Here is a 72089-nt window from a genome sequence, read left to right on the forward strand (position 1 = left end):
AACTAGTGTCACAGCAATGGTTCAAATCACAGTCAGTAAGAAGAGTCAGTATTCTTGTACTTAAGTCGACATTGTGCCTTTTCTATTTAATTCCGATGCAATTTCTATGTTTCATCGTCAATAAGAAGGTCCAAGGGATACAGTAAACCTGAAGTGAAACATCGGAATCTATAACTATTGTCACAGGAATGGTTCAAACCGTAGTCAGTAAGAAGAGTCAATCTTCTTGTACTTAAGTCATCATTGTCATTTTCTATTTAATTCTGATCCAATTTCTGTGTTTCATCGTCAATAAGAAGGTCCAGAGGATACAGTAAACCTGAAGTGAAGCATCGGAATATATAACTAGTGTCACAGGAATGGTTCAAAAAATTGTCAGTAAGAAGAGTCACTCTTCTTGCACTTAAGAAGGCATTGTGCCTATTGTATTTAATTCCGATGCAATTTCTGTGTTTCATCGTCAATAAGAAGGTGAAAGGGATACAGTAAAACTGAAGTCAAGCATCGGAATCTATAACTAGTGTCACAGGATGGTCAAAACATAGCCAGTATGAAAAGTCTGTCTTCTTGTACTTAAGTAGGCATTGGGGCGTTTCTATTTAATTCCGATGCAATATCTGTGTTTCCTCGTCAATAAGAATGTCAGAGGGATACAATAATCCTGAAGTGAAGCATCGGGATCTATAACTAGTGTCACAGGAATGGTTCAAAACATAGTCAGTAAGAAGAGTCAGTCTTCTTGTACTTAAGTCGGCATTGTGACTTTTCTATTTAATTCCGATGCAATTTCTGTGTTTCATCGTCAATAAGAAGGTCCAAGGGATACAGTAAAGCAGATGTGAAGCATCGGAATCTATAACTAGTGTCACAGGAATGGTTCAAAACATAGACAGTAAGAAAAGTCAGTCGTCTTGTACTTAAGTCGGCATTGTGCCTTTTCTATTTAATTCCGATGCAATTTCTGTGTTTCATCGTCAACAAGAAGGTCATAGGGATGCAGTAAACCTGAAGTGAAGCATCCGATTCTATAACTAGTGTCACAGGAATGGTTCAAAACATAGTCAGTAAAAAGAGTCAGTCTTCTTGTACTTAAGTCGGCATTGTGCCTTTTGTATTTAATTCCGATGCAATTTCTGTGTTTCATCGTCAATAAGAAGATCAGAGGGATACAGTAAACCTGAAGTGCGGCATCGGAATCTCTTACTAGTGTCACAGGAATGGTTCAAAACATTGACAGTAGGAAGAGTCAGTCTTCTTGTACTTGAGTCGGCATTGTGCTTTTTGTATTTAATTCCGATGCAATTTCTGTGTTTCATCGTCAATAAGAAGGTCCAAGGGATACAGTAAACCTGAAGTGAAGCATCGGAATCTATAACTAATGTCACAGGAATGGTTCAAAACATAGTCAGTAAGAAGAGTAAATCTTCTTGTACTTAAGTCGTCATTGTGCCTTTTGTATTTAATTCCGATGCAATTTCTGTGTTTCATCGTCAATAAGAAGGTCCAAGGGATACAGTAAACCTGGAGTGAAGCATCGGAATCTATAACTAGTGTCACAGGAATGGTTTTAAACATAGACAGTAAGAAGAGTCAGTCTTCTTGTACTTAAGTCGGCATTGTGCCCTTTATATTTAATTCCTTCGCAATTTCTGTGTTTCATCACTAAAAGAAGGTCCTAGGGATACAGGAGATCTGAATTGAAGCATCAGAATCTATAACTAGCGTCACAGGAATGGTTCAAAACATAGACAGGAAGAAGAGTTAGTCTTCTTGTACTTAAGTCAGCATTGTGTTTTTTGTATTTAATTCCGATGCAATTTCTGTGTTTCATCGTCAATAAGAATGTCAGAGGGATACAGTAAACCTGAAGTGACGCATCGGAATCTATAACTAGAGTCACAGGAATGGTTAAAACGATAGACAGTAAGAGGAGTCGGTCTTCTTGTACTTAAGTCGGCATTGTGCCTTTTGTGTTTAATTCCGATGCAATTTCAGTGTTTCGTCGTCAATAAGAAGGTTTAACGGATACAGTAAACCTGAAGTGAAGCATTGGAATCTATAACTAGTGTCACAAGGATGGATCAAAACATAGTCAGTAAGAAGAGTCAGTCTTCTTGTTCTTAAGTCGGCATTGCGCCTGTTTTATTAAGTTCCGATGCAATTTCTGTGTTTCATCGTCAATAAGAAGGTCAGAGGGATACAGGAAACCTGAAAGGAAGCATCGGAATCTATAACTAGTGTCACAGGAATGGATCAAAACATAGACAGTAGGAAGAGTCAGTCTTCTTGTACCTAAGTCGGCATTGTGCGTTTTGTATTTAATTCGGATGCAATTTCTGTGTTTCATCGTCAATAGGCCGTTCAGAGGGATACAATAAACCTGAAGTGAAGCATCGGAATGTATAACTAGTGTCACAGGAATGGTTCAAAACATAAACAGTAAGAAGCGTCAATCGTCATGTACTTAAGTCGGCATTGTGCCTTTTCTATTTAATTCTGATGCAATTTCTGTGTTTCATCGTCAATAAGAAGGTCCAAGGGATACAGTAAACCTGGAGTGAAGCACCGGAATCTATAACATAGACTGTAAGAAGAGTCAGTCTTCTGGTACTTTAGTCGGCATTGTGACTTTTCTATTTAATTCCGATGCAATTTCTGTGTTTCATCGCAATAAGAAGTTCCAAGGGATACAGTAGACCTGAATTGAAGCATCAGAATCTATAACTAGTGTCACAGGAATGGTTCAAAAAATTGACAGTAAGAAAAGTCAGTCGTCTTGTACTTAGGTCGGCATTGTGCCTTTTCTATTTAATACCGATGCAATTTCTGTGTTTCATCGTCAACAAGAAGGTCAGAGGGATACAGTAAAGCTGAAGTGAAGCATCCGAATCGATAACTAGTGTCACAGGAATGGTTCAAAAGATAGTCAGTAAAAAGGGTCAGTCTTCTTCTACTTAAGTCGGCATTGTGCCTTTTGTATTTAATTCCGATGCAATTTCTGTGTTTCATCGTCAATAAGAAGGTCCAAGGGATACAGTAAACCTGGAGTGAAGCATCGGAATCTATAACTAGTGTCACAGGAATGGTTTTAAACATAGACAGTAAGAAGAGTCAGTCTTCTTGTACTTAAGTTGGCATTGTGCCCTTTGTATTTAATTCCTTCGCAATTTCTGTGTTTCATCACAAAAAGAAGGTCCAAGGGATTCAGTAGACCTGAATTGAAGCATCAGAATCTATAACTAGTGTCACAGGAATGGTTCAAAACATAGACAGTAAGAAAAGTCAGTCGTCTTGTACTTAAGTCGGCATTGTGCCTTTTCTATTTAATTCCGATGCAATTTCTGTCTTTCATCGTCAATAAGAAGGTCAGAGGGATACAGTAAAGCTGAAGTGAAGCATCCGAATCGGTAATTAGTGTCACAGGAATGGTTCAAAACATAGTCAGTAAAAAGAGTCAGTCTTCTTGTACTTAAGTCGGCATTGTGCCTTTTGTATTTAATTCCTATGCAATTTCTGTGTTTCATCGTCAATAAGAAGGTCAGAGGGATACAGTAAACGTGAAGTGAAGCATCGGAATCTATAACTAGTGTCACAGGAATGGTTCAAATCATAGACAGTAAGAAAAGTCAGTCGTCTTGTACTTAAGTCGGTATTGTGCCTTTTCTATTTAATTCCGATGCAATATCTGTACTTCATCAACAATAAGAAGGTCCAAGGGATACAGTAAAGCTGAAGTGAAGCATCCGAATCTATACCTAGTGTCACAGCAATGGTTCAAAACATAGACAGTAAGAAAAGTCAGTCTTCTTGTACTTAATTCGGCATTGTGCCTTTTGTATTTAATTCCGATGCAATTTCTGTGTTTCATCGTCTATAAGAAGGTCCAAGGGATACAGTAAACCTGAAGTGAAGCTTCGGAATCTATAACTAGTGACACAGGAATGATTCAAAACGTAGACAGTAAGAAGAGTCATTCTTCTAGTACTTAACTCGGCATTGTGCTTTTTGTATTTCATTCCGATGCAATTTCTGTGTTTCATCGTCAATAAGAAGGTCCAAGGGATACAGTAAACCTGAAGTGAAGCATCGGAATCTATAACTAGTGTCACAAGGATGGATCAAAACATAGACAGTAAGAAGAGTCAGTCTTCTTGTACTTAAGTCGGCGTTGTGCCTTTTTTATTTAATTACGATGCAATTTCTGTGTTTCATCTTCAATAAGAAGGTTTAAGGGATACAGTAAACCTGAAGTGAAGCATCGGAATCTACAACTACTGTCACAAGAATGGTTCAAACATAGTCAGTAAGAAGGGTCAGTCTTCTTGTACTTAAGTCGAAATAGCGCCTTTTGTATTTAATTCCGATGCAATTTCTGTGTTTCATCGTCAATAAGAAGGTCAGAGGGATACAGTAAACCTGAAGTGAAGCATCGGAATCTATAACTAGTGTCACAGGAATGGCTCAAAACATAGACAGTAGGAAGAGTCAGTCTTCTTGTACTTAAGTCGGCATTGTGCATTTTGTATTTAATTCGGAAGCAATTTCTGTATTTCATCGTTAATAGGAAGGTCAGAAGGATACAATAAACCTGAAGTGAAGCATCGGAATGTATAACTAGTGTCACAGGAATGGTTCAAAGCATAAACAGTAAGAAGAGTCAGTCTTCTTGTACTATAGTCAGCATTGTGCCAGTTGTATTTAATTCCAATGCAATATCTGTGTTTCATCGTCAATAAGAAGGTCAGAGGGAAACAGTAAACCTGAAGTGAAACATCGGAATCTATAACTAGTGTCACAGGAATGGTTCAAATCATAGACAGTAGGAAGAGTCAGTCTTCTTGTACTTAAGTCGGCATTGTGCCTTTTGTATTTATTTGCGATGCAATTTCTGTGTTTCATCGTCAATAAGAAAGTCAGAGGGATATAGGAAACATGAAGTGAAGCATCGGAATCTATAACTAGTGTCACAGCAATGGTTCAAATCACAGTCAGTAAGAAGAGTCAGTATTCTTGTACTTAAGTCGGCATTGTGCCTTTTCTATTTAATTCCGATGCAATTTCTATGTTTCATCGTCAATAAGAAGGTCCAAGGGATACAGTAAACCTGAAGTGAAACATCGGAATCTATAACTATTGTCACAGGAATGGTTCAAACCGTAGTCAGTAAGAAGAGTCAATCTTCTTGTACTTAAGTCATCATTGTCATTTTCTATTTAATTCTGATCCAATTTCTGTGTTTCATCGTCAATAAGAAGGTCCAGAGGATACAGTAAACCTGAAGTGAAGCATCGGAATATATAACTAGTGTCACAGGAATGGTTCAAAAAATTGTCAGTAAGAAGAGTCACTCTTCTTGCACTTAAGAAGGCATTGTGCCTATTGTATTTAATTCCGATGCAATTTCTGTGTTTCATCGTCAATAAGAAGGTGAAAGGGATACAGTAAAACTGAAGTCAAGCATCGGAATCTATAACTAGTGTCACAGGATGGTCAAAACATAGCCAGTATGAAAAGTCTGTCTTCTTGTACTTAAGTAGGCATTGGGGCGTTTCTATTTAATTCCGATGCAATATCTGTGTTTCCTCGTCAATAAGAATGTCAGAGGGATACAATAATCCTGAAGTGAAGCATCGGGATCTATAACTAGTGTCACAGGAATGGTTCAAAACATAGTCAGTAAGAAGAGTCAGTCTTCTTGTACTTAAGTCGGCATTGTGACTTTTCTATTTAATTCCGATGCAATTTCTGTGTTTCATCGTCAATAAGAAGGTCCAAGGGATACAGTAAAGCAGATGTGAAGCATCGGAATCTATAACTAGTGTCACAGGAATGGTTCAAAACATAGACAGTAAGAAAAGTCAGTCGTCTTGTACTTAAGTCGGCATTGTGCCTTTTCTATTTAATTCCGATGCAATTTCTGTGTTTCATCGTCAACAAGAAGGTCATAGGGATGCAGTAAACCTGAAGTGAAGCATCCGATTCTATAACTAGTGTCACAGGAATGGTTCAAAACATAGTCAGTAAAAAGAGTCAGTCTTCTTGTACTTAAGTCGGCATTGTGCCTTTTGTATTTAATTCCGATGCAATTTCTGTGTTTCATCGTCAATAAGAAGATCAGAGGGATACAGTAAACCTGAAGTGCGGCATCGGAATCTCTTACTAGTGTCACAGGAATGGTTCAAAACATTGACAGTAGGAAGAGTCAGTCTTCTTGTACTTGAGTCGGCATTGTGCTTTTTGTATTTAATTCCGATGCAATTTCTGTGTTTCATCGTCAATAAGAAGGTCCAAGGGATACAGTAAACCTGAAGTGAAGCATCGGAATCTATAACTAATGTCACAGGAATGGTTCAAAACATAGTCAGTAAGAAGAGTAAGTCTTCTTGTACTTAAGTCGTCATTGTGCCTTTTGTATTTAATTCCGATGCAATTTCTGTGTTTCATCGTCAATAAGAAGGTCCAAGGGATACAGTAAACCTGGAGTGAAGCATCGGAATCTATAACTAGTGTCACAGGAATGGTTTTAAACATAGACAGTAAGAAGAGTCAGTCTTCTTGTACTTAAGTCGGCATTGTGCCCTTTATATTTAATTCCTTCGCAATTTCTGTGTTTCATCACTAAAAGAAGGTCCTAGGGATACAGGAGATCTGAATTGAAGCATCAGAATCTATAACTAGCGTCACAGGAATGGTTCAAAACATAGACAGGAAGAAGAGTTAGTCTTCTTGTACTTAAGTCAGCATTGTGTTTTTTGTATTTAATTCCGATGCAATTTCTGTGTTTCATCGTCAATAAGAATGTCAGAGGGATACAGTAAACCTGAAGTGACGCATCGGAATCTATAACTAGAGTCACAGGAATGGTTAAAACGATAGACAGTAAGAGGAGTCGGTCTTCTTGTACTTAAGTCGGCATTGTGCCTTTTGTGTTTAATTCCGATGCAATTTCAGTGTTTCGTCGTCAATAAGAAGGTTTAACGGATACAGTAAACCTGAAGTGAAGCTTTGGAATCTATAACTAGTGTCACAAGGATGGATCAAAACATAGTCAGTAAGAAGAGTCAGTCTTCTTGTTCTTAAGTCGGCATTGCGCCTGTTTTATTAAGTTCCGATGCAATTTCTGTGTTTCATCGTCAATAAGAAGGTCAGAGGGATACAGGAAACCTGAAAGGAAGCATCGGAATCTATAACTAGTGTCACAGGAATGGATCAAAACATAGACAGTAGGAAGAGTCAGTCTTCTTGTACCTATGTCGGCATTGTGCGTTTTGTATTTAATTCGGATGCAATTTCTGTGTTTCATCGTCAATAGGCCGTTCAGAGGGATACAATAAACCTGAAGTGAAGCATCGGAATGTATAACTAGTGTCACAGGAATGGTTCAAAACATAAACAGTAAGAAGCGTCAATCGTCATGTACTTAAGTCGGCATTGTGCCTTTTCTATTTAATTCTGATGCAATTTCTGTGTTTCATCGTCAATAAGAAGGTCCAAGGGATACAGTAAACCTGGAGTGAAGCACCGGAATCTATAACATAGACTGTAAGAAGAGTCAGTCTTCTGGTACTTTAGTCGGCATTGTGACTTTTCTATTTAATTCCGATGCAATTTCTGTGTTTCATCGCAATCCAAGGGATACAGTAGACCTGAATTGAAGCATCAGAATCTATAACTAGTGTCACAGGAATGGTTCAAAAAATTGACAGTAAGAAAAGTCAGTCGTCTTGTACTTAGGTCGGCATTGTGCCTTTTCTATTTAATACCGATGCAATTTCTGTGTTTCATCGTCAACAAGAAGGTCAGAGGGATACAGTAAAGCTGAAGTGAAGCATCCGAATCGATAACTAGTGTCACAGGAATGGTTCAAAAGATAGTCAGTAAAAAGGGTCAGTCTTCTTCTACTTAAGTCGGCATTGTGCCTTTTGTATTTAATTCCGATGCAATTTCTGTGTTTCATCGTCAATAAGAAGGTCCAAGGGATACAGTAAACCTGGAGTGAAGCATCGGAATCTATAACTAGTGTCACAGGAATGGTTTTAAACATAGACAGTAAGAAGAGTCAGTCTTCTTGTACTTAAGTTGGCATTGTGCCCTTTGTATTTAATTCCTTCGCAATTTCTGTGTTTCATCACAAAAAGAAGGTCCAAGGGATTCAGTAGACCTGAATTGAAGCATCAGAATCTATAACTAGTGTCACAGGAATGGTTCAAAACATAGACAGTAAGAAAAGTCAGTCGTCTTGTACTTAAGTCGGCATTGTGCCTTTTCTATTTAATTCCGATGCAATTTCTGTCTTTCATCGTCAATAAGAAGGTCAGAGGGATACAGTAAAGCTGAAGTGAAGCATCCGAATCGGTAATTAGTGTCACAGGAATGGTTCAAAACATAGTCAGTAAAAAGAGTCAGTCTTCTTGTACTTAAGTCGGCATTGTGCCTTTTGTATTTAATTCCTATGCAATTTCTGTGTTTCATCGTCAATAAGAAGGTCAGAGGGATACAGTAAACGTGAAGTGAAGCATCGGAATCTATAACTAGTGTCACAGGAATGGTTCAAATCATAGACAGTAAGAAAAGTCAGTCGTCTTGTACTTAAGTCGGTATTGTGCCTTTTCTATTTAATTCCGATGCAATATCTGTACTTCATCAACAATAAGAAGGTCCAAGGGATACAGTAAAGCTGAAGTGAAGCATCCGAATCTATACCTAGTGTCACAGCAATGGTTCAAAACATAGACAGTAAGAAAAGTCAGTCTTCTTGTACTTAATTCGGCATTGTGCCTTTTGTATTTAATTCCGATGCAATTTCTGTGTTTCATCGTCTATAAGAAGGTCCAAGGGATACAGTAAACCTGAAGTGAAGCTTCGGAATCTATAACTAGTGACACAGGAATGATTCAAAACGTAGACAGTAAGAAGAGTCATTCTTCTAGTACTTAAGTCGGCATTGTGCTTTTTGTATTTCATTCCGATGCAATTTCTGTGTTTCATCGTCAATAAGAAGGTCCAAGGGATACAGTAAACCTGAAGTGAAGCATCGGAATCTATAACTAGTGTCACAAGAATGGATCAAAACATAGTCAGTAAGAAGAGTCAGTCATCTTGTACTTAAGTCGGCATTGCGCCTTTTGTATTTAATTCCGATGCAATTTCTGTGTTTCATCTCAATAAGAAGGTCCAAGGGATACAGTAAACCTGGAGTGAAACATCGGAGTCTATAACTAGTGTCACAGGAATGGTTCAAAACATAGACAGTAAGAAGAGTCAGTCTTCTTGTACTTAATTCGGCATTGTGCCTTTTGTATTTAATTCCGATGCAATTTCTGTGTTTCATAGTCAATATGAAGGTCAGAGGGATACAGTAAACCTGAAGTGAAGCATCGGAATCTATAACTAGTGTCACAGGAATGGATCAAAACATAGTCAGTAAGAAGAGTCAGTCTTCTAGTTCTTTAGTCGGTATTGTGATTTTGTATTTAATTCCGATGCAATTTCTGTGTTTCTTCGACTATATGAAGGTCCCAGGGATACAGTAAACCTGAAGCGAAGCTTCGAAATCTATAACTAGTGACACAGGAATGATTCAAAACATAGACAGTAAGAAGAGTCAGTCCTCTTGTATTTAAGTCGTTATTGTTCCCTTTGTATTTAATTCCGATGCAATTTCTGTGTTTCATCGTCAATAAGAAGGTCCAAGGGATACAGTAAACCTGTAGTGAAGCATCTTAATCTATAACTAGTGTCACACAAATGGTACAAAACATGGTCAGTAAGAAGAGTCAGTCTCGTTGTGCTTAAGTCGGCATTGTGCCTTTTGTAATTAATTCCGATGCAATTTCTGTGTTTGATCGTCAATAAGAAGGTCAGAGGGATACAGTAAACCTGAAGTGAAGCATCGGAATCTATAACTAGAGTCACAGGAATGGTTCAAAACATAGACAGTAAGAAGAGTCAGTCTTCTTGTACTTAAGTCGGCATTGTGCCTTTTTTATTTAATTACGATGCAATTTCTGTGTTTCATCTTCAATAAGAAGGTTTAAGGGATACAGTAAACCTGAAGTGAAGCATCGGAATCTACAACTACTGTCACAAGAATGGTTCAAACATAGTCAGTAAGAAGAGTCAGTCTTCTTGTACTTAAGTCGAAATAGCGCCTTTTGTATTTAATTTCGATGCAATTTCTGTGTTTCATCGTCAATAAGAAGGTCAGAGGGATACAGTAAACCTGAAGTGAAGCATCGGAATCTATAACTAGTGTCACAGGAATGGCTCAAAACATAGACAGTAGGAAGAGTCAGTCTTCTTGTACTTAAGTCGGCATTGTGCATTTTGTATTTAATTCGGAAGCAATTTCTGTGTTTCATCGTTAATAGGAAGGTCAGAGGGATACAATAAACCTGAAGTGAAGCATCGGAATGTATAACTAGTGTCACAGGAATGGTTCAAAGCATAACCAGTAAGAAGAGTCAGTCTTCTTGTACTATAGTCAGCATTGTGCCTGTTGTATTTAATTCCATTGCAATATCTGTGTTTCATCGTCAATAAGAAGGTCAGAGGGAAACAGTAAACCTGAAGTGAAACATCGGAATCTATAACTAGTGTCACAGGAATGGTTCAAAACATAGACAGTAGGAAGAGTCACTCTTCTTGTACTTAAGTCGGCATTGTGCCTTTTGTATTTATTTGCGATGCAATTTCTGTGTTTCATCGTCAATAAGAAAGTCAGAGGGATATAGGAAACATGAAGTGAAGCATCGGAATATATAACTAGTGTCACAGCAATGGTTCAAATCATAGTCAGTAAGAAGAGTCAGTATTCTTGTACTTAAGTCGGCATTGTGCCTTTTCTATTTAATTCCGATGCAATTTCTATGTTTCATCGTCAATAAGAAGGTCCAAGGGATACAGTAAACCTGAAGTGAAACATCGGAATCTATAACTATTGTCACAGGAATGGTTCAAACCGTAGTCAGTAAGAAGAGTCAATCTTCTTGTACTTAAGTCATCATTGTCATTTTCTATTTAATTCTGATCCAATTTCTGTGTTTCATCGTCAATAAGAAGGTCAGAGGGATACAGTAAAACTGAAGTGAACCATCGGGATCTATAACTAGTGTCACAGGATAGGTTCAAAGCATAGTCAGTAAGAAGAGTCAGTCTTCATGTACTTTAGTCGGCATTGTGCCTTTTGAATTATATTCCGATGCAATTTCTTTGTTATATCGTCAATAAGAAGGTGCAAGGGATACAGTAAACCTGAAGTGAAGCATCGGAATCTATAACTGGTGTCACAGGAATGGTTCAAAACATAGACAGTAAGAAGAGTCAGTCTTCTTGTACTTTAGTCGGTATTGTGATTTTGTATTTAATTCCGATGCAATTTCTGTGTTTCATCGTCTATAAGAAGGTCCAAGGAATACAGTGAACCTGAAGTGAAGCTTCGGAATCTATAACTAGTGACACAGGAATGATTCAAAACATAGACAGTAAGAAGAGTCATTCTTCTTGTACTTAAGTCGGCATTGTGTCTTTTGTATTTAATTCCGATCCAATTTCTGTGTTTCATCGTCAGTAAGAGGGTCAGAGGGATACAGTAAAGCTGAAGTGAAGCATCCGAATCGATAACTAGTGTCACAGGAATGGTTCAAAACATAGTCAGTAAAAAGAGTCAGTCTTATTGTACTTAAGTCGGCATTGTGCCTTTTGTATTTATTTGCGATGCAATTTCTGTGTTTCATCGTCAATAAGAAAGTCAGAGGGATACAGGAAACATGAAGTGAAGCATCGGAATCTATAACTAGTGTCACAGCAATGGTTCAAATCATAGTCAGTAAGAAGAGTCAGTATCCTTGTACTTAAGTCGGCATTGTGCCTTTTCTATTTGATTCCGATGCAATTTCTGTGCTTCATCGTCAATAAGAAGGTCCAAGGGATACAGTAAACCTGAAGTGAAGCATCGGAATCTATAACTAGTGTCACAGGAATGGTTCAATTCATAGTCAGTAAGAAGAGTCAATCTTCTTGTACTTAAGTCATCATTGTCATTTTCTATTTAATTCTGATCCAATTTCTGTGTTTCATCGTCAATAAGAAGGTCCAAGGGATACAGTAAACCTGGAGTGAAGCATCGGAATATATAACTAGTGTCACAGGAATGGTTCAAAACATAGGCAGTAAGAAAAGTCAGACTTCTTTTACTTAAGTCGGCATTGTGCCCTTTATATTTAATTCCTTCGCAATTTCTGTGTTTCATCACTAAAAGAAGGTCCTAGGGATACAGGAGATCTGAATTGAAGCATCAGAATCTATAACTAGCGTCACAGGAATGGTTCAAAACATAGACAGGAAGAAGAGTTAGTCTTCTTGTACTTAAGTCAGCATTGTGTTTTTTGTATTTAATTCCGATGCAATTTCTGTGTTTCATCGTCAATAAGAATGTCAGAGGGATACAGTAAACCTGAAGTGACGCATCGGAATCTATAACTAGAGTCACAGGAATGGTTAAAACGATAGACAGTAAGAGGAGTCGGTCTTCTTGTACTTAAGTCGGCATTGTGCCTTTTGTGTTTAATTCCGATGCAATTTCAGTGTTTCGTCGTCAATAAGAAGGTTTAACGGATACAGTAAACCTGAAGTGAAGCATTGGAATCTATAACTAGTGTCACAAGGATGGATCAAAACATAGTCAGTAAGAAGAGTCAGTCTTCTTGTTCTTAAGTCGGCATTGCGCCTGTTTTATTAAGTTCCGATGCAATTTCTGTGTTTCATCGTCAATAAGAAGGTCAGAGGGATACAGGAAACCTGAAAGGAAGCATCGGAATCTATAACTAGTGTCACAGGAATGGATCAAAACATAGACAGTAGGAAGAGTCAGTCTTCTTGTACCTAAGTCGGCATTGTGCGTTTTGTATTTAATTCGGATGCAATTTCTGTGTTTCATCGTCAATAGGCCGTTCAGAGGGATACAATAAACCTGAAGTGAAGCATCGGAATGTATAACTAGTGTCACAGGAATGGTTCAAAACATAAACAGTAAGAAGCGTCAATCGTCATGTACTTAAGTCGGCATTGTGCCTTTTCTATTTAATTCTGATGCAATTTCTGTGTTTCATCGTCAATAAGAAGGTCCAAGGGATACAGTAAACCTGGAGTGAAGCACCGGAATCTATAACATAGACTGTAAGAAGAGTCAGTCTTCTGGTACTTTAGTCGGCATTGTGACTTTTCTATTTAATTCCGATGCAATTTCTGTGTTTCATCGCAATAAGAAGTTCCAAGGGATACAGTAGACCTGAATTGAAGCATCAGAATCTATAACTAGTGTCACAGGAATGGTTCAAAAAATTGACAGTAAGAAAAGTCAGTCGTCTTGTACTTAGGTCGGCATTGTGCCTTTTCTATTTAATACCGATGCAATTTCTGTGTTTCATCGTCAACAAGAAGGTCAGAGGGATACAGTAAAGCTGAAGTGAAGCATCCGAATCGATAACTAGTGTCACAGGAATGGTTCAAAAGATAGTCAGTAAAAAGGGTCAGTCTTCTTCTACTTAAGTCGGCATTGTGCCTTTTGTATTTAATTCCGATGCAATTTCTGTGTTTCATCGTCAATAAGAAGGTCCAAGGGATACAGTAAACCTGGAGTGAAGCATCGGAATCTATAACTAGTGTCACAGGAATGGTTTTAAACATAGACAGTAAGAAGAGTCAGTCTTCTTGTACTTAAGTTGGCATTGTGCCCTTTGTATTTAATTCCTTCGCAATTTCTGTGTTTCATCACAAAAAGAAGGTCCAAGGGATTCAGTAGACCTGAATTGAAGCATCAGAATCTATAACTAGTGTCACAGGAATGGTTCAAAACATAGACAGTAAGAAAAGTCAGTCGTCTTGTACTTAAGTCGGCATTGTGCCTTTTCTATTTAATTCCGATGCAATTTCTGTCTTTCATCGTCAATAAGAAGGTCAGAGGGATACAGTAAAGCTGAAGTGAAGCTTCCGAATCGGTAATTAGTGTCACAGGAATGGTTCAAAACATAGTCAGTAAAAAGAGTCAGTCTTCTTGTACTTAAGTCGGCATTGTGCCTTTTGTATTTAATTCCTATGCAATTTCTGTGTTTCATCGTCAATAAGAAGGTCAGAGGGATACAGTAAACGTGAAGTGAAGCATCGGAATCTATAACTAGTGTCACAGGAATGGTTCAAATCATAGACAGTAAGAAAAGTCAGTCGTCTTGTACTTAAGTCGGTATTGTGCCTTTTCTATTTAATTCCGATGCAATATCTGTACTTCATCAACAATAAGAAGGTCCAAGGGATACAGTAAAGCTGAAGTGAAGCATCCGAATCTATACCTAGTGTCACAGCAATGGTTCAAAACATAGACAGTAAGAAAAGTCAGTCTTCTTGTACTTAATTCGGCATTGTGCCTTTTGTATTTAATTCCGATGCAATTTCTGTGTTTCATCGTCTATAAGAAGGTCCAAGGGATACAGTAAACCTGAAGTGAAGCTTCGGAATCTATAACTAGTGACACAGGAATGATTCAAAACGTAGACAGTAAGAAGAGTCATTCTTCTAGTACTTAAGTCGGCATTGTGCTTTTTGTATTTCATTCCGATGCAATTTCTGTGTTTCATCGTCAATAAGAAGGTCCAAGGGATACAGTAAACCTGAAGTGAAGCATCGGAATCTATAACTAGTGTCACAAGAATGGATCAAAACATAGTCAGTAAGAAGAGTCAGTCATCTTGTACTTAAGTCGGCATTGCGCCTTTTGTATTTAATTCCGATGCAATTTCTGTGTTTCATCTCAATAAGAAGGTCCAAGGGATACAGTAAACCTGGAGTGAAACATCGGAGTCTATAACTAGTGTCACAGGAATGGTTCAAAACATAGACAGTAAGAAGAGTCAGTCTTCTTGTACTTAATTCGGCATTGTGCCTTTTGTATTTAATTCCGATGCAATTTCTGTGTTTCATAGTCAATATGAAGGTCAGAGGGATACAGTAAACCTGAAGTGAAGCATCGGAATCTATAACTAGTGTCACAGGAATGGATCAAAGCATAGTCAGTAAGAAGAGTCAGTCTTCTAGTTCTTTAGTCGGTATTGTGATTTTGTATTTAATTCCGATGCAATTTCTGTGTTTCTTCGACTATATGAAGGTCCCAGGGATACAGTAAACCTGAAGCGAAGCTTCGAAATCTATAACTAGTGACACAGGAATGATTCAAAACATAGACAGTAAGAAGAGTCAGTCCTCTTGTATTTAAGTCGTTATTGTTCCCTTTGTATTTAATTCCGATGCAATTTCTGTGTTTCATCGTCAATAAGAAGGTCCAAGGGATACAGTAAACCTGTAGTGAAGCATCTTAATCTATAACTAGTGTCACACAAATGGTACAAAACATGGTCAGTAAGAAGAGTCAGTCTCGTTGTGCTTAAGTCGGCATTGTGCCTTTTGTAATTAATTCCGATGCAATTTCTGTGTTTGATCGTCAATAAGAAGGTCAGAGGGATACAGTAAACCTGAAGTGAAGCATCGGAATCTATAACTAGAGTCACAGGAATGGTTCAAAACATAGACAGTAAGAAGAGTCAGTCTTCTTGTACTTAAGTCGGCATTGTGCCTTTTTTATTTAATTACGATGCAATTTCTGTGTTTCATCTTCAATAAGAAGGTTTAAGGGATACAGTAAACCTGAAGTGAAGCATCGGAATCTACAACTACTGTCACAAGAATGGTTCAAACATAGTCAGTAAGAAGAGTCAGTCTTCTTGTACTTAAGTCGAAATAGCGCCTTTTGTATTTAATTTCGATGCAATTTCTGTGTTTCATCGTCAATAAGAAGGTCAGAGGGATACAGTAAACCTGAAGTGAAGCATCGGAATCTATAACTAGTGTCACAGGAATGGCTCAAAACATAGACAGTAGGAAGAGTCAGTCTTCTTGTACTTAAGTCGGCATTGTGCATTTTGTATTTAATTCGGAAGCAATTTCTGTGTTTCATCGTTAATAGGAAGGTCAGAGGGATACAATAAACCTGAAGTGAAGCATCGGAATGTATAACTAGTGTCACAGGAATGGTTCAAAGCATAACCAGTAAGAAGAGTCAGTCTTCTTGTACTATAGTCAGCATTGTGCCTGTTGTATTTAATTCCATTGCAATATCTGTGTTTCATCGTCAATAAGAAGGTCAGAGGGAAACAGTAAACCTGAAGTGAAACATCGGAATCTATAACTAGTGTCACAGGAATGGTTCAAAACATAGACAGTAGGAAGAGTCACTCTTCTTGTACTTAAGTCGGCATTGTGCCTTTTGTATTTATTTGCGATGCAATTTCTGTGTTTCATCGTCAATAAGAAAGTCAGAGGGATATAGGAAACATGAAGTGAAGCATCGGAATATATAACTAGTGTCACAGCAATGGTTCAAATCATAGTCAGTAAGAAGAGTCAGTATTCTTGTACTTAAGTCGGCATTGTGCCTTTTCTATTTAATTCCGATGCAATTTCTATGTTTCATCGTCAATAAGAAGGTCCAAGGGATACAGTAAACCTGAAGTGAAACATCGGAATCTATAACTATTGTCACAGGAATGGTTCAAACCGTAGTCAGTAAGAAGAGTCAATCTTCTTGTACTTAAGTCATCATTGTCATTTTCTATTTAATTCTGATCCAATTTCTGTGTTTCATCGTCAATAAGAAGGTCAGAGGGATACAGTAAAACTGAAGTGAACCATCGGGATCTATAACTAGTGTCACAGGATAGGTTCAAAGCATAGTCAGTAAGAAGAGTCAGTCTTCATGTACTTTAGTCGGCATTGTGCCTTTTGAATTATATTCCGATGCAATTTCTTTGTTATATCGTCAATAAGAAGGTGCAAGGGATACAGTAAACCTGAAGTGAAGCATCGGAATCTATAACTGGTGTCACAGGAATGGTTCAAAACATAGACAGTAAGAAGAGTCAGTCTTCTTGTACTTTAGTCGGTATTGTGATTTTGTATTTAATTCCGATGCAATTTCTGTGTTTCATCGTCTATAAGAAGGTCCAAGGAATACAGTGAACCTGAAGTGAAGCTTCGGAATCTATAACTAGTGACACAGGAATGATTCAAAACATAGACAGTAAGAAGAGTCATTCTTCTTGTACTTAAGTCGGCATTGTGTCTTTTGTATTTAATTCCGATCCAATTTCTGTGTTTCATCGTCAGTAAGAGGGTCAGAGGGATACAGTAAAGCTGAAGTGAAGCATCCGAATCGATAACTAGTGTCACAGGAATGGTTCAAAACATAGTCAGTAAAAAGAGTCAGTCTTATTGTACTTAAGTCGGCATTGTGCCTTTTGTATTTATTTGCGATGCAATTTCTGTGTTTCATCGTCAATAAGAAAGTCAGAGGGATACAGGAAACATGAAGTGAAGCATCGGAATCTATAACTAGTGTCACAGCAATGGTTCAAATCATAGTCAGTAAGAAGAGTCAGTATTCTTGTACTTAAGTCGGCATTGTGCCTTTTCTATTTGATTCCGATGCAATTTCTGTGCTTCATCGTCAATAAGAAGGTCCAAGGGATACAGTAAACCTGAAGTGAAGCATCGGAATCTATAACTAGTGTCACAGGAATGGTTCAAATCATAGTCAGTAAGAAGAGTCAATCTTCTTGTACTTAAGTCATCATTGTCATTTTCTATTTAATTCTGATCCAATTTCTGTGTTTCATCGTCAATAAGAAGGTCCAAGGGATACAGTAAACCTGGAGTGAAGCATCGGAATATATAACTAGTGTCACAGGAATGGTTCAAAACATAGGCAGTAAGAAAAGTCAGACTTCTTTTACTTAAGTCGGCATTGTGCCTTTTGTATTTAATTCCGATGCTATTTCTTTGTTTCATCGTCAATAAGAAGGTGCAAGGCATACAGTAAAACTGAAGTCATGCATCGGAATCTATAACTAGTGTCACAGGATGGTTCAAAACATAGCCAGTAAGAAGAGTCAGTCTCCTTGTACTTAAGTAGGCATTGTGGCGTTTCTATTTAATCCCGATGCAATTTCTGTGTTTCATCGTCAATAAGAAGGTCAGAGGGATACAGTAAACCTGAAGTGAAGCATCGGAATCTATAACTAGTGTCACAGGAATGGCTCAAAACATAGACAGTAGGAAGAGTCAGTCTTCTTGTACTTAGGTCGGCATTGTGCATTTTGTATTTAATTCGGAAGCAATTTCTGTGTTTCATCGTTAATAGGAAGGTCAGAGGGATACAATAAACCTGAAGTGAAGCATCGGAATGTATAACTAGTGTCACAGGAATGTTTCAAAGCATAAACAGTAAGAAGAGTCAGTCTTCTTGTACTATAGTCAGCATTGTGCCTGTTGTATTTAATTCCATTGCAATATCTGTGTTTCATCGTCAATAAGAAGGTCAGAGGGAAACAGTAAACCTGAAGTGAAACATCGGAATCTATAACTAGTGTCACAGGAATGGTTCAAAACATAGACAGTAGGAAGAGTCAGTCTTCTTGTACTTAAGTCGGCATTGTGCCTTTTGTATTTATTTGCGATGCAATTTCTGTGTTTCATCGTCAATAAGAAAGTCAGAGGGATATAGGAAACATGAAGTGAAGCATCGGAATCTATAACTAGTGTCACAGCAATGGTTCAAATCATAGTCAGTAAGAAGAGACAGTATTCTTGTACTTAAGTCGGCATTGTGCCTTTTCTATTTAATTCCGATGCAATTTCTATGTTTCATCGTCAATAAGAAGGTCCAAGGGATACAGTAAACCTGAAGTGAAACATCGGAATCTATAACTATTGTCACAGGAATGGTTCAAACCGTAGTCAGTAAGAAGAGTCAATCTTCTTGTACTTAAGTCATCATTGTCATTTTCTATTTAATTCTGATCCAATTTCTGTGTTTCATCGTCAATAAGAAGGTCCAAAGGATACAGTAAACCTGAAGTGAAGCATCGGAATATATAACTAGTGTCACAAGAATGGTTCAAAACATAGACTGTAGGAAGAGTCAGTCTCCTTGTACTTAAGTCGAAATAGCGCCTTTTTTATTTAATTCCGATGCAATTTCTGTGTTTCATCGTCAATAAGAAGGTCCAAGGGATACAGGAAACCTGAAGTGAAGCATCGGAATCTATAACTAGTGTCACAAGAATGGATCAAAACATAGTCAGTAAGAAGAGTCAGTCATCTTGTACTTAAGTCGGCATTGCGCCTTTTGTATTTAATTCCGATGCAATTTCTGTGTTTCATCGTCAATAAGAAGGTCCAAGGGATACAGTAAACCTGGAGTGAAACATCGGAGTCTATAACTAGTGTCACAGGAATGGTTCAAAACATAGACAGTAAGAAGAGTCAGTCTTCTTGTACTTAATTCGGCATTGTGCCTTTTGTATTTAATTCCGATGCAATTTCTGTGTTTCATAGTCAATATGAAGGTCAGAGGGATACAGTAAACCTGAAGTGAAGCATCGGAATCTATAACTAGTGTCACAGGAATGGATCAAAACATAGTCAGTAAGAAGAGTCAGTCTTCTAGTTCTTTAGTCGGTATTGTGATTTTGTATTTAATTCCGATGCAATTTCTGTGTTTCTTCGACTATATGAAGGTCCCAGGGATACAGTAAACCTGAAGCGAAGCTTCGAAATCTATAACTAGTGACACAGGAATGATTCAAAACATAGACAGTAAGAAGAGTCAGTCCTCTTGTACTTAAGTCGTTATTGTTCCCTTTGTATTTAATTCCGATGCAATTTCTGTGTTTCATCGTCAATAAGAAGGTCCAAGGGATACAGTAAACCTGAAGTGAAGCATCTTAATCTATAACTAGTGTCACACAAATGGTTCAAAACATGGTCAGTAAGAAGAGTCAGTCTCCTTGTGCTTAAGTCGGCATTGTGCCTTTTGTAATTAATTCCGATGCAATTTCTGTGTTTGATCGTCAATAAGAAGGTCAGAGGGATACAGTAAACCTGAAGTGAAGCATCGGAATCTATAACTAGAGTCACAGGAAAGGTTCAAAACATAGACAGTAAGAAGAGTCAGTCTTCTTGTACTTAAGTCGGCATTGTGCCTTTTTTATTTAATTACGATGCAATTTCTGTGTTTCATCTTCAATAAGAAGGTTTAAGGGATACAGTAAACCTGAAGTGAAGCATCGGAATCTACAACTACTGTCACAAGAATGGTTCAAACATAGTCAGTAAGAAGAGTCAGTCTTCTTGTACTTAAGTCGAAATAGCGCCTTTTGTATTTAATTTCGATGCAACTTCTGTGTTTCATCGTCAATAAGAAGGTCAGAGGGATACAGTAAACCTGAAGTGAAGCATCGGAATCTATAACTAGAGTCACAGGAATGGTTCAAAACATAGACAGTAGGAAGAGTCATTCTTCTTGTACTTAAGTCGGCATTGTGCATTTTTTATTTAATTCGGAAGCAATTTCTGTGTTTCATCGTTAATAGGAAGGTCAGAGGGATACAATAAACCTGAAGTGAAGCATCGGAATGTATAACTAGTGTCACAGGAATGGTTCAAAGCATAAACAGTAAGAAGAGTCAGTCTTCTTGTACTTAAGTCGGCATTGTGCCTTTTGTATTTATTTGCGATGCAATTTCTGTGTTTCACCGTCAATAAGAAAGTCAGAGGGATATAGGAAACATGAAGTGAAGCATCGGAATCTATAACTAGTGTCACAGCAATGGTTCAAATCATAGTCAGTAAGAAGAGTCAGTATTCTTGTACTTAAGTCGGCATTGTGCCTTTTCTATTTAATTCCGATGCAATTTCTATGTTTCATCGTCAATAAGAAGGTCCAAGGGATACAGTAAACCTGAAGTGAAACATCGGAATCTATAACTATTGTCACAGGAATGGTTCAAACCGTAGTCAGTAAGAAGAGTCAATCTTCTTGTACTTAAGTCATCATTGTCATTTTCTATTTAATTCTGATCCAATTTCTGTGTTTCATCGTCAATAAGAAGGTCCAAAGGATACAGTAAACCTGAAGTGAAGCATCGGAATATATAACTAGTGTCACAAGAATGGTTCAAAACATAGACTGTAGGAAGAGTCAGTCTCCTTGTACTTAAGTCGAAATAGCGCCTTTTTTATTTAATTCCGATGCAATTTCTGTGTTTCATCGTCAATAAGAAGGTCAGAGGGATACAGTAAACCTGAAGTGAACCATCGGGATCTATAACTAGTGTCACAGGATAGGTTCAAAGCATAGTCAGTAAGAAGAGTCAGTCTTCATGTACTTTAGTCGGCATTGTGCCTTTTGTATTATATTCCGATGCAATATCTTTGTTATATCGTCAATAAGAAGGTGCAAGGGATACAGTAAACCTGAAGTGAAGCATCGGAATCTATAACTGGTGTCACAGGAATGGTTCAAAACATAGACAGTAAGAAGAGTCAGTCTTCTTGTACTTTAGTCGGTATTGTGATTTTGTATTTAATTCCGATGCCATTTCTGTGTTTCATCGTCTATAAGAAGGTCCAAGGAATACAGTGAACCTGAAGTGAAGCTTCGGAATCTATAACTAGTGACACAGGAATGATTCAAAACATAGACAGTAAGAAGAGTCATTCTTCTTGTACTTAAGTCGGCATTGTGCCTTTTGTATTTAATTCCGATCCAATTTCTGTGTTTCATCGTCAGTAAGAGGGTCAGAGGGATACAGTAAAGCTGAAGTGAAGCATCCGAATCGATAACTAGTGTCACAGGAATGGTTCAAAACATAGTCAGTAAAAAGAGTCAGTCTTATTGTACTTAAGTCGGCATTGTGCCTTTTGTATTTATTTGCGATGCAATTTCTGTGTTTCATCGTCAATAAGAAAGTCAGAGGGATACAGGAAACATGAAGTGAAGCATCGGAATCTATAACTAGTGTCACAGCAATGGTTCAAATCATAGTCAGTAAGAAGAGTCAGTATTCTTGTACTTAAGTCGGCATTGTGCCTTTTCTATTTGATTCCGATGCAATTTCTGTGCTTCATCGTCAATAAGAAGGTCCAAGGGATACAGTAAACCTGAAGTGAAGCATCGGAATCTATAACTAGTGTCACAGGAATGGTTCAAATCATAGTCAGTAAGAAGAGTCAATCTTCTTGTACTTAAGTCATCATTGTCATTTTCTATTTAATTCTGATCCAATTTCTATGTTTCATCGTCAATAAGAAGGTCCAAGGGATACAGTAAACCTGGAGTGAAGCATCGGAATATATAACTAGTGTCACAGGAATGGTTCAAAACATAGGCAGTAAGAAAAGTCAGACTTCTTTTACTTAAGTCGGCATTGTGCCTTTTGTATTTAATTCCGATGCTATTTCTTTGTTTCATCGTCAATAAGAAGGTGCAAGGCATACAGTAAAACTGAAGTCATGCATCGGAATCTATAACTAGTGTCACAGGATGGTTCAAAACATAGCCAGTAAGAAGAGTCAGTCTTCTTGTACTTAAGTAGGCATTGTGGCGTTTCTATTTAATCCCGATGCAATTTCTGTGTTTCATCGTCAATAAGAAGGTCAGAGGGATACAGTAAACCTGAAGTGAAGCATCGGAATCTATAACTAGTGTCACAGGAATGGCTCAAAACATAGACAGTAGGAAGAGTCAGTCTTCTTGTACTTAGGTCGGCATTGTGCATTTTGTATTTAATTCGGAAGCAATTTCTGTGTTTCATCGTTAATAGGAAGGTCAGAGGGATACAATAAACCTGAAGTGAAGCATCGGAATGTATAACTAGTGTCACAGGAATGGTTCAAAGCATAAACAGTAAGAAGAGTCAGTCTTCTTGTACTATAGTCAGCATTGTGCCTGTTGTATTTAATTCCTTTGCAATATCTGTGTTTCATCGTCAATAAGAAGGTCAGAGGGAAACAGTAAACCTGGAGTGAAACATCGGAATCTATAACTAGTGTCACAGGAATGGTTCAAAACATAGACAGTAGGAAGAGTCAGTCTTCTTGTACTTAAGTCATCATTGTGCCTTTTGTATTTATTTGCGATGCAATTTCTGTGTTTCATCGTCAATAAGAAAGTCAGAGGGATATAGGAAACATGAAGTGAAGCATCGGAATCTATAACTAGTGTCACAGCAATGGTTCAAATCATAGTCAGTAAGAAGAGTCAGTATTCTTGTACTTAAGTCGGCATTGTGCCTTTTCTATTTAATTCCGATGCAATCTCTATGTTTCATCGTCAATAAGAAGGTCCAAGGGATACAGTAAACCTGAAGTGAAACATCGGAATCTATAACAATTGTCACAGGAATGGTTCAAACCGTAGTCAGTAAGAAGAGTCAATCTTCTTGTACTTAAGTCATCATTGTCATTTTCTATTTAATTCTGATCCAATTTCTGTGTTTCATCGTCAATAAGAAGGTCAGAGGGATACAGTAAAACTGAAGTGAACCATCGGGATCTATAACTAGTGTCACAGGATAGGTTCAAAGCATAGTCAGTAAGAAGAGTCAGTCTTCATGTACTTTAGTCGGCATTGTGCCTTTTGAATTATATTCCGATGCAATTTCTTTGTTATATCGTCAATAAGAAGGTGCAAGGGATACAGTAAACCTGAAGTGAAGCATCGGAATCTATAACTGGTGTCACAGGAATGGTTCAAAACATAGACAGTAAGAAGAGTCAGTCTTCTTGTACTTTAGTCGGTATTGTGATTTTGTATTTAATTCCGATGCAATTTCTGTGTTTCATCGTCTATAAGAAGGTCCAAGGAATACAGTGAACCTGAAGTGAAGCTTCGGAATCTATAACTAGTGACACAGGAATGATTCAAAACATAGACAGTAAGAAGAGTCATTCTTCTTGTACTTAAGTCGGCATTGTGTCTTTTGTATTTAATTCCGATCCAATTTCTGTGTTTCATCGTCAGTAAGAGGGTCAGAGGGATACAGTAAAGCTGAAGTGAAGCATCCGAATCGATAACTAGTGTCACAGGAATGGTTCAAAACATAGTCAGTAAAAAGAGTCAGTCTTATTGTACTTAAGTCGGCATTGTGCCTTTTGTATTTATTTGCGATGCAATTTCTGTGTTTCATCGTCAATAAGAAAGTCAGAGGGATACAGGAAACATGAAGTGAAGCATCGGAATCTATAACTAGTGTCACAGCAATGGTTCAAATCATAGTCAGTAAGAAGAGTCAGTATTCTTGTACTTAAGTCGGCATTGTGCCTTTTCTATTTGATTCCGATGCAATTTCTGTGCTTCATCGTCAATAAGAAGGTCCAAGGGATACAGTAAACCTGAAGTGAAGCATCGGAATCTATAACTAGTGTCACAGGAATGGTTCAAATCATAGTCAGTAAGAAGAGTCAATCTTCTTGTACTTAAGTCATCATTGTCATTTTCTATTTAATTCTGATCCAATTTCTGTGTTTCATCGTCAATAAGAAGGTCCAAGGGATACAGTAAACCTGGAGTGAAGCATCGGAATATATAACTAGTGTCACAGGAATGGTTCAAAACATAGGCAGTAAGAAAAGTCAGACTTCTTTTACTTAAGTCGGCATTGTGCCTTTTGTATTTAATTCCGATGCTATTTCTTTGTTTCATCGTCAATAAGAAGGTGCAAGGCATACAGTAAAACTGAAGTCATGCATCGGAATCTATAACTAGTGTCACAGGATGGTTCAAAACATAGCCAGTAAGAAGAGTCAGTCTCCTTGTACTTAAGTAGGCATTGTGGCGTTTCTATTTAATCCCGATGCAATTTCTGTGTTTCATCGTCAATAAGAAGGTCAGAGGGATACAGTAAACCTGAAGTGAAGCATCGGAATCTATAACTAGTGTCACAGGAATGGCTCAAAACATAGACAGTAGGAAGAGTCAGTCTTCTTGTACTTAGGTCGGCATTGTGCATTTTGTATTTAATTCGGAAGCAATTTCTGTGTTTCATCGTTAATAGGAAGGTCAGAGGGATACAATAAACCTGAAGTGAAGCATCGGAATGTATAACTAGTGTCACAGGAATGTTTCAAAGCATAAACAGTAAGAAGAGTCAGTCTTCTTGTACTATAGTCAGCATTGTGCCTGTTGTATTTAATTCCATTGCAATATCTGTGTTTCATCGTCAATAAGAAGGTCAGAGGGAAACAGTAAACCTGAAGTGAAACATCGGAATCTATAACTAGTGTCACAGGAATGGTTCAAAACATAGACAGTAGGAAGAGTCAGTCTTCTTGTACTTAAGTCGGCATTGTGCCTTTTGTATTTATTTGCGATGCAATTTCTGTGTTTCATCGTCAATAAGAAAGTCAGAGGGATATAGGAAACATGAAGTGAAGCATCGGAATCTATAACTAGTGTCACAGCAATGGTTCAAATCATAGTCAGTAAGAAGAGTCAGTATTCTTGTACTTAAGTCGGCATTGTGCCTTTTCTATTTAATTCCGATGCAATTTCTATGTTTCATCGTCAATAAGAAGGTCCAAGGGATACAGTAAACCTGAAGTGAAACATCGGAATCTATAACTATTGTCACAGGAATGGTTCAAACCGTAGTCAGTAAGAAGAGTCAATCTTCTTGTACTTAAGTCATCATTGTCATTTTCTATTTAATTCTGATCCAATTTCTGTGTTTCATCGTCAATAAGAAGGTCCAAAGGATACAGTAAACCTGAAGTGAAGCATCGGAATATATAACTAGTGTCACAAGAATGGTTCAAAACATAGACTGTAGGAAGAGTCAGTCTCCTTGTACTTAAGTCGAAATAGCGCCTTTTTTATTTAATTCCGATGCAATTTCTGTGTTTCATCGTCAATAAGAAGGTCCAAGGGATACAGGAAACCTGAAGTGAAGCATCGGAATCTATAACTAGTGTCACAAGAATGGATCAAAACATAGTCAGTAAGAAGAGTCAGTCATCTTGTACTTAAGTCGGCATTGCGCCTTTTGTATTTAATTCCGATGCAATTTCTGTGTTTCATCGTCAATAAGAAGGTCCAAGGGATACAGTAAACCTGGAGTGAAACATCGGAGTCTATAACTAGTGTCACAGGAATGGTTCAAAACATAGACAGTAAGAAGAGTCAGTCTTCTTGTACTTAATTCGGCATTGTGCCTTTTGTATTTAATTCCGATGCAATTTCTGTGTTTCATAGTCAATATGAAGGTCAGAGGGATACAGTAAACCTGAAGTGAAGCATCGGAATCTATAACTAGTGTCACAGGAATGGATCAAAACATAGTCAGTAAGAAGAGTCAGTCTTCTAGTTCTTTAGTCGGTATTGTGATTTTGTATTTAATTCCGATGCAATTTCTGTGTTTCTTCGACTATATGAAGGTCCCAGGGATACAGTAAACCTGAAGCGAAGCTTCGAAATCTATAACTAGTGACACAGGAATGATTCAAAACATAGACAGTAAGAAGAGTCAGTCCTCTTGTACTTAAGTCGTTATTGTTCCCTTTGTATTTAATTCCGATGCAATTTCTGTGTTTCATCGTCAATAAGAAGGTCCAAGGGATACAGTAAACCTGAAGTGAAGCATCTTAATCTATAACTAGTGTCACACAAATGGTTCAAAACATGGTCAGTAAGAAGAGTCAGTCTCCTTGTGCTTAAGTCGGCATTGTGCCTTTTGTAATTAATTCCGATGCAATTTCTGTGTTTGATCGTCAATAAGAAGGTCAGAGGGATACAGTAAACCTGAAGTGAAGCATCGGAATCTATAACTAGAGTCACAGGAAAGGTTCAAAACATAGACAGTAAGAAGAGTCAGTCTTCTTGTACTTAAGTCGGCATTGTGCCTTTTTTATTTAATTACGATGCAATTTCTGTGTTTCATCTTCAATAAGAAGGTTTAAGGGATACAGTAAACCTGAAGTGAAGCATCGGAATCTACAACTACTGTCACAAGAATGGTTCAAACATAGTCAGTAAGAAGAGTCAGTCTTCTTGTACTTAAGTCGAAATAGCGCCTTTTGTATTTAATTTCGATGCAACTTCTGTGTTTCATCGTCAGTAAGAAGGTCAGAGGGATACAGTAAACCTGAAGTGAAGCATCGGAATCTATAACTAGAGTCACAGGAATGGTTCAAAACATAGACAGTAGGAAGAGTCATTCTTCTTGTACTTAAGTCGGCATTGTGCATTTTTTATTTAATTCGGAAGCAATTTCTGTGTTTCATCGTTAATAGGAAGGTCAGAGGGATACAATAAACCTGAAGTGAAGCATCGGAATGTATAACTAGTGTCACAGGAATGGTTCAAAGCATAAACAGTAAGAAGAGTCAGTCTTCTTGTACTTAAGTCGGCATTGTGCCTTTTGTATTTATTTGCGATGCAATTTCTGTGTTTCACCGTCAATAAGAAAGTCAGAGGGATATAGGAAACATGAAGTGAAGCATCGGAATCTATAACTAGTGTCACAGCAATGGTTCAAATCATAGTCAGTAAGAAGAGTCAGTATTCTTGTACTTAAGTCGGCATTGTGCCTTTTCTATTTAATTCCGATGCAATTTCTATGTTTCATCGTCAATAAGAAGGTCCAAGGGATACAGTAAACCTGAAGTGAAACATCGGAATCTATAACTATTGTCACAGGAATGGTTCAAACCGTAGTCAGTAAGAAGAGTCAATCTTCTTGTACTTAAGTCATCATTGTCATTTTCTATTTAATTCTGATCCAATTTCTGTGTTTCATCGTCAATAAGAAGGTCCAAAGGATACAGTAAACCTGAAGTGAAGCATCGGAATATATAACTAGTGTCACAAGAATGGTTCAAAACATAGACTGTAGGAAGAGTCAGTCTCCTTGTACTTAAGTCGAAATAGCGCCTTTTTTATTTAATTCCGATGCAATTTCTGTGTTTCATCGTCAATAAGAAGGTCAGAGGGATACAGTAAACCTGAAGTGAAGCATCGGAATCTATAACTAGTGTCACAGGAATGGTTCAAAACATAGACAGTAGGAAGAGTCAGTCTTCTTGTACCTAAGTCGGTATTGTGCCTTTTGTATTTAATTCGGAAGCAATTTCTGTGTTTCATCGTCAATAAGAGGGTCAGAGGGGTACAGTAAAGCTGAAGTGAAGCATCCGAATCGATAACTAGTGTCACAGGAATGGTTCAAAACATAGTCAGTAAAAAGAGTCAGTCTTCTTGTACTTAAATAGGCATTGTGGCGTTTCTATTTAATCCCGATGCAATTTCTGTGTTTCATCGTCAACAAGAAGGTCCAAGGGATACAGTAAACCTGAAGTGAAGCATCGGAATCTATAACTAGTGTCACAGGAATGGTTCAAAACATAGACAGTAGGAAGGGTCAGTCTTCTTGTACTTAAGTCGAAATAGCTCCTTTTGTATTTAATTCCGATGCAATTTCTGTGTTTCATCGTCAATACGAAGGTGCAAGGCATACAGAAAAACTGAAGTCAGGCATCGGAATCAATAATTAGTGTCACAGGATGGTTCAAAACATAGCCAGTAAGAAGAGTCAGTCTTCTTGTACTTAAGTAGGCATTGTGGCGTTTCTATTTAATCCCGATGCAATTTCTGTGTTTCATCGTCAATAAGAAGGTCAGAGGGATACAGTAAACCTGAAGTGAACCATCGGGATCTATAACTAGTGTCACAGGATAGGTTCAAAGCATAGTCAGTAAGAAGAGTCAGTCTTCATGTACTTTAGTCGGCATTGTGCCTTTTGTATTATATTCCGATGCAATATCTTTGTTATATCGTCAATAAGAAGGTGCAAGGGATACAGTAAACCTGAAGTGAAGCATCGGAATCTATAACTGGTGTCACAGGAATGGTTCAAAACATAGACAGTAAGAAGAGTCAGTCTTCTTGTACTTTAGTCGGTATTGTGATTTTGTATTTAATTCCGATGCCATTTCTGTGTTTCATCGTCTATAAGAAGGTCCAAGGAATACAGTGAACCTGAAGTGAAGCTTCGGAATCTATAACTAGTGACACAGGAATGATTCAAAACATAGACAGTAAGAAGAGTCATTCTTCTTGTACTTAAGTCGGCATTGTGCCTTTTGTATTTAATTCCGATCCAATTTCTGTGTTTCATCGTCAGTAAGAGGGTCAGAGGGATACAGTAAAGCTGAAGTGAAGCATCCGAATCGATAACTAGTGTCACAGGAATGGTTCAAAACATAGTCAGTAAAAAGAGTCAGTCTTATTGTACTTAAGTCGGCATTGTGCCTTTTGTATTTATTTGCGATGCAATTTCTGTGTTTCATCGTCAATAAGAAAGTCAGAGGGATACAGGAAACATGAAGTGAAGCATCGGAATCTATAACTAGTGTCACAGCAATGGTTCAAATCATAGTCAGTAAGAAGAGTCAGTATTCTTGTACTTAAGTCGGCATTGTGCCTTTTCTATTTGATTCCGATGCAATTTCTGTGCTTCATCGTCAATAAGAAGGTCCAAGGGATACAGTAAACCTGAAGTGAAGCATCGGAATCTATAACTAGTGTCACAGGAATGGTTCAAATCATAGTCAGTAAGAAGAGTCAATCTTCTTGTACTTAAGTCATCATTGTCATTTTCTATTTAATTCTGATCCAATTTCTATGTTTCATCGTCAATAAGAAGGTCCAAGGGATACAGTAAACCTGGAGTGAAGCATCGGAATATATAACTAGTGTCACAGGAATGGTTCAAAACATAGGCAGTAAGAAAAGTCAGACTTCTTTTACTTAAGTCGGCATTGTGCCTTTTGTATTTAATTCCGATGCTATTTCTTTGTTTCATCGTCAATAAGAAGGTGCAAGGCATACAGTAAAACTGAAGTCATGCATCGGAATCTATAACTAGTGTCACAGGATGGTTCAAAACATAGCCAGTAAGAAGAGTCAGTCTTCTTGTACTTAAGTAGGCATTGTGGCGTTTCTATTTAATCCCGATGCAATTTCTGTGTTTCATCGTCAATAAGAAGGTCAGAGGGATACAGTAAACCTGAAGTGAAGCATCGGAATCTATAACTAGTGTCACAGGAATGGCTCAAAACATAGACAGTAGGAAGAGTCAGTCTTCTTGTACTTAGGTCGGCATTGTGCATTTTGTATTTAATTCGGAAGCAATTTCTGTGTTTCATCGTTAATAGGAAGGTCAGAGGGATACAATAAACCTGAAGTGAAGCATCGGAATGTATAACTAGTGTCACAGGAATGGTTCAAAGCATAAACAGTAAGAAGAGTCAGTCTTCTTGTACTATAGTCAGCATTGTGCCTGTTGTATTTAATTCCATTGCAATATCTGTGTTTCATCGTCAATAAGAAGGTCAGAGGGAAACAGTAAACCTGAAGTGAAACATCGGAATCTATAACTAGTGTCACAGGAATGGTTCAAAACATAGACAGTAGGAAGAGTCAGTCTTCTTGTACTTAAGTCATCATTGTGCCTTTTGTATTTATTTGCGATGCAATTTCTGTGTTTCATCGTCAATAAGAAAGTCAGAGGGATATAGGAAACATGAAGTGAAGCATCGGAATCTATAACTAGTGTCACAGCAATGGTTCAAATCATAGTCAGTAAGAAGAGTCAGTATTCTTGTACTTAAGTCGGCATTGTGCCTTTTCTATTTAATTCCGATGCAATCTCTATGTTTCATCGTCAATAAGAAGGTCCAAGGGATACAGTAAACCTGAAGTGAAACATCGGAATCTATAACAATTGTCACAGGAATGGTTCAAACCGTAGTCAGTAAGAAGAGTCAATCTTCTTGTACTTAAGTCATCATTGTCATTTTCTATTTAATTCTGATCCAATTTCTGTGTTTCATCGTCAATAAGAAGGTCCAAAGGATACAGTAAACCTGAAGTGAAGCATCGGAATATATAACTAGTGTCACAAGAATGGTTCAAAACATAGACTGTAGGAAGAGTCAGTCTCCTTGTACTTAAGTCGAAATAGCGCCTTTTTTATTTAATTCCGATGCAATTTCTGTGTTTCATCGTCAATAAGAAGGTCCAAGGGATACAGTAAACCTGAAGTGAAGCATCGGAATCTATAACTAGTGTCACAAGAATGGATCAAAACATAGTCAGTAAGAAGAGTCAGTCATCTTGTACTTAAGTCGGCATTGCGCCTTTTGTATTTAATTCCGATGCAATTTCTGTGTTTCATCGTCAATAAGAAGGTCCAAGGGATACAGTAAACCTGGAGTGAAACATCGGAGTCTATAACTAGTGTCACAGGAATGGTTCAAAACATAGACAGTAAGAAGAGTCAGTCTTCTTGTACTTAATTCGGCATTGTGCCTTTTGTATTTAATTCCGATGCAATTTCTGTGTTTCATAGTCAATATGAAGGTCAGAGGGATACAGTAAACCTGAAGTGAAGCATCGGAATCTATAACTAGTGTCACAGGAATGGATCAAAACATAGTCAGTAAGAAGAGTCAGTCTTCTAGTTCTTTAGTCGGTATTGTGATTTTGTATTTGATTCCGATGCAATTTCTGTGTTTCTTCGACTATATGAAGGTCCCAGGCATACAGTAAACCTGAAGCGAAGCTTCGAAATCTATAACTAGTGACACAGGAATGATTCAAAACATAGACAGTAAGAAGAGTCAGTCCTCTTGTACTTAAGTCGTTATTGTTCCCTTTGTATTTAATTCCGATGCAATTTCTGTGTTTCATCGTCAATAAGAAGGTCCAAGGGATACAGTAAACCTGAAGTGAAGCATCTTAATCTATAACTAGTGTCACACAAATGGTTCAAAACATGGTCAGTAAGAAGAGTCAGTCTCCTTGTGCTTAAGTCGGCATTGTGCCTTTTGTAATTAATTCCGATGCAATTTCTGTGTTTGATCGTCAATAAGAAGGTCAGAGGGATACAGTAAACCTGAAGTGAAGCATCGGAATCTATAACTAGAGTCACAGGAATGGTTCAAAACATAGACAGTAAGAAGAGTCAGTCTTCTTGTACTTAAGTCGGCATTGTGCCTTTTTTATTTAATTACGATGCAATTTCTGTGTTTCATCTTCAATAAGAAGGTTTAAGGGATACAGTAAACCTGAAGTGAAAATCGGAATCTACAACTACTGTCACAAGAATGGTTCAAACATAGTCAGTAAGAAGAGTCAGTCTTCTTGTACTTAAGTCGAAATAGCGCCTTTTGTATTTAATTTCGATGCAATTTCTGTGTTTCATCGTCAATAAGAAGGTCAGAGGGATACAGTAAACCTGAAGTGAAGCATCGGAATCTATAACTAGTGTCACAGGAATGGCTCAAAACATAGACAGTAGGAAGAGTCAGTCTTCTTGTACTTAAGTCGGCATTGTGCATTTTTTATTTAATTCGGAAGCAATTTCTGTGTTTCATCGTTAATAGGAAGGTCAGAGGGATACAATAAACCTGAAGTGAACCATCGGAATGTATAACTAGTGTCACAGGAATGGTTCAAAGCATAAACAGTAAGAAGAGTCAGTCTTCTTGTACTTAAGTCGGCATTGTGCCTTTTGTATTTATTTGCGATGCAATTTCTGTGTTTCATCGTCAATAAGAAAGTCAGAGGGATATAGGAAACATGAAGTGAAGCTTCGGAATCTATAACTAGTGTCACAGCAATGGTTCAAATCATAGTCAGTAAGAAGAGTCAGTATTCTTGTACTTAAGTCGGCATTGTGCCTTTTCTATTTAATTCCGATGCAATTTCTATGTTTCATCGTCAATAAGAAGGTCCAAGGGATACAGTAAACCTGAAGTGAAACATCGGAATCTATAACTATTGTCACAGGAATGGTTCAAACCGTAGTCAGTAAGAAGAGTCAATCTTCTTGTACTTAAGTCATCATTGTCATTTTCTATTTAATTCTGATCCAATTTCTGTGTTTCATCGTCAATAAGAAGGTCCAAAGGATACAGTAAACCTGAAGTGAAGCATCGGAATATATAACTAGTGTCACAAGAATGGTTCAAAACATAGACTGTAGGAAGAGTCAGTCTCCTTGTACTTAAGTCGAAATAGCGCCTTTTTTATTTAATTCCGATGCAATTTCTGTGTTTCATCGTCAATAAGAAGGTCAGAGGGATACAGTAAACCTGAAGTGAAGCATCGGAATCTATAACTAGTGTCACAGGAATGGTTCAAAACATAGACAGTAGGAAGAGTCAGTCTTCTTGTACCTAAGTCGGTATTGTGCCTTTTGTATTTAATTCGGAAGCAATTTCTGTGTTTCATCGTCAATAAGAGGGTCAGAGGGGTACAGTAAAGCTGAAGTGAAGCATCCGAATCGATAACTAGTGTCACAGGAATGGTTCAAAACATAGTCAGTAAAAAGAGTCAGTCTTCTTGTACTTAAGTAGGCATTGTGGCGTTTCTATTTAATCCCGATGCAATTTCTGTGTTTCATCGTCAACAAGAAGGTCCAAGGGATACAGTAAACCTGAAGTGAAGCATCGGAATCTATAACTAGTGTCGAGGAATGGTTCAAAACATAGACAGTAGGAAGGGTCAGTCTTCTTGTACTTAAGTCGAAATAGCACCTTTTGTATTTAATTCCGATGCAATTTCTGTGTTTCATCGTCAATACGAAGGTGCAAGGCATACAGAAAAACTGAAGTCAGGCATCGGAATCAATAATTAGTGTCACAGGATGGTTCAAAACATAGCCAGTAAGAAGAGTCAGTCTTCTTGTACTTAAGTAGGCATTGTGGCGTTTCTATTTAATCCCGATGCAATTTCTGTGTTTCATCGTCAATAAGAAGGTCAGAGGGATACAGTAAACCTGAAGTGAACCATCGGGATCTATAACTAGTGTCACAGGATAGGTTCAAAGCATAGTCAGTAAGAAGAGTCAGTCTTCATGTACTTTAGTCGGCATTGTGCCTTTTGTATTATATTCCAATGCAATATCTTTGTTATATCGTCAATAAGAAGGTGCAAGGGATACAGTAAACCTGAAGTGACGCATCGGAATCTATAACTGGTGTCACAGGAATGGTTCAAAACATAGACAGTAAGAAGAGTCAGTCTTCTTGTACTTTAGTCGGTATTGTGATTTTGTATTTAATTCCGATGCAATTTCTGTGTTTCATCGTCTATAAGAAGGTCCAAGGAATACAGTGAACCTGAAGTGAAGCTTCGGAATCTATAACTAGTGACACAGGAATGATTCAAAACATAGACAGTAAGAAGAGTCATTCTTCTTGTACTTAAGTCGGCATTGTGCCTTTTGTATTTAATTCCGATCCAATTTCTGTGTTTCATCGTCAGTAAGAGGGTCAGAGGGATACAGTAAAGCTGAAGTGAAGCATCCGAATCGATAACTAGTGTCACAGGAATGGTTCAAAACAAAGTCAGTAAAAAGAGTAAGTCTTATTGTACTTAAGTCGGCATTGTGCCTTTTGTATTTATTTGCGATGCAATTTCTGTGTTTCATCGTCAATAAGAAAGTCAGAGGGATACAGGAAACATGAAGTGAAGCATCGGAATCTATAACTAGTGTCACAGCAATGGTTCAAATCATAGTCAGTAAGAAGAGTCAGTATTCTTGTACTTAAGTCGGCATTGTGCCTTTTCTATTTGATTCCGATGCAATTTCTGTGCTTCATCGTCAATAAGAAGGTCCAAGGGATACAGTAAACCTGAAGTGAAGCATCGGAATCTATAACTAGTGTCACAGGAATGGTTCAAATCATAGTCAGTAAGAAGAGTCAATCTTCTTGTACTTAAGTCATCATTGTCATTTTCTATTTAATTCTGATCCAATTTCTGTGTTTCATCGTCAATAAGAAGGTCCAAGGGATACAGTAAACCTGGAGTGAAGCATCGGAATATATAACTAGTGTCACAGGAATGGTTCAAAACATAGGCAGTAAGAAAAGTCAGACTTCTTTTACTTAAGTCGGCATTGTGCATTTTGTATTTAATTCCGATGCTATTTCTTTGTTTCATCGTCAATAAGAAGGTGCAAGGCATACAGTAAAACTGAAGTCATGCATCGGAATCTATAACTAGTGTCACAGGATGGTTCAAAACATAGCCAGTAAGAAGAGTCAGTCTTCTTGTACTTAAGTAGGCATTGTGGCGTTTCTATTTAATCCCGATGCAATTTCTGTGTTTCATCGTCAATAAGAAGGTCAGAGGGATACAGTAAACCTGAAGTGAAGCATCGGAATCTATAACTAGTGTCACAGGAATGGCTCAAAACATAGACAGTAGGAAGAGTCAGTCTTCTTGTACTTAAGTCGGCATTGTGCATTTTGTATTTAATTCGGAAGCAATTTCTGTGTTTCATCGTTAATAGGAAGGTCAGAGGGATACAATAAACCTGAAGTGAAGCATCGGAATGTATAACTAGTGTCACAGGAATGGTTCAAAGCATAAACAGTAAGAAGAGTCAGTCTTCTTGTACTATAGTCAGCATTGTGCCTGTTGTATTTAATTCCATTGCAATATCTGTGTTTCATCGTCAATAAGAAGGTCAGAGGGAAACAGTAAACCTGAAGTGAAACATCGGAATCTATAACTAGTGTCACAGGAATGGTTCAAAACATAGACAGTAGGAAGAGTCAGTCTTCTTGTACTTAAGTCGGCATTGTGCCTTTTGTATTTATTTGCGATGCAATTTCTGTGTTTCATCGTCAATAAGAAAGTCAGAGGGATATAGGAAACATGAAGTGAAGCATCGGAATCTATAACTAGTGTCACAGCAATGGTTCAAATCATAGTCAGTAAGAAGAGTCAGTATTCTTGTACTTAAGTTGGCATTGTGCCATTTCTATTTAATTCCGATGCAATTTCTATGTTTCATCGTCAATAAGAAGGTCCAAGGGATACAGTAAACCTGAAGAGAAACATCGGAATCTATAACTATTGTCACAGGAATGGTTCAAACCGTAGTCAGTAGGAAGAGTCAATCTTCTTGTACTTAAGTCATCATTGTCATTTTCTAATTAATTCTGATCCAATTTCTGTGTTTCATCGTCAATAAGAAGGTCCAAAGGATACAGTAAACCTGAAGTGAAGCATCGGAATATATAACTAGTGTCACAAGAATGGTTCAAAACATAGACTGTAGGAAGAGTCAGTCTCCTTGTACTTAAGTCGAAATGGCGCCTTGTTTATTTAATTCCGATGCAATTTCTGTGTTTCATCGTCAATAAGAAGGTCAGAGGGATACAGTAAACCTGAAGTGACGCATCGGAATCTATAACTGGTGTCACAGGAATGGTTCAAAACATAGACAGTAAGAAGAGTCAGTCTTCTTGTACTTTAGTCGGTATTGTGATTTTGTATTTAATTCCGATGCAATTTCTGTGTTTCATCGTCTATAAGAAGGTCCAAGGAATACAGTGAACCTGAAGTGAAGCTTCGGAATCTATAACTAGTGACACAGGAATGATTCAAAACATAGACAGTAAGAAGAGTCATTCTTCTTGTACTTAAGTCGGCATTGTGCCTTTTGTATTTAATTCCGATCCAATTTCTGTGTTTCATCGTCAGTAAGAGGGTCAGAGGGATACAGTAAAGCTGAAGTGAAGCATCCGAATCGATAACTAGTGTCACAGGAATGGTTCAAAACAAAGTCAGTAAAAAGAGTAAGTCTTATTGTACTTAAGTCGGCATTGTGCCTTTTGTATTTATTTGCGATGCAATTTCTGTGTTTCATCGTCAATAAGAAAGTCAGAGGGATACAGGAAACATGAAGTGAAGCATCGGAATCTATAACTAGTGTCACAGCAATGGTTCAAATCATAGTCAGTAAGAAGAGTCAGTATTCTTGTACTTAAGTCGGCATTGTGCCTTTTCTATTTGATTCCGATGCAATTTCTGTGCTTCATCGTCAATAAGAAGGTCCAAGGGATACAGTAAACCTGAAGTGAAGCATCGGAATCTATAACTAGTGTCACAGGAATGGTTCAAATCATAGTCAGTAAGAAGAGTCAATCTTCTTGTACTTAAGTCATCATTGTCATTTTCTATTTAATTCTGATCCAATTCCTGTGTTTCATCGTCAATAAGAAGGTCCAAGGGATACAGTAAACCTGGAGTGAAGCATCGGAATATATAACTAGTGTCACAGGAATGGTTCAAAACATAGGCAGTAAGAAAAGTCAGACTTCTTTTACTTAAGTCGGCATTGTGCATTTTGTATTTAATTCCGATGCTATTTCTTTGTTTCATCGTCAATAAGAAGGTGCAAGGCATACAGTAAAACTGAAGTCATGCATCGGAATCTATAACTAGTGTCACAGGATGGTTCAAAACATAGCCAGTAAGAAGAGTCAGTCTTCTTGTACTTAAGTAGGCATTGTGGCGTTTCTATTTAATCCCGATGCAATTTCTGTGTTTCATCGTCAATAAGAAGGTCAGAGGGATACAGTAAACCTGAAGTGAAGCATCGGAATCTATAACTAGTGTCACAGGAATGGCTCAAAACATAGACAGTAGGAAGAGTCAGTCTTCTTGTACTTAAGTCGGCATTGTGCATTTTGTATTTAATTCGGAAGCAATTTCTGTGTTTCATCGTTAATAGGAAGGTCAGAGGGATACAATAAACCTGAAGTGAAGCATCGGAATGTATAACTAGTGTCACAGGAATGGTTCAAAGCATAAACAGTAAGAAGAGTCAGTCTTCTTGTACTATAGTCAGCATTGTGCCTGTTGTATTTAATTCCATTGCAATATCTGTGTTTCATCGTCAATAAGAAGGTCAGAGGGAAACAGTAAACCTGAAGTGAAACATCGGAATCTATAACTAGTGTCACAGGAATGGTTCAAAACATAGACAGTAGGAAGAGTCAGTCTTCTTGTACTTAAGTCGGCATTGTGCCTTTTGTATTTATTTGCGATGCAATTTCTGTGTTTCATCGTCAATAAGAAAGTCAGAGGGATATAGGAAACATGAAGTGAAGCATCGGAATCTATAACTAGTGTCACAGCAATGGTTCAAATCATAGTCAGTAAGAAGAGTCAGTATTCTTGTACTTAAGTTGGCATTGTGCCATTTCTATTTAATTCCGATGCAATTTCTATGTTTCATCGTCAATAAGAAGGTCCAAGGGATACAGTAAACCTGAAGAGAAACATCGGAATCTATAACTATTGTCACAGGAATGGTTCAAACCGTAGTCAGTAGGAAGAGTCAATCTTCTTGTACTTAAGTCATCATTGTCATTTTCTAATTAATTCTGATCCAATTTCTGTGTTTCATCGTCAATAAGAAGGTCCAAAGGATACAGTAAACCTGAAGTGAAGCATCGGAATATATAACTAGTGTCACAAGAATGGTTCAAAACATAGACTGTAGGAAGAGTCAGTCTCCTTGTACTTAAGTCGAAATGGCGCCTTGTTTATTTAATTCCGATGCAATTTCTGTGTTTCATCGTCAATAAGAAGGTCAGAGGGATACAGTAAACCTGAAGTGAAGCATCGGAATCTATAACTAGTGTCACAGGAATGGTTCAAAACATAGACAGTAGGAAGAGTCAGTCTTCTTGTACTTAAGTCGGTATTGTGCCTTTTGTATTTAATTCGGAAGCAATTTCTGTGTTTCATCGTCAATAAGAGGGTCAGAGGGGTACAGTAAAGCTGAAGTGAAGCATCCGAATCGATAACTAGTGTCACAGGAATGGTTCAAAACATAGTCAGTAAAAAGAGTCAGTCTTCTTGTACTTAAGTAGGCATTGTGGCGTTTCTATTTAATCCCGATGCAATTTCTGTGTTTCATCGTCAATAAGAAGGTCCAAGGGATACAGTAAACCTGAAGTGAAGCATCGGAATCTATAACTAGTGTCACAGGAATGGTTCAAAACATAGACAGTAGGAAGGGTCAGTCTTCTTGTAATTAAGTCGAAATAGCACCTTTTGTATTTAATTCCGATGCAATTTCTGTGTTTCATCGTCAATAAGAAGGTGCAAGGCATACAGTAAAACTGAAGTCAGGCATCCGAATCAATAATTAGTGTCACAGGATGGTTCAAAACATAGCCAGTAAGAAGAGTCAGTCTTCTTGTACTTAAGTAGGCATTGTGGCGTTTCTATTTAATCCCGATGCAATTTCTGTGTTTCATCGTCAATAAGAAGGTCAGAGGGATACAGTAAACCTGAAGTGAACCATCGGGATCTATAACTAGTGTCACAGGATAGGTTCAAAGCATAGTCAGTAAGAAGAGTCAGTCTTCTTGTACTTTAGTCGGCATTGTGCCTTTTGTATTATATTCCGATGCAATTTCTTTGTTATATCGTCAATAAGAAGGTGCAAGGGATACAGTAAACCTGAAGTGAAGCATCGGAATCTATAACTGGTGTCACAGGAATGGTTCAAAACATAGACAGTAAGAAGAGTCAGTCTTCTTGTACTTTAGTCGGTATTGTGATTTTGTATTTAATTCCGATGCAATTTCTGTGTTTCATCGTCTATAAGAAGGTCCAAGGAATACAGTGAACCTGAAGTGAAGCTTCGGAATCTATAACTAGTGACACAGGAATGATTCAAAACATAGACAGTAAGAAGAGTCATTCTTCTTGTACTTAAGTCGGCATTGTGCCTTTTGTATTTAATTCCGATCCAATTTCTGTGTTTCATCGTCAGTAAGAGGGTCAGAGGGATACAGTAAAGCTGAAGTGAAGCATCCGAATCGATAACTAGTGTCACAGGAATGGTTCAAAACATAGTCAGTAAAAAGAGTCAGTCTTATTGTACTTAAGTCGGCATTGTGCCTTTTGTATTTATTTGCGATGCAATTTCTGTGTTTCATCGTCAATAAGAAAGTCAGAGGGATACAGGAAACATGAAGTGAAGCATCGGAATCTATAACTAGTGTCACAGCAATGGTTCAAATCATAGTCAGTAAGAAGAGTCAGTATTCTTGTACTTAAGTCGGCATTGTGCCTTTTCTATTTGATTCCGATGCAATTTCTGTGCTTCATCGTCAATAAGAAGGTCCAAGGGATACAGTAAACCTGAAGTGAAGCATCGGAATCTATAACTAGTGTCACAGGGATGGTTCAAATCATAGTCAGTAAGAAGAGTCAATCTTCTTGTACTTAAGTCATCATTGTCATTTTCTATTTAATTCTGATCCAATTTCTGTGTTTCATCGTCAATAAGAAGGTCCAAGGGATACAGTCAACCTGGAGTGAAGCATCGGAATATATAACTAGTGTCACAGGAATGGTTCAAAACATAGGCAGTAAGAAAAGTCAGACTTCTTTTACTTAAGTCGGCATTGTGCCTTTTGTATTTAATTCCGATGCTATTTCTTTGTTTCATCGTCAATAAGAAGGTGCAAGGCATACAGTAAAACTGAAGTCATGCATCGGAATCTATAACTAGTGTCACAGGATGGTTCAAAACATAGCCAGTAAGAAGAGTCAGTCTTCTTGTACTTAGGTCGGTATTGTGCCTTTTGTATTTCATTCGGAAGCAATTTCTGTGTTTCATCGTCAATAAGAGGGTCAGAGAGGTACAGTAAAGCTGAAGTGAAGCATCCGAATCGATAACTAGTGTCACAGGAATGGTTCAAAACATAGTCAGTAAAAAGAGTCAGTCTTCTTGTACTTAAGTAGGCATTGTGGCGTTTCTATTTAATCCCGATGCAATTTCTGTGTTTCATCGTCAATAAGAAGGTCCAAGGGATACAGTAAACCTGAAGTGAAGCATCGGAATCTATAACTAGTGTCACAGGAATGGTTCAAAACATAGACAGTAGGAAGGGTCAGTCTTCTTGTACTTAAGTCGAAATAGCACCTTTTGTATTTAATTCCGATGCAATTTCTGTGTTTCATCGTCAATAAGAAGGTCAGAGGGATACAGTAAACCTGAAGTGAACCATCGGGATCTATAACTAGTGTCACAGGATAGGTTCAAAGCATAGTCAGTAAGAAGAGTCAGTCTTCATGTGCTTTAGTCGGCATTGTGCCTTTTGTATTATATTCCGATGCAATTTCTTTGTTATATCGTCAATAAGAAGGTGCAAGGGATACAGTAAACCTGAAGTGAAGCATCGGAATCTATAACTGGTGTCACAGGAATGGTTCAAAACATAGACAGTAAGAAGAGTCAGTCTTCTTGCACTTTAGTCGGTATTGTGATTTTGTATTTAATTCCGATGCAATTTCTGTGTTTCATCGTCTATAAGAAGGTCCAAGGAATACAGTGAACCTGAAGTGAAGCTTCGGAATCTATAACTAGTGACACAGGAATGATTCAAAACATAGACAGTAAGAAGAGTCATTCTTCTTGTACTTAAGTCGGCATTGTGCCTTTTGTATTTAATTCCGATCCAATTTCTGTGTTTCATCGTCAGTAAGAGGGTAAGAGGGATACAGTAAAGCTGAAGTGAAGCATCCGAATCGATAACTAGTGTCACAGGAATGGTTCAAAACATAGTCAGTAAAAAGAGTCAGTCTTATTGTACTTAAGTCGGCATTGTGCCTTTTGTATTTATTTGCGATGCAATTTCTGTGTTTCATCGTCAATAAGAAAGTCAGAGGGATACAGGAAACATGAAGTGAAGCATCGGAATCTATAACTAGTGTCACAGCAATGGTTCAAATCATAGTCAGTAAGAAGAGTCAGTATTCTTGTACTTAAGTCGGCATTGTGCCTTTTCTATTTGATTCCGATGCAATTTCTGTGCTTCATCGTCAATAAGAAGGTCCAAGGGATACAGTAAACCTGAAGTGAAGCATCGGAATCTATAACTAGTGTCACAGGGATGGTTCAAATCATAGTCAGTAAGAAGAGTCAATCTTCTTGTACTTAAGTCATCATTGTCATTTTCTATTTAATTCTGATCCAATTTCTGTGTTTCATCGTCAATAAGAAGGTCCAAGGGATACAGTAAACCTGGAGTGAGGCATCGGAATATATAACTAGTGTCACAGGAATGGTTCAAAACATAGGCAGTAAGAAAAGTCAGACTTCTTTTACTTAAGTCGGCATTGTGCCTTTTGTATTTAATTCCGATGCTATTTCTTTGTTTCATCGTCAATAAGAAGGTGCAAGGCATACAATAAAACTGAAGTCATGCATCGGAATCTATAACTAGTGTCACAGGATGGTTCAAAACATAGCCAGTAAGAAGAGTCAGTCTTCTTGTACTTAAGTAGGCATTGTGGCGTTTCTATTTAATCCCGATGCAATTTCTGTGTTTCCTCGTCAATAAGAAGGTCAGAGGGATACAGTAAACCTGAAGTAAAGCATCGGGATCTATAACTAGTGTCACAGGATAGGTTCAAAACATAGTCAGTAAGAAGAGTCAGTCTTCATGTACTTAAGTCGGCATTGTGCCTTTTTTATTTAATTCCGATGCAATGTCTGTGTTATATCATCAATAAGAAGGTCCAAGGGATACAGTAAACCTGAAGTGAAGCATCGGAATCTATAATTAGTGTCACAGGAATGGTTCAAAGCATAGACAGTAAGAAGAGTCAGTCTTCTTGTACATTAGTCGGTATTGTGATTTTGTATTTAATTCCGATGCAATCTCTGTGTTTCATCGTTTATAAGAAGGTCCAAGGGATACAGTAAACCTGAAGTGAAGCTTCGGAATCTATAACTAGTGACACAGGAATGATTCAAAACATAGACAGTAAGAAGAGTCATTTTTCTTGTACTTAAGTGGGCATTGTGCCTTTTATATTTAATTCCGATGCAATTTCTGTGTTTCATCGTCAATAAGAAGATCAGAGGGATACAGTAAACCTGAAGTGCGGCATCGGAATCTCTTACTAGTGTCACAGGAATGGTTCAAAACATTGACAGTAGGAAGAGTCAGTCTTCTTGTACTTGAGTCGGCATTGTGCTTTTTGTATTTAATTCCGATGCAATTTCTGTGTTTCATCGTCAATAAGAAGGTCCAAGGGATACAGTAAACCTGAAGTGACGCATCGGAATCTATAACTAGAGTCACAGGAATGGTTAAAAAGATAGACAGTAAGAGGAGTCAGTCTTCTTGTACTTAAGTCGGCATTGTGCCTTTTGTGTTTAATTCCGATGCAATTTCTGTGTTTCGTCGTCAATAAGAAGGTTTAAGGGATACAGTAAACCTGAAGTGAAGCATTGGAATCTATAACTAGTGTCACAAGGATGGATCAAAACATAGTCAGTAAGAAGAGTCAGTCTTCTTGTTCTTAAGTCGGCATTGCGCCTGTTTTATTAAATTCCGATGCAATTTCTGTGTTTCATCGTCAATAAGAAGGTCAGAGGGATACAGGAAACCTGAAAGGAAGCATCGGAATCTATAACTAGTGTCACAGGAATGGTTCAAAACATAGACAGTAGGAAGAGTCAATCTTCTTGTACCTAAGTCGGCATTGTGCGTTTTGTATTTAATTCGGATGCAATTTCTGTGTTTCATCGTCAATAGGCCGTTCAGAGGGATACAATAAACCTGAAGTGAAGCATCGGAATGTATAACTAGTGTCACAGGAATGGTTCAAAACATAAACAGTAAGAAGCGTCAATCGTCATGTACTTAAGTCGGCATTGTGCCTTTTCTATTTAATTCTGATGCAATTTCTGTGTTTCATCGTCAATAAGAAGGTCCAAGGGATACAGTAAACCTGGAGTGAAGCACCGGAATCTATAACATAGACTGTAAGAAGAGTCAGTCTTCTGGTACTTTAGTCGGCATTGTGACTTTTCTATTTAATTCCGATGCAATTTCTGTGTTTCATCGCAATAAGAAGGTCCAAGGGATACAGTAGACCTGAATTGAAGCATCAGAATCTATAACTAGTGTCACAGGAATGGTTAAAAAAATAGACAGTAAGAAAAGTCAGTCGTCTTGTACTTAAGTCGGCATTGTGCCTTTTCTATTTAATACCGATGCAATTTCTGTGTTTCATCGTCAACAAGAAGGTCAGAGGGATACAGTAAAGCTGAAGTGAAGCATCCGAATCGATAACTAGTGTCACAGGAATGGTTCAAAAGATAGTCAGTAAAAAGGGTCAGTCTTCTTCTACTTAAGTCGGCATTGTGCCTTTTGTATTTAATTCCGATGCAATTTCTGTGTTTCATCGTCAATAACGAAGTCAGAGGGATTCAGGAAACATGAAGTGAAGCATCGGAATCTATAACTAGTGTCACAGCAATGGTTCAAACATGGTCAGTAAGAAGAGTCAGTATTCTTGTACTTATGTCGGCATTGTGCCTTTTGTATTTAATTCCGATGCAATATCTGTGTTTCATCGTCAATAAAAAGGTCCAAGGGATACAGTAAACCTGGAGTGAAGCATCGGAATCTATAACTAGTGTCACAGGAATGGTTTTAAACATAGACAGTAAGAAGAGTCAGTCTTCTTGTACTTAACTTGGCATTGTGCCCTTTGTATTTAATTCCTTCGCAATTTCTGTGTTTCATCACAAAAAGAAGGTCCAAGGGATACAGTAGACCTGAATTGAAGCATCAGAATCTATAACTAGTGTCACAGGAATGGTTCAAAACATAGACAGTAAGAAAAGTCAGTCGTCTTGTACTTAAGTCGGCATTGTGCCTTTTCTATTTAATTCCGATGCAATTTCTGTCTTTCATCGTCAATAAGAAGGTCAGAGGGATACAGTAAAGCTGAAGTGAAGCATCCGAATCGGTAATTAGTGTCACAGGAATGGTTCAAAACATAGTCAGTAAAAAGAGTCAGTCTTCTTGTACTTAAGTCGGCATTGTGCCTTTTGTATTTAATTCCTATGCAATTTCTGTGTTTCATCGTCAATAAGAAGGTCAGAGGGATACAGTAAACCTGAAGTGAAGCATCGGAATCTATAACTAGTGTCACAGGAATGGTTCAAATCATAGACAGTAAGAAAAGTCAGTCGTCTTGTACTTAAGTCGGTATTGTGCCTTTTCTATTTCATTCCGATGCAATATCTGTACTTCATCAACAATAAGAAGGTCCAAGGGATACAGTAAAGCTGAAGTGAAGCATCCGAATCTATACCTAGTGTCACAGCAATGGTTCAAAACATAGACAGTAAGAAAAGTCAGTCTTCTTGTACTTAATTCGGCATTGTGCCTTTTGTATTTAATTCCGATGCAATTTCTGTGTTTCATCGTCTATAAGAAGGTCCAAGGGATACAGTAAACCTGAAGTGAAGCTTCGGAATCTATAACTAGTGACACAGGAATGATTCAAATCGTAGACAGTAAGAAGAGTCATTCTTCTAGTACTTAAGTCGGCATTGTGCTTTTTGTATTTAATTCCGATGCAATTTCTGTGTTTCATCGTCAATAAGAAGGTCCAAGGGATACAGTAAACCTGAAGTGAAGCATCGGAATCTATAACTAGTGTCACAAGAATGGATCAAAACATAGTCAGTAAGAGGAGTCAGTCATCTTGTACTTAAGTCGGCATTGCGCCTTTTGTATTTAATTCCGATGCAATATCTGTGTTTCATCGTCAATAAGAAGGTCCAAGGGATACAGTAAACCTGGAGTGAAACATCGGAGTCTATAACTAGTGTCACAGGAATGGTTCAAAACATAGACAGTAAGAAGAGTCAGTCTTCTTGTACTTAATTCGGCATTGTGCCTTTTGTATTTAATTCCGATGCAATTTATGTGTTTCATAGTCAATATGAAGGTCAGAGGGATACAGTAAACCTGAAGTGAAGCATCGGAATCTATAACTAGTGTCACAGGAATGGATCAAAACATAGTCAGTAAGAAGAGTCAGTCTTCTAGTTCTTTAGTCGGTTTTGTGATTTTGTATTTAATTCCGATGCAATTTCTGTGTTTCTTCGACTATATGAAGGTCCAAGGGATACAGTAAACCTGAAGCGAAGCTTCGAAATCTATAACTAGTGACACAGGAATGATTCAAAACATAGACAGTAAGAAGAGTCAGTCCTCTTGTACTTAAGTCGATATTGTTCCCTTTGTATTTAATTCCGATGCAATTTCTAAGTTTCATCGTCAATAAGAAGGTCCAAGGGATACAGTAAACCTGAAGTGAAGCATCTTAATCTATAACTAGTGTCACACAAATGGTTCAAAACATGGTCAGTAAGAAGAGTCAGTCTCCTTGTGCTTAAGTCGGCATTGTGCCTTTTGTATTTAATTCCGATGCAATTTCTGTGTTTGATCGTCAATAAGAAGGTCAGAGGGATACAGTAAACCTGAAGTGAAGCATCGGAATCTATAACTAGAGTCACAGGAATGGTTCAAAACATAGACAGTAAGAAGAGTCAGTCTTCTTGTACTTAAGTCGGCATTGTGCATTTTTTTATTTAATTACGATGCAATTTCTGTGTTTCATCTTCAATAAGAAGGTTTAAGGGATACAGTAAACCTGAAGTGAAGCATCGGAATCTACAACTACTGTCACAAGAATGGTTCAAACATAGTCAGTAAGAAGAGTCAGTCTTCTTGTACTTAAGTCGAAATAGCGCCTTTTGTATTTAATTCCGATGCAATTTCTGTGTTTCATCGTCTATAAGAAGGTCAGAGGGATACAGTAAACCTGAAGTGAAGCATCGGAATCTATAACTAGTGTCACCGGAATGGCTCAAAACATAGACAGTAGGAAGAGTCAGTCTTCTTGTACTTAAGTCGGCATTGTGCATTTTGTATTTAATTCGGAAGCAATTTCTGTGTTTCATCGTTAATAGGAAGGTCAGAGGGATACAATAAACCAGAAGTGAAGCATCGGAATGTATAACTAGTGTCACAGGAATGGTTCAAAGCATAAACAGTAAGAAGAGTCAGTCTTCTTGTACTATAGTCAGCATTGTGCCTGTTGTATTTAATTCCATTGCAATATCTGTGTTTCATCGTCAATAAGAAGGTCAGAGGGAAACAGTAAACCTGAAGTGAAACATCGGAATCTATAACTAGTGTCACAGGAATGGTTCAAAACATAGACAGTAGGAAGAGTCAGTCTTCTTGTACTTAAGTCGGCATTGTGCGTTTTGTATTTATTTGCGATGCAATTTCTGTGTTTCATCGTCAATAAGAAAGTCAGAGGGATATGGGAAACATGAAGTGAAGCATCGGAATCTATAACTAGTGTCACAGCAATGGTTCAAATCATAGTCAGTAAGAAGAGTCAGTATTCTTGTACTAAAGTCGGCATTGTGCCTTTTCTATTTAATTCCGATGCAATTTCTATGTTTCATCGTCAATAAGAAGTTCCAAGGGATACAGTAAACCTGAAGTGAAACATCGGAATCTATAACAATTGTCACAGGAATGGTTCAAACCGTAGTCAGTAAGAAGAGTCAATCTTCTTGTACTTAAGTCATCATTGTCATTTTCTATTTAATTCTGATCCAATTTCTGTGTTTCATCGTCAATAAGAAGGTCCAAAGGATACAGTAAACCTGATGTGAAGCATCGGAATATATAACTAGTGTCACAAGAATGGTTCAAAACATAGACAGTAGGAAGAGTCAGTCTCCTTGTACTTAAGTCGAAATAGCGCCTTTTTTATTTAATTCCGATGCAATTTCTGTGTTTCATCGTCAATAAGAAGGTCAGAGGGATACAGTAAACCTGAAGTGAAGCATCGGAATCTATAACTAGTGTCACAGGAATGGTTCAAAACATAGACAGTAGGAAGAGTCAGTCTTCTTGTACTTAAGTCGGTATTGTGCCTTTTGTATTTAATTCGGAAGCAATTTCTGTGTTTCATCGTCAATAAGCGGGTCAGAGGGGTACAGTAAAGCTGAAGTGAAGCATCCGAATCGATAACTAGTGTCACAGGAATGGTTCAAAACATAGTCAGTAAAAAGAGTCAGTCTTCTTGTACTTAAGTCGGCATTGTGCCTTTTGTATTTATTTGCGATGCAATTTCTGTGTTTCATCGTCAATAAGAAAGTCAGAGGGATACAGGAAACATGAAGTGAAGCATCGGAATCTATAACTAGTGTCACAGCAATGGTTCAAATAATAGTCAGTAAGAAGAGTTAGTATTGTTGTACTTAAGTCAGCATTGTGCCTTTTCTATTTAATTCCGATGCAATTTCTTTGTTTCATCGTCAATAAGAAGGTCCAAGGGATACAGTAAACCTGAAGTGAAGCATCGGAATCTATAACTAGTGTCACAGGAATGGTTCAAAACATAGACAGTAGGAAGGGTCAGTCTTCTTGTACTTAAGTCGAAATAGCACCTTTTGTATTTAATTCCGATGCAATTTCTGTGTTTCATCGTCAATAAGAAGGTGCAAGGCATACAGTAAAACTGAAGTCAGGCATCGGAATCAATAATTAGTGTCACAGGATGGTTCAAAACATAGCCAGTAAGAAGAGTCAGTCTTCTTGTACTTAAGTAGGCATTGTGGCGTTTCTATTTAATCCCGATGCAATTTCTGTGTTTCATCGTCAATAAGAAGGTCAGAGGGATACAGTAAACCTGAAGTGAACCATCGGGATCTATAACTAGTGTCACAGGATAGGTTCAAAGCATAGTCAGTAAGAAGAGTCAGTCTTCATGTACTTTAGTCGGCATTGTGCCTTTTGTATTATATTCCGATGCAATTTCTTTGTTATATCGTCAATAAGAAGGTGCAAGGGATACAGTAAACCTGAAGTGAAGCATCGGAATCTATAACTGGTGTCACAGGAATGGTTCAAAACATAGACAGTAAGAAGAGTCAGTCTTCTTGTACTTTAGTCGGTATTGTGATTTTGTATTTAATTCCGATGCAATTTCTGTGTTTCATCGTCTATAAGAAGGTCCAAGGAATACAGTGAACCTGAAGTGAAGCTTCGGAATCTATAACTAGTGACACAGGAATGATTCAAAACATAGACAGTAAGAAGAGTCATTCTTCTTGTACTTAAGTCGGCATTGTGCCTTTTGTATTTAATTCCGATCCAATTTCTGTGTTTCATCGTCAGTAAGAGGGTCAGAGGGATACAGTAAAGCTGAAGTGAAGCATCCGAATCGATAACTAGTGTCACAGGAATGGTTCAAAGTATAGTCAGTAAAAAGAGTCAGTCTTATTGTACTTAAGTCGGCATTGTGCCTTTTGTATTTATTTGCGATGCAATTTCTGTGTTTCATCGTCAATAAGAAGGTCAGAGGGATACAGTAAACCTGAAGTGAACCATCGGGATCTATAACTAGTGTCACAGGATAGGTTCAAAGCATAGTCAGTAAGAAGAGTCAGTCTTCATGTACTTTAGTCGGCATTGTGCCTTTTGTATTATATTCCGATGCAATTTCTTTGTTATATCGTCAATAAGAAGGTGCAAGGGATACAGTAAACCTGAAGTGAAGCATCGGAATCTATAACTGGTGTCACAGGAATGGTTCAAAACATAGACAGTAAGAAGAGTCAGTCTTCTTGTACTTTAGTCGGTATTGTGATTTTGTATTTAATTCCGATGCAATTTCTGTGTTTCATCGTCTATAAGAAGGTCCAAGGAATACAGTGAACCTGAAGTGAAGCTTCGGAATCTATAACTAGTGACACAGGAATGATTCAAAACATAGACAGTAAGAAGAGTCATTCTTCTTGTACTTAAGTCGGCATTGTGCCTTTTGTATTTAATTCCGATCCAATTTCTGTGTTTCATCGTCAGTAAGAGGGTCAGAGGGATACAGTAAAGCTGAAGTGAAGCATCCGAATCGATAACTAGTGTCACAGGAATGGTTCAAAGTATAGTCAGTAAAAAGAGTCAGTCTTATTGTACTTAAGTCGGCATTGTGCCTTTTGTATTTATTTGCGATGCAATTTCTGTGTTTCATCGTCAATAAGAAAGTCAGAGGGATACAGTAAACCTGAAGTGAAGCATCGGAATCTATAACTAGTGTCACAGGAATGGCTCAAAACATAGACAGTAGGAAGAGTCAGTCTTCTTGTACTTAAGTCCGCATTGTGCATTTTGTATTTAATTCGGAAGCAATTTCTGTGTTTCATCGTTAATAGGAAGGTCAGAGGGATACAATAAACCAGAAGTGAAGCATCGGAATGTATAACTAGTGTCACAGGAATGGTTCAAAGCATAAACAGTAAGAAGAGTCAGTCTTCTTGTACTATAGTCAGCATTGTGCCTGTTGTATTTAATTCCATTGCAATATCTGTGTTTCATCGTCAATAAGAAGGTCAGAGGGAAACAGTAAACCTGAAGTGAAACATCGGAATCTATAACTAGTGTCACAGGAATGGTTCAAAACATAGACAGTAGGAAGAGTCAGTCTTCTTGTACTTAAGTCGGCATTGTGCGTTTTGTATTTATTTGCGATGCAATTTCTGTGTTTCATCGTCAATAAGAAAGTCAGAGGGATATAGGAAACATGAAGTGAAGCATCGGAATCTATAACTAGTGTCACAGCAATGGTTCAAATCATAGTCAGTAAGAAGAGTCAGTATTCTTGTACTAAAGTCGGCATTGTGCCTTTTCTATTTAATTCCGATGCAATTTCTATGTTTCATCGTCAATAAGAAGTTCCAAGGGATACAGTAAACCTGAAGTGAAACATCGGAATCTATAACTATTGTCACAGGAATGGTTCAAACCGTAGTCAGTAAGAAGAGTCAATCTTCTTGTACTTAAGTCATCATTGTCATTTTCTATTTAATTCTGATCCAATTTCTGTGTTTCATCGTCAATAAGAAGGTCCAAAGGATACAGTAAACCTGATGTGAAGCATCGGAATATATAACTAGTGTCACAAGAATGGTTCAAAACATAGACTGTAGGAAGAGTCAGTCTCCTTGTACTTAAGTCGAAATAGCGCCTTTTTTATTTAATTCCGATGCAATTTCTGTGTTTCATCGTCAATAAGAAGGTCAGAGGGATACAGTAAACCTGAAGGGAAGCATCGGAATCTATAACTAGTGTCACAGGAATGGTTCAAAACATAGACAGTAGGAAGAGTCAGTCTTCTTGTACTTAAGTCGGTATTGTGCCTTTTGTATTTAATTCGGAAGCAATTTCTGTGTTTCATCGTCAATAAGGGGGTCAGAGGGGTACAGTAAAGCTGAAGTGAAGCATCCGAATCGATAACTAGTGTCACAGGAATGGTTCAAAACATAGTCAGTAAAAAGAGTCAGTCTTCTTGTACTTAAGTCGGCATTGTGCCTTTTGTATTAATTTGCGATGCAATTTCTGTGTTTCATCGTCAATAAGAAAGTCAGAGGGATACAGGAAACATGAAGTGAAGCATCGGAATCTATAACTAGTGTCACAGCAATGGTTCAAATAATAGTCAGTAAGAAGAGTTAGTATTGTTGTACTTAAGTCAGCATTGTGCCTTTTCTATTTAATTCCGATGCAATTTCTGTGTTTCATCGTCAATAAGAAGGTCCAAGGGATACAGTAAACCTGAAGTGAAGCATCGGAATCTATAACTAGTGTCACAGGAATGGTTCAAAACATAGACAGTAGGAAGGGTCAGTCTTCTTGTACTTAAGTCGAAATAGCACCTTTTGTATTTAATTCCGATGCAATTTCTGTGTTTCATCGTCAATAAGAAGGTGCAAGGCATACAGTGAAACTGAAGTCAGGCATCGGAATCAATAATTAGTGTCACAGGATGGTTCAAAACATAGCCAGTAAGAAGAGTCAGTCTTCTTGTACTTAAGTAGGCATTGTGGCGTTTCTATTTAATCCCGATGCAATTTCTGTGTTTCATCGTCAATAAGAAGGTCAGAGGGATACAGTAAACCTGAAGTGAACCATCGGGATCTATAACTAGTGTCACAGGATAGGTTCAAAGCATAGTCAGTAAGAAGAGTCAGTCTTCATGTACTTTAGTCGGCATTGTGCCTTTTGTATTATATTCCGATGCAATTTCTTTGTTATATCGTCAATAAGAAGGTGCAAGGGATACAGTAAACCTGAAGTGAAGCATCGGAATCTATAACTGGTGTCACAGGAATGGTTCAAAACATAGACAGTAAGAAGAGTCAGTCTTCTTGTACTTTAGTCGGTATTGTGATTTTGTATTTAATTCCGATGCAATTTCTGTGTTTCATCGTCTATAAGAAGGTCCAAGGAATACAGTGAACCTGAAGTGAAGCTTCGGAATCTATAACTAGTGACACAGGAATGATTCAAAACATAGACAGTAAGAAGAGTCATTCTTCTTGTACTTAAGTCGGCATTGTGCCTTTTGTATTTAATTCCGATCCAATTTCTGTGTTTCATCGTCAGTAAGAGGGTCAGAGGGATACAGTAAAGCTGAAGTGAAGCATCCGAATCGATAACTAGTGTCACAGGAATGGTTCAAAGTATAGTCAGTAAAAAGAGTCAGTCTTATTGTACTTAAGTCGGCATTGTGCCTTTTGTATTTATTTGCGATGCAATTTCTGTGTTTCATCGTCAATAAGAAGGTCAGAGGGATACAGTAAACCTGAAGTGAACCATCGGGATCTATAACTAGTGTCACAGGATAGGTTCAAAGCATAGTCAGTAAGAAGAGTCAGTCTTCATGTACTTTAGTCGGCATTGTGCCTTTTGTATTATATTCCGATGCAATTTCTTTGTTATATCGTCAATAAGAAGGTGCAAGGGATACAGTAAACCTGAAGTGAAGCATCGGAATCTATAACTGGTGTCACAGGAATGGTTCAAAACATAGACAGTAAGAAGAGTCAGTCTTCTTGTACTTTAGTCGGTATTGTGATTTTGTATTTAATTCCGATGCAATTTCTGTGTTTCATCGTCTATAAGAAGGTCCAAGGAATACAGTGAACCTGAAGTGAAGCTTCGGAATCTATAACTAGTGACACAGGAATGATTCAAAACATAGACAGTAAGAAGAGTCATTCTTCTTGTACTTAAGTCGGCATTGTGCCTTTTGTATTTAATTCCGATCCAATTTCTGTGTTTCATCGTCAGTAAGAGGGTCAGAGGGATACAGTAAAGCTGAAGTGAAGCATCCGAATCGATAACTAGTGTCACAGGAATGGTTCAAAGTATAGTCAGTAAAAAGAGTCAGTCTTATTGTACTTAAGTCGGCATTGTGCCTTTTGTATTTATTTGCGATGCAATTTCTGTGTTTCATCGTCAATAAGAAAGTCAGAGGGATACAGGAAACATGAAGTGAAGCATCGGAATCTGTAACTAGTGTCACAGCAATGGTTCAAATCATAGTCAGTAAGAAGAGTCAGTATTCTTGTACTTAAGTCGGCATTGTGCCTTTTCTATTTGATTCCGATGCAATATCTGTGCTTCATCGTCAATAAGAAGGTCCAAGGGATACAGTAAACCTGAAGTGAAGCATCGGAATCTATAGCTAGTGTCACAGGAATGGTTCAAATCATAGTCAGTAAGAAGAGTCAATCTTCTTCTACTTAAGTCATCTTTGTCATTTTCTATTTAATTCTGATCCAATTTCTGTGTTTCATCGTCAATAAGAAGGTCCAAGGGATACAGTAAACCTGGAGTGAAGCATCGGAATATATAACTAGTGTCACAGGAATGGTTCAAAACATAGGCAGTAAGAAAAGTCAGACTTCTTTTACTTAAGTCGGCATTGTGCCTTTTGTATTTAATTCCGATGCTATTTCTGTGTTTCATAGTCAATAAGAACGTCAGAGGGATACAGTAAACCTGAAGTGAAGCATCTGAATCTATAACTAGTGTCACAGGATTGGTTCAAATCATAGTAAGGAAGAAGAGTGAGTCTTCTTGCACTGAAGTCGGCATTGTGCCTTTTGTATTTAATTCCGATGCAATTTCTTTGTTTCATCGTCAATAAGAAGGTGCAAGGCATACAGTAAAACTGAAGTCATGCATCGGAATCTATAACTAGTGTCACAGGATGGTTCAAAACATAGCCAGTAAGAAGAGTCAGTCTTCTTGTACTTTAGTAGGCATTGTGGCGTTTCTATTTAATCCCGATGCAATTTCTGTGTTTCCTCGTCAATAAGAAGGTCAGAGGGATACAGTAAACCTGAAGTGAAGCATCGGGATCTATAACTAGTGTCACAGGATAGGTTCAAAACATAGTCAGTAAGAAGAGTCAGTCTTCATGTACTTAAGTCGGCATTGTGCCTTTTGTATTTAATTCCGATGCAATGTCTGTGTTATATCATCAATAAGAAGGTCCAAGGGATACAGTAAACCTGAAGTGAAGCATCGGAATCTATAATTAGTGTCACAGGAATGGTTCAAAGCATAGACAGTAAGAAGAGTCAGTCTTCTTGTACATTAGTCGGTATTGTGATTTTGTATTTAATTCCGATGCAATCTCTGTGTTTCATCGTTTATAAGAAGGTCCAAGGGATACAGTAAACCTGAAGTGAAGCTTCGGAATCTATAACTAGTGACACAGGAATGATTCAAAACATAGACAGTAAGAAGAGTCATTTTTCTTGTACTTAAGTGGGCATTGTGCCTTTTGTATTTAATTCCGATGCAATTTCTGTGCTTCATCGTCAATAAGAAGGTCCAAGGGATACAGTAAACCTGAAGTGAAGCATCGGAATCTATAACTAGTGTCACAAGAATGGATCAAAACTTAGTCAGTAAGAAGAGTCACTCTTCTTGTACTTAAGTCGGCATTGCGCCTGTTGTATTTAATTCCGATGCAATTTCTGAGTTTCATCGTCAATAAGAAGGTCAGAGGGATACAGTAAACCTGAAGTGAAGCATCGGAATCTATAACTAGTGTCACAGGAATGGTTCTAAACATAGACAGTAGGAAGAGTCAGTCTTCTTGTACTTAAGTCGGCATTGTGCCTTTTGTATTTAATTCCGATGCAATATCTGTGTTTCATCGCCATTAAGAAGGTCCAAGGGATACAGTAAACCTGGAGTGAAGCACTGGAATCTATAAGTAGTGTCACAGGAATGGTTCAAAACAAAGACTGTAAGAAGAGTCAGTCTTCTAGTACTTTAGTCGGCATTGTGCATTTTGTATTTAATTCCGATACAATTTCTGTGTTTCATCGTCAATAAGAAGGTCCAAGGGATACAGTAAACCTGAAGTGAAGCATCGGAATCTATAACTAGTGTCACAGGAATGGTTCAAATCATAGACAGTAAGAAAAGTCAGTCGTCTTGTACTTAAGTCGGTATTGTGCCTTTTCTATTTAATTCCGATGCATATCTGTACTTCATCGTCAATAAGAAGGTCCAAGGGATACAGTAAAGCTGAAGTGAAGCATCCGAATCTATACCTAGTGTCACAGCAATGGTTCAAAACATAGACAGTAAGAAAAGTCAGTCTTCTTGTACTTAATTCGGCATTGTGCCTTTTGTATTTAATTCCGATGCAATTTCTGTGTTTCATCGTCTATAAGAAGGTCCAAGGGATACTGTAAACCTGAAGTGAAGCTTCGGAATCTATAACTAGTGACACAGGAATGATTCAAAACGAAGACAGTAAGAAGAGTCATTCTTCTACCACTTAAGTCGGCATTGTGCTTTTTGTATTTAATTGCGATGCAATTTCTGTGTTTCATCGTCAATAAGAAGGTCCAAGGGATACAGTAAACCTGAAGTGAAGCATCGGAATCTATAACTAGTGTCACAAGAATGGATCAAAACATAGTCAGTAAGAAGAGTCAGTCATCTTGTACTTAAGTCGGCATTGCGCCTTTTGTATTTAATTCCGATGCAATTTCTGTGTTTCATCGTCAATAAGAAGGTCCAAGGGATACAGTAAACCTGGAGTGAAACATCGGAGTCTATAACTAGTGTCACAGGAATGGTTCAAAACATAGACAGTAAGAAGAGTCAGTCTTCTTGTACTTAATTCGGCATTGTGCCTTTTGTATTTAATTCCGATGCAATTTCTGTGTTTCATAGTCAATATGAAGGTCAGAGGGATACAGTAAACCTGAAGTGAAGCATCGGAATCTATAACTAGTGTCACAGGAATGGATCAAAACATAGTCAGTAAGAAGAGTCAGTCTTCTAGTTCTTTAGTCGGTATTGTGATTTTGTATTTAATTCCGATGCAATTTCTGTGTTTCTTCGACTATATGAAGGTCCAAGGGATACAGTAAACCTGAAGCGAAGCTTCGAAATCTATAACTAGTGACACAGGAATGATTCAAAACATAGACAGTAAGAAGAGTCAGTCCTCTTGTACTTAAGTCGTTATTGTTCCTTTTGTATTGAATTCCGATGCAATTTCTGTGTTTCATCGTCAATAGCAAGGTCCAAGGGATACAGTAAACCTGAAGTGAAGCATCTTAATCTATAACTAGTGTCACACAAATGGTTCAAAACATGGTCAGTAAGAAGAGTCAGTCTCCTTGTGCTTAAGTCAGCATTGTGCCTTTTGTATTTAATTCCGATGCAATTTCTGTGTTTGATCGTCAATAAGAAGGTCAGAGGGATACAGTAAACCTGAAGTGAAGCATCGGATTCTATAACTAGAGTCACAGGAATGGTTCAAAACATAGACAGTAAGAAGAGTCAGTCTTCTTGCACTTAAGTCGGCATTGTGCCTTTTTTATTTAATTACGATGCAATTTCTGTGTTTCATCTTCAATAAGAAGGTTTAAGGGATACAGTAAACCTGAAGTGAAGCATCGGAATCTACAACTACTGTCACAAGAATGGTTCAAACATAGTCAGTAAGAAGAGTCAGTCTTCTTGTACTTAAGTCGAAATAGCGCCTTTTGTATTTAATTCCGATGCAATTTCTGTGTTTCATCGTCAGTAAGAGGGTCAGAGGGATACAGTAAAGCTGAAGTGAAGCATCCGAATCGATAACTAGTGTCACAGGAATGGTTCAAAACATAGTCAGTAAAAAGAGTCAGTTTTATTGTACTTAAGTCGGCATTGTGCCTTTTGTATTTATTTGCGATGCAATTTCTGTGTTTCATCGTCAATAAGAAAGACAGAGGGATACAGGAAACATGAAGTGAAGCATCGGAATCTATAACTAGTGTCACAGCAATGGTTCAAATCATAGTCAGTAAGAAGAGTCAGTATTCTTGTACTTAAGTCGGCATTGTGCCTTTTCTATTTAATTCCGATGCAATTTCTGTGTTTCATCGTCAATAAGAAGGTCCAAGGGATACAGTAAACCTGAAGTGAAGCATCGGAATCTATAACTAGTGTCACAGGAATGGTTCTAATCATAGTCAGTAAGAAGAGTCAATCTTCTTGTACTTAAGTCATCATTGTCATTTTCTATTTAATTCTGATCCAATTTCTGTGTTTCATCGTCAATATGAAGGTCCAAGGGATACAGTAAACCTGGAGTGAAGCATCGGAATATATAACTAGTGTTACAGGAATGGTTCAAAACATAGGCAGTAAGAAAAGTCAGACTTCTTTTACTTAAGTTGGCATTGTGCCTTTTGTATTTAATTCCGATGCTATTTCTGTGTTTCATAGTCAATACGAACGTCAGAGGGATACAGTAAACCTGAAGTGAAGCATCGGAATCTATAACTAGTGTCACAGGATTGGTTCAAATCATAGTAAGGAAGAAGAGTGAGTCTTCTTGCACTTAAGTCGGCATTGTGCCTTTTGTATTTAATTCCGATGCAATTTCTTTGTTTCATCGTCAATAAGAAGGTGCAAGGCATACAGTAAAACTGAAGTCATGCATCGGAATCTATAACTAGTGTCACAGGATGGTTCAAAACATAGCCAGTAAGAAGAGTCAGTCTTCTTGTACTTAAGTAGGCATTGTGGCGTTTCTATTTAATCCCGATGCAATTTCTGTGTTTCCTCGTCAATAAGAAGGTCAGAGGGATACAGTAAACCTGAAGTGAAGCATCGGGATCTATAACTAGTGTCACAGGATAGGTTCAAAACATAGTCAGTAAGAAGAGTCAGTCTTCATGTACTTAAGTCGGCATTGTGCCTTTTGTATTTAATTCCGATGCAATTTCTGTGTTATATCATCAATAAGAAGGTCCAAGGGATACAGTAAACCTGAAGTGAAGCATCGGAATCTATAATTAGTGTCACAGGAATGGTTCAAAGCATAGACAGTAAGAAGAGTCAGTCTTCTTGTACATTAGTCGGTATTGTGATTTTGTATTTAATTCCGATGCAATCTCTGTGTTTCATCGTTTATAAGAAGGTCCAAGGGATACAGTAAACCTGAAGTGAAGCTTCGGAATCTATAACTAGTGACACAGGAATGATTCAAAACATAGACAGTAAGAAGAGTCATTTTGCTTGTACTTAAGTCGGCATTGTGCCTTTTGTATTTAATTCCGATGCAATTTCTGTGCTTCATCGTCAATAAGAAGGTCCAAGGGATACAGTAAACCTGAAGTGAAGCATCGGAATCTATAACTAGTGTCACAAGAATGGATCAAAACTTAGTCAGTAAGAAGAGTCAGTCTTCTTGTACTTAAGTCGGCATTGCGCCTGTTGTATTTAATTCCGATGCAATTTCTGAGTTTCATCGTCAATAAGAAGGTCAGAGGGATACAGTAAACCTGAAGTGAAGCATCGGAATCTATAACTAGTGTCACAGGAATGGTTCTAAACATAGACAGTAGGAAGAGTCAGTCTTCTTGTACTTAAGTCGGCATTGTGCCTTTTGTATTTAATTCCGATGCAATATCTGTGTTTCATCGCCATTAAGAAGGTCCAAGGGATACAGTAAACCTGGAGTGAAGCACCGGAATCTATAAGTAGTGTCACAGGAATGGTTCAAAACAAAGACTGTAAGAAGAGTCAGTCTTCTGGTACTTTAGTCGGCATTGTGCATTTTGTATTTAATTCCGATACAATTTCTGTGTTTCATCGTCAATAAGAAGGTCCAAGGGATACAGTAAACCTGAAGTGAAGCATCGGAATCTATAACTAGTGTCACAGGAATGGTTCAAATCATAGACAGTAAGAAAAGTCAGTCGTCTTGTACTTAAGTCGGTATTGTGCCTTTTCTATTTAATTCCGATGCAATATCTGTACTTCATCGTCAATAAGAAGGTCCAAGGGATACAGTAAAGCTGAAGTGAAGCATCCGAATCTATACCTAGTGTCACAGCAATGGTTCAAAACATAGACAGTAAGAAAAGTCAGTCTTCTTGTACTTAATTCGGCATTGTGCCTTTTGTATTTAATTCCGATGCAATTTCTGTGTTTCATCGTCTATAAGAAGGTCCAAGGGATACAGTAAACCTGAAGTGAAGCTTCGGAATCTATAACTAGTGACACAGGAATGATTCAAAACGTAGACAGTAAGAAGAGTCATTCTTTTAGTACTTAAGTCGGCATTGTGCTTTTTGTATTTAATTCCGATGCAATTTCTGTGTTTCATCGGCAATAAGAAGGTCCAAGGGATACAGTAAACCTGAAGTGAAGCATCGGAATCTATAACTAGTGTCACAAGAATGGATCAAAACACAGTCAGTAAGAAGAGTCAGTCATCTTGTACTTAAGTCGGCATTGCGCCTTTTGTATTTAATTCCGATGCAATTTCTGTGTTTCATCGTCAATAAGAAGGTCCAAGGGATACAGTAAACCTGGAGTGAAACATCGGAGTCTATAACTAGTGTCACAGGAATGGTTCAAAACATAGACAGTAAGAAGAGTCAGTCTTCTTGTACTTAATTCGGCATTGTGCCTTTTGTATTTAATTCCGATGCAATTTCTGTGTTTCATAGTCAATATGAAGGTCAGAGGGATACAGTAAACCTGAAGTGAAGCATCGGAATCTATAACTAGTGTCACAGGAATGGATCAAAACATAGTCAGTAAGAAGAGTCAGTCTTCTAGTTCTTTAGTCGGTATTGTGATTTTGTATTTAATTCCGATGCAATTTCTGTGTTTCTTCGACTATATGAAGGTCCAAGGGATACAGTAAACCTGAAGCGAAGCTTCGAAATCTATAACTAGTGACACAGGAATGATTCAAAACATAGACAGTAAGAAGAGTCAGTCCTCATGTACTTAAGTCGTTATTGTTCCTTTTGTATTGAATTCCGATGCAATTTCTGTGTTTCATCGTCAATAAGAAGGTCCAAGGGATACAGTAAACCTGAAGTGAAGCATCTTAATCTATAACTAGTGTCACACAAATGGTTCAAAACATGGTCAGTAAGAAGAGTCAGTCTCCTTGTGCTTAAGTCGGCATTGTGCCTTTTGTATTTAATTCCGATGCAATTTCTGTGTTTGATCGTCAATAAGAAGGTCAGAGGGATACAGTAAACCTGAAGTGAAGCATCGGATTCTATAACTAGAGTCACAGGAATGGTTCAAAACATAGACAGTAAGAAGAGTCAGTCTTCTTGTACTTAAGTCGGCATTGTGCCTTTTTTATTTAATTACGATGCAATTTCAGTGTTTCATCTTCAATAAGAAGGTTTAAGGGATACAGTAAACCTGAAGTGAAGCATCGGAATCTACAACTACTGTCACAAGAATGGTTCAAACATAGTCAGTAAGAAGAGTCAGTCTTCTTGTACTTAAGTCGAAATAGCGCCTTTTGTATTTAATTCCGATGCAATTTCTGTGTTTCATCGTCAATAAGAAGGTCAGAGGGATACAGTAAACCTGAAGTGAAGCATCGGAATCAATAACTAGTGTCACAGGAATGGCTCAAAACATAGACAGTAGGAAGAGTCAGTCTTCTTGTACTTAAGTCGGCATTGTGCCTTTTGTATTTAATTCGGAAGCAATTTCTGTGTTTCATCGTTAATAGGAAGGTCAGTGGGATACAATAAACCTGAAGTGAAGCATCGGAATGTATAACTAGTGTCACAGGAATGGTTCAAAACATAAACAGTAAGAAGAGTCAGTCTTCTTGTACTATAGTCAGCATTGTGCCTGTTGTATTTAATTCCAATGCAATATCTGTGTTTCATCGTCAATAAGAAGGTCAGAGGGAAACAGTAAACCTGAAGTGAAACATCGGAATCTATAACTAGTGTCACAGGAACGGTTCAAAACATAGACAGTAGGAAGAGTCAGTCTTCTTGTACTTAAGTCGGCATTGTGCCTTTTGTATTTATTTGCGATGCAATTTCTGTGTTTCATCGTCAATAAGAAAGTCAGAGGGATATAGGAAACATGAAGTGAAGCATCGGAATCTATAACTAGTGTCACAGCAATGGTTCAAATCATAGTCAGTAAGAAGAGTCAGTATTCATGTACTTAAGTCGGCATTGTGCCTTTTCTATTTAATTCCGATGCAATTTCTATGTTTCATCGTCAATAAGAAGGTCCAAGGCATACAGTAAACCTGAAGTGAAACTTCGGAATCTATAACTATTGTCACAGGAATGGTTCAAACCGTAGTCAGTAAGAACAGTCAATCTTCTTGTTCTTAAGTCATCGTTGTCATTTTCTATTTAATTCTGATCCAATTTCTGTGTTTCATCGTCAATAAGAAGGTCCAAGGGATACAGTAAACCTGAAGTGAAGCATCGGAATATATAACTAGTGTCACAGGAATGGTTCAAAACATAGACAGTAGGAAGAGTCAGTCTCCTTGTACTTAAGTCGAAATAGCGCCTTTTTTATTTAATTCCGATGCAATTTCTGTGTTTCATCGTCAATAAGAAGGTCAGAGGGATACAGTAAACCTGAAGTGAAGCATCGGAATCTATAACTAGTGTCACAGGAATGGTTCAAAACATAGGCAGTAGGAAGAGTCAGTCTTCTTGTACTTAAGTCGGCATTGTGCCTTTTGTATTTAATTCGGAAGCAATTTCTGTGTTTCATCGTCAATAAGAGGGTCAGAGGGGTACAGTAAGGCTGAAGTGAAGCATCCGAATCGATAACTAGTGTCACAGGAATGGTTCAAAACATAGTCAGTAAAAAGAGTCAGTCTTCTTGTACTTAAGTCGGCATTGTGCCTTTTGTATTTATTTGCGATGCAATTTCTGTGTTTCATCGTCAATAAGAAAGTCAGAGGGATACAGGAAACATGAAGTGAAGCATCGGAATCTATAACTAGTGTCACAGCAATGGTTCAAATCATAGTCAGTAAGAAGAGTTAGTATTCTTGTACTTAAGTCGGCATTGTGCCTTTTCTATTTAATTCCGATGCAATTTCTGTGTTTCATCGTCAATAAGAAGGTCCAAGGGATACAGTATACCTGAAGTGAAGCATCGGAATCTATAACTAGTGTCACAGGAATGGTTCAAAACATAGACAGTAGGAGGGGTCAGTCTTCTTGTACTTAAGTCGAAATAGCGCCTTTTGTATTTAATTCCGATGCAATTTCTGTGTTTCACCGTCAATAAGAAGGTCAGAGGGATACAGTAAACCTGAAGTGAAGCATCGGAATCTATAACTAGTGTCACAGGAATGGTTCAAAACATAGACAGTAGGAAGAGTCAGTCTTCTTGTACTTAAGTCGGCATTGTGCCTTTTGTATTTAATTCGGAAGCAATTTCTGTGTTTCATCGTCAATAAGAGGGTCAGAGGGATACAGTAAAGCTGAAGTGAAGCATCCGAATCGATAACTAGTGTCACAGGAATGGTTCAAAACATAGTCAGTAAAAAGAGTCAGTCTTCTTGTACTTAAGTCGGCATTGTGCCTTTTGTATTTATTTGCGATGCAATTTCTGTGTTTCATCGTCAATAAGAAAGTCAGAGGGATACAGGAAACATGAAGTGAAGCATCGGAATCTATAACTAGTGTCACAGCAATGGTTCAAATCATAGTCAGTAAGAACAGTCAGTATTCTTGTACTTAAGTCGGCATTGTGCCTTTTCTATTTAATTCCGATGCAATTTCTGTGTTTCATCGTCAATAAGAAGGTCCAAGGGATACAGTAAACCTGAAGTGAAGCATCGGAATCTATAACTAGTGTCACAGGAATGGTTCAAATCATAGTCAGTAAGAAGAGTCAATCTTCTTGTACTTAAGTCATCATTGTCATTTTCTATTTAATTCTGATCCAATTTCTGTGTTTCATCGTCAATAAGAAGGTCCAAGGGATACAGTAAACCTGGAGTGAAGCATCGGAATATATAACTAGTGTCACAGCAATGGTTCAAAACATAGGCAGTAAGAAAAGTCAGACTTCTTTTACTTAAGTCGGCATTGTGCCTTTTGTATTTCATTCCGATGCTATTTCTGTGTTTCATAGTCAATAAGAAGGTCAGAGGGATTCAGTAAACCTGAAGTGAAGCATCGGAATCTATAACTAGTGTCACAGGATTGGTTCAAATCATAGTAAGGAAGAAGAGTGTGTCTTCTTGCACTTAAGTCGGCATTGTGCCTTTTGTATTTAATTCCGATGCAATTTCTTTGTTTCATCGTCAATAAGAAGGTGCAAGGCATACAGTAAAACTGAAGTCATGCATCTGAATCCATAACTAGTGTCACAGGATGGTTCAAAACATAGCCAGTAAGAGGAGTCAGTCTTCTTGTACTTAAGTAGGTATTGTGGCGTTTCTATTTAATCCCGATGCAATTTCTGTGTTTCCTCGTCAATAAGAAGGTCAGAGGGATACAGTAAACCTGAAGTGAAGCATCGGGATCTATAACTAGTGTCACAGGATACGTTCAAAACTTCGTCAGTAAGAAGAGTCAGTCTTCATGTACTTAAGTCGGCATTGTGCCTTTTGAATTTAATTCCGATGCAATTTCTGTGTTATATCGTCAATAAGAAGGTCCAAGGGATACAGTAAACCTGAAGTGAAGCATCGGAATCTATAATTAGTGTCACAGGAATGGTTCAAAGCATAGACAGTAAGAAGGGTCAGTCTTCTTGTACATTAGTCGGTATTGTGATTTTGTATTTAATTCCGATGCAATTTCTGTGTTTCATCGTCTATAAGAAGGTCCAAGAGATACAGTAAACCTGAAGTGAAGCTTCGGAATCTGTAACTAGTGACACAGGAATGATTCAAAACATAGACAGTAAGAAGAGTCATTCTTCTTGTACTTAAGTCGGCATTGTGCCTTTTGTATTTAATTCCGATGCAATTTCTGTGTTTCATCGTCAATAAGAAGGTCCAAGGGATACAGAAAACCAGGAGTGAAGCATCGGAGTCCATAACTAGTGTGGTGTCACCGCCAGACACCACACTTGCTAGGTGGTAGCTTAAATCGGCCGCGGTCCATGTAGTACATGTCGGACCCGCGTGTCGCCACTGTGATCGCAGACCTAGCGCCACCACCAAGGCAGGTCTCGTGATACGAGAGAGCACTCGCCCCAGTTGTACGAGAACCTAGCTACCGCCCAGTTGTACGAGAACCTAGCTACCGCCCAGTTGTACGAGAACCTAGCTACCGACCAGATGTACGAAGCCTTTCTCTCTCATTAGCCGAGAGACAGAATAGCCGTGCGTGCCCTATCGGCTACAGCGTTAGTCTAGAGTTCATTTTCAGCCATATCAACTTCACGGTGTCGGCCCAGCTACCGACACAACATTTATTGGCGACGAGCAAATGAGTTTGTATTACTTCGTTTACAACATTGGCGACGATTTAAAGTGTTTTCTGATTGCTTACATTTACTTGTGTAATGGCTTCGCCACATTCTCCAGATGTACTGTCCGAGTTTTATCGCTTGCAGAACCAGCAGACGCAGGCGTTACTGGATGCCCTTGGACAGCTCGTCCAGGGTCAACGTACCATTCAAACCGATGCGGCCGCCGCCGCTTCTTCGCTACCGCTGCCACTAAACGCTGTTGCACCTCCCTTTCGACCATACGTGGCAGCCGATGAGACCTGGCAAGAGTGGTCTCGCCAGTTCAACTTTCACCTCGCTGCCTACAGAATTCAAGGTAATGAGCGGCAGCCGTTTTTGCTTTCTTGTGTCGGTGTGTCCACATACCGTGTGATAGTGAAATTGTTTCCCCGACGAGACGTAGCAACTCTGTCCTACGAGGAAATTTTGTCTGCCTTAGATGCCTATTTCAAAGAAACAGTTAATGTGGTTGCAAAACGGTATACGTTCTTTCGTACAAAACGTACGGCCGGTCACACTAATAGGGAGTGGGTAGCAACATTGCAAGGACTTACTAGGGACTGTGCCTTTGAATGTGACTGTGGTCTTTCTTATTCAGATACAATGGTGCGTGATGCAATTGCACAGAACGTTTCTGATGTTCGCATACGGGAGCAAATTTTGAAACTAGTTAATCCCTCCCTTCAACAAGTGATAGACATATTGGATAGACAGGACACACTTGACTGTGCTCGGGAATCTTTTGAAACTTCGCCAGCCGTGTGTAACATTAACCGGCCCGCTGGACGCGCTGCGCGGCCCGGTAACCGGGCCTTGCGCACGTCGACACGGCGGCCGCCGCGTGCTAAGCCACGTGTGCCGCGCCAGTACACAAATGCAGTGAAATCATGCCCGCGGTGTGCTACTAGACATTCGCGTGAACATTGCCCGTCACGCCAAGCTATTTGCTTTTTCTGCAAGAAGAAAGGACATGTTCAAAGTGTTTGCCAGAAAAAGCTCAGATCAGACAATCACAATCATTCCAGGCCCTTTGCTTCGCGCCGGAATCGAACCAAGGACACTCAGGCTCGTGGACCTTCGCCTATGGACATTCATGTCGTTAATTCCACGTCGTCCAGTGACACTTTCTCTAACAGTGACTGTGATCGTCCCACAACAACTGTGCGTCGACGTCGCCGGAAATCACGTCAATTAGCAAGTGATTCTGTACCAGTGTCTGTTCCAATTGCACAAAACAGTCGCTCTTGTCGTCAGCAGGACAATAAATTTTTTGTGGACTTAGACTTTGAAGGCAAAGTGATACCATTCCAGCTCGATACCGGAGCTGCAGTTTCATTGCTCAATCACGACACGTACAAACAACTGGGCAAACCTCCGTTGCGTTCCGCAAATGTTAAGCTAACTACATATTCCGGACAGAACATTCCTGTGTTAGGACAGTGCAGCCTTCTTGCAACATACAAGGGACAAACAAAACTTGTGTCATTTTACGTTCTTCGTTCTTCTTCTGCTGTGAACTTGTTTGGTCTAGATTTAATTAAGTTGTTTAACATGTCTATTGTAAATCAGGTCCTATCAGTGAATCAGACTGTGCCTTCAGACAGTGTTTCTAGTGTATGTGAAGAATTTGCAGACATTTTTGCACCGGGCTTAGGTTGCGCTAAAAACTATGAAGCACATTTGGAACTGGAAGGAAACGCGCAACCGAAATTTTTCAGAGCGCGCAATGTTCGCCACGCATTGCGTCAGGAGGTCGCAAGAACATTGAACACTGTAGATTCACAAGGTGTGAGTGAATGTGCGCAATGCCTCTTTCATTTCAGCTCCGCTTCATCGCTTACGCCGTAAAGGTGTTCCGTTCGTCTGGACGACGGAATGTGAACGCGCCTTTCGCCAGTTGAAATCGGCGTTGCTTTCTAATACTTGCCTTACGACATTCGATCCCCGGAAACCCCTTTTGTTGATGGTAGATGCATCGGATTTCGGGATCGGTGCTGTGCTTGCGCACAAAGTTGGCTCCCATGATCGCCCTATTGCCTTTGCGTCCAAATTGCTCTCGTCTGCGCAAAGAAATTATTCACAGATAGAGAAAGAAGCTTTGGCTCTCGTGTTTGGTGTTACTAAGTTCCATGATTTCTTGTATGGTCGTCACTTTACCATCATCACAGACCACAAACCTTTGACATCGCTTTTTCATCCGACCAAGCCTGTACCTCCACGTACAGCGCAGAAATTCATTCGCTGGTCTATTTTCCTCTCGCAGTACCGCTACGATATCTTGTATCGGTCCACTGCTAAGCACGGAAACGCCGATGCGTTGTCCCGTTTGCCTGTTGCTGAGGATAAAGCATTCGATTCTTCCGCACTTGCTTGCATGTTCATTGATTCGGAAACCGATGAAGTGGTCGAATCGTTTCCGATTGATTTTCGTCGTGTCGCTACAGCCACAGCTGCTGACCCTGTCCTTGCTACTGTTTTACGTTTTGTTGCTACGCAATGGCCTTTGTCAAAGTCTCGGATCGAGGATCCGTTGGTTCGCCGATTTTTTGCTCACAAGGAGAGACTTTTTGTTCGACGTGGTGTTTTGTTGTTGCGTTCTGATAATGATCAGTCCAGAGTCGTGGTCCCACGTTCGTTACAGTCCTCTGTTTTACGGCTTCTTCACCAAGGACATTGGGGTATAGTGCGAACGAAACAACTTGCTCGTCAGCACTGTACTTGGTTCGGAATCGATGCTGCGATTACGCATATGTGTTCTTCGTGCCCGGCGTGTGCCGAACAACAGTCCGCACCGCCGCGGAAAGTCTTTGCGTGGCCAAAAGCCACTTCCCCTTGGCAACGCTTGCACATTGATTTTGCTGGTCCATTCTGGAATGCTCGATGGTTGGTTCTGGTCGACGCCTTCAGTAATTTTCCTTTTGTTGTCCGGATGTCTTCCACGACGTCCTCCGCCACCATCCAAGCGTTGTCTGCTATCTTTTGCATTGAAGGTCTTCCGCAGACTATTGTTTCCGACAATGGCCCACAATTCATGTCCGCAGAATTTCAGTCATTCTGCCAGGCCAATGGTATTCAACATCTGACATCCGCGCCGTTTTCGCCTCAGTCCAACGGTGCCGCTGAACGATTGGTCCGGACTTTCAAGTCACAGATGTTGAAATTGAAAGAGTCGCATTCTCGGGAGGACGCATTGTTGCTCTTTTTGTCTTCGTATCGCTCTCAGCCCAGAGATGGTCGCTCGCCGGCTGAGTTGCTCCACGGTCGTCCTCATCGCACCTTGATGTCTTTGCTGCATCCGCCGCATCAGGTTCCTGTGCAGCGGCAGACTCCTGCTTTTGCTCCAGGCGACGTTGTATTTTATCGCAACTATCGAGGTTCACGGCGTTGGCTCGCAGGGCGCATTCTTCGCTGCCTCGGCCGCGCGATGTATTTGGTTTTGGGGGCCTCTGGTGAGGTGCGTCGGCATCTCAATCAGCTGCGCCTCTGTCGTCGCTCGGGTTCTGCCGCTCCCCGTCTGCTTTCAGCGACGGTGCCGTCCGGTCAGCGCCCTGGGGACCCATCTACTGGCTCGCCTCATCCCCAGGTGTTACCGACGATGCCTTCCATTTTGCCCCATGGCGACGCGCCGCCGCCGCCGCAGCAGCAGCAGCCGCCGCCGCCGCCGCTTGTTCTCCCGCCGGCGCCGCCCGCATTCGACGCTTCGTTGCAGCCGCCAAGCGCCTCCCAGGGTCACGCGCCGCCGATCGCTTCCCGTGACCAGCTGTCCTCCGCCATGGAACTCCCGCCCGCTCCGGAACACATGACGTCATCGCGCGTCGGCTACCCCGACGCAATGGAGGTTGATCCTTCGGTCACTCCTGTCTCTTTACGGGCGCATACACCGCATGTTGACGTGCACCCTGGACTAGTTTTGCAGGCGTTTCCTAGCTCTCCTCGGACCGAATGGCCGGGTGCGGGTGGCACAGCTTCGCCTGTTGTTAGGCTCCCCACCTCATCGCATACGTCAACATGTGGTCCTCCCCACGGCGGGCGGAAGCCTTATCACACAACCGTTCGCCGATTTGCGGGGGAGGAATGTGGTGTCACCGCCAGACACCACACTTGCTAGGTGGTAGCTTAAATCGGCCGCGGTCCATGTAGTACATGTCGGACCAGCGTGTCGCCACTGTGATCGCAGACCTAGCGCCACCACCAAGGCAGGTCTCGTGATACGAGAGTGGACTCGCCCAGTTGTACGAGAACCTAGCTACCGCCCAGTTGTACGAGAACCTAGCTACCGACCAGATGTACGAAGCCTTTCTCTCTCATTAGCCGAGAGACAGAATAGCCGTGCGTGCCCTATCGGCTACAGCGTTAGTCTAGAGTTCATTTTCAGCCATATCAACTTCACGGTGTCGGCCCAGCTACCGACACAACAACTAGTGTCACAGGAATGGTTCAAAACATAGGCAGTAAGAAAAGTCAGTCTTCTTGTACTTAATTCGGCATTGTGCCTTTTGTATTTAATTCCGAAGCAATTTCTGTGTTTCATCGTCTATAAGAAGGTCCAAGGGATACAGTAAACCTGAAGTGAAACTTCGGAATCTATAACTAGTGACACAGGAATGATTCAAAACGTAGACAGTAAGAAGAGTCATTCTTCTTGTACTTAAGTCGGCATTGTGCTTTTTGTATTTAATTCCGATGCAATTTCTGTGTTTCATCGTCAATAAGAAGGTCCAAGGGATACAGTAAACCTGAAGTGAAGCATCGGAATCTATAACTAGTGTCACAAGAATGGATCAAAACATAGTCAGTAAGAAGAGTCAGTCTTCTTGTACTTAAGTCGGCATTGCGCCTTTTGTATTTAATTCCGATGCAATTTCTGTGTTTCATCGTCAATAAGAAGGTCCAAGGGATACATGAAACCTGGAGTGAAGCATCGGAGTCTATAACCAGTGTCACAGGAATGGTTCAGAACATAGACAGTAAGAAGAGTCAGTCTTCTTGTACTTAATTCGGCATTGTGCCTTTTGTATTTAATTCCGATGCAATTTCTGTGTTTCATAATCAATATGAAGGTCAGAGGGATACAGTAAACCTGAAGTGAAGCATCGGAATCTATAACTAGTGTCACAGGAATGGATCAAAACATAGTCAGTAAGAAGAGTCAGTCTTCTTGTACTTAAGTCGGCATTGCGCCTTTTGTATTTAATTCCGTTGCAATTTCTGTGTTTCATCGTCAATAAGAAGGTCCAAGGGATACAGTAAACCTGAAGTGAAGCATCGGAATCTATAACTAGTGTCACAGGAATGGTTCAAAACATAGACAGTAGGAAGGGTCAGTCTTCTTGTACTTAAGTCGAAATAGCGCCTTTTGTATTTAATTCCGATGCAATTTCTGTGTTTCATCGTCAATAAGAAGGTCAGAGGGATACAGTAAACCTGAAGTGAAGCATCGGAATCTATAACTAGTGTCACAGGAATGGTTCAAAACATAGACAGTAGGAAGAGTCAGTCTTCTTGTTCTTAAGTCGGCATTGTGCCTTTTGTATTTAATTCGGAAGCAATTTCTGTGTTTCATCGTCAATAAGAGGGTCAGAGGGATACAGTAAAGCTGAAGTGAAGCATCCGAATCGATAACTAGTGTCACAGGAATGGTTCAAAACATAGTCAGTAAAAAGAGTCAGTCTTCTTGTACTTAAGTCGGCATTGTGCCTTTTCTATTTATTTGCGATGCAATTTCTGTGTTTCATCGTCAATAAGAAAGTCAGAGGGATACAGGAAACATGAAGTGAAGCATCGGAATCTATAACTAGTGTCACAGCAATTTTTCAAATCATAGTGAGTAAGAAGAGTCAGTATTTTTGTACTTAAGTCGGCATTGTGCCTTTTCTATTTAATTCCGATGCAATTTCTGTGTTTCATCGTCAATAAGAAGGTCCAAGGGGTACAGTAAACCTGAAGTGAAGCATCGGAATCTATAACTAGTGTCACAGGAATGGTTCAAATCATAGTCAGTAAGAAGAGTCAATCTTCTTGTACTTAAGTCATCATTGTCATTTTCTATTTAATTCTGATCCAATTTCTGTGTTTCATCGTCAATAAGAAGGTCCAAGGGATACAGTAAACCTGGAGTGAAGCATCGGAATATATAACTAGTGTCACAGCAATGGTTCAAAACATAGGCAGTAAGAAAAGTCAGACTTCTTTTACTTAAGTCGGCATTGTGCCTTTTGTATTTCATTCCGATGCTATTTCTGTGTTTCATAGTCAATAAGAAGGTCAGAGGGATTCAGTAAACCTGAAGTGAAGCATCGGAATCTATAACTAGTGTCACAGGATTGGTTCAAATCATAGTAAGGAAGAAGAGTGTGTCTTCTTGCACTTAAGTCGGCATTGTGCCTTTTGTATTTAATTCCGATACAATTTCTTTGTTTCATCGTCAATAAGAAGGTGCAAGGCACACAGTAAAACGGAAGTCATGCATCTGAATCTATAACTAGTGTCACAGGATGGTTCAAAACATAGCCAGTAAGAGGAGTCAGTCTTCTTGTACTTAAGTAGGCATTGTGGCGTTTCTATTTAATCCCGATGCAATTTCTGTGTTTCCTCGTCAATAAGAAGGTCAGAGGGATACAGTAAACCTGAAGTGAAGCATCGGGATCTATAACTAGTGTCACAGGATAGGTTCAAAACATCGTCAGTAAGAAGAGTCAGTCTTCATGTACTTAAGTCAGCATTGTGCCTTTTGAATTTAATTCCGATGCAATTTCTGTGTTATATCGTGAATAAGATGGTTCAAGGGATACAGTAAACCTGAAGTGAAGCATCGGAATCTATAATTAGTGTCACAGGAATGGTTCAAAGCATAGACAGTAAGAAGGGTCAGTCTTCTTGTACATTAGCCGGTATTGTGATTTTGTATTTAATTCCGATGCAATTTCTGTGTTTCATCGTCTATAAGAAGGTCCAAGAGATACAGTAAACCTGAAGTGAAGCTTCGGAATCTGTAACTAGTGACACAGGAATGATTCAAAACATAGACAGTAAGAAGAGTCATTCTTCTTGTACTTAAGTCGGCATTGTGCCTTTTGTATTTAATTCCGATGCAATATCTGTGTTTCATCGTCAATAAGAAGGTCCAAGGGATACAGAAAACCAGGAGTGAAGCATCGGAGTCTATAACTAGTGTCACAGGAATGGTTCAAAACATAGGCAGTAAGAAAAGTCAGTCTTCTTGTACATAATTCGGCATTGTGCCTTTTGTATTTAATTCCGAAGCAATTTCTGTGTTTCATCGTCTATAAGAAGGTCCAAGGGATACAGTAAACCTGAAGTGAAGCTTCGGAGTCTATAACTAGTGACACAGGAATGATTCAAAACGTAGACAGTAAGAAGAGTCATTCTTCTTGTACTTAAGTCGGCATTGTGCTTTTTGTATTTAATTCCGATGCAATTTCTGTGTTTCATCGTCAATGAGAGGGTCAGAGGGATACAGTAAAGCTGAAGTGAAGCATCGGAATCTATAACTAGTGTCACAGGAATGGTTCAAAACATAGACAGTAGGAAGGGTCAGTCTTCTTGTACTTAAGTCGAAATAGCGCCTTTTGTATTTAATTCCGATGCAATTTCTGTGTTTCATCGTCAATAAGAAGGTCAGAGGGATACAGTCAACCTGAAGTGAAGCATCGGAATCTATAACTAGTGTCACAGGAATGGTTCAAAACATAGACAGTAGGAAGAGTCAGTCTTCTTGTACTTAAGTCGGCATTGTGCCTTTTGTATTTAATTCGGAAGCAATTTCTGTGTTTCATCGTCAATGAGAGGGTCAGAGGGATACAGTAAAGCTGAAGTGAAGCATCCGAATCGATAACTAATGTCACAGGAATGGTTCAAAACATAGTCAGTAAAAA

This window comes from Schistocerca serialis, chromosome 9 (genome assembly GCF_023864345.2).
Source record: "Schistocerca serialis cubense isolate TAMUIC-IGC-003099 chromosome 9, iqSchSeri2.2, whole genome shotgun sequence".
Taxonomy (NCBI): domain Eukaryota; kingdom Metazoa; phylum Arthropoda; class Insecta; order Orthoptera; family Acrididae; genus Schistocerca; species Schistocerca serialis.